Source organism: Magnolia sinica, chromosome 18, assembly GCF_029962835.1.
Source record: "Magnolia sinica isolate HGM2019 chromosome 18, MsV1, whole genome shotgun sequence".
In the NCBI taxonomy this organism is placed as follows: domain Eukaryota; kingdom Viridiplantae; phylum Streptophyta; class Magnoliopsida; order Magnoliales; family Magnoliaceae; genus Magnolia; species Magnolia sinica.
Window position 1 is genome coordinate 13,632,805 of NC_080590.1, and position 72,089 is coordinate 13,704,893.

At 38.8% G+C, this 72,089-nt stretch overlaps 1 protein-coding gene and 1 non-coding gene across 5 annotated transcripts; both read left to right on the top strand.

The window, feature by feature from the left end:
* Window positions 1-7,822: 7,822 nt before the first annotated feature.
* Window positions 7,823-56,898, top strand: LOC131233222 (non-specific lipid transfer protein GPI-anchored 9). Of its 4 annotated transcripts, none has more exons than XM_058229868.1 (3): window positions 7,823-8,175; window positions 8,752-8,781; window positions 56,786-56,898. In XM_058229868.1, the coding sequence occupies exons 1-3, from the start codon at window positions 7,863-7,865 to the stop codon at window positions 56,881-56,883; spliced, it is 441 nt and encodes a 146-aa protein (XP_058085851.1). In that variant the 5' UTR covers window positions 7,823-7,862; the 3' UTR covers window positions 56,884-56,898. The 4 variants fall into 4 exon arrangements, with proteins under 4 accessions (XP_058085851.1, XP_058085852.1, XP_058085849.1 ...); XM_058229869.1 differs by lacking the exon at window positions 56,786-56,898 and adding an exon at window positions 21,267-21,582; XM_058229866.1 differs by lacking the exon at window positions 56,786-56,898 and adding an exon at window positions 11,817-12,148 and having other exon boundaries at window positions 7,827-8,175.
* Window positions 56,899-58,971: 2,073 nt separating this feature from the next.
* Window positions 58,972-59,078, top strand: LOC131234153 (small nucleolar RNA R71). Its single transcript, XR_009165561.1, has one exon. It is a non-coding gene; the product is annotated as a small nucleolar RNA R71 (small nucleolar RNA).
* Window positions 59,079-72,089: the final 13,011 nt, after the last annotated feature.

Genomic DNA, 72,089 nt, shown 5'->3' on the forward strand with positions numbered 1-72,089 from the left:
CCCAACTCTACCAGCAGTGAGCTGACTCTACTCCCCTAGTGCTTGCTCCTCGATCCCGCACCCGGGGCGGTTGATTAGTTTCCTTAGAGAACTGAGTCGAAACCCTAAATAAAGACATGAATTGACTCATGCAACTCTTCTAGAGACAGAATCCACCCCTTGGTCGCGATGCAAAGAAGGGTGATACCACTGCCCCATCTCAAGCACCGGCCAACTCGCAGAAAAGAAGCAACCTCCTAAGTAGCCAGCCTATGCTTCTTCCCACACTTCGGGAGCAGCCATGCTTGTAGACTCCAACCTGTGCCCCGCGCCTAAGAGGAAGAGCTTTGAAAAAGCCCCTGAAGCAGTGGCCAAGAACGAGGACCCTTGGGAGGCAGAGCTTAGAAAAATTCGAGGGCAGATCAACGACATCAGACAAGCCTACCATGTTCGAATAATAACTTCAATAAATGCATGTTAGAAGAACTTAAACCACCATTCACTAACGACATTATGGCATCTCCGCTTTCGCTGAGGTTCCGAATGCCGCAGATGACCCCCTACTCTGGAACTGTTGATCCGGCCAAGCACCTCAAGTCCTTCAAAGCCTGGATGGAGCTTCATGGAGCCTTGGACCCCGTAATATGCCGAGCATTCTCCTTGACCTTATTAAGAGCTGCTTGGCAGTGGTTTAGGCAGTTGAAGTCGAGGTCCATCAGTTCCTTCTCACAGCTCAACAAAGCATTGCTTACACAATTCATTGGTGGGAGAGACAGAAGAAAGCCATCAGCTCATCTTCTCACGATCAAGCAGAGGGAGGACAAGTTGTTAAGAGACTCCCTCATCTGTTTCAACGCCGAAGTTGTCCAGGTCGACGATTATTCCGATCAGATAGTTCTGACTGCCATGGTAGCTGGATTTAAACGAGAAAAGTTCATCTTCTCTATTGGTAAGAACCCTACAACTACTGTTGCCAACTTACTTAACCAAACTAAAAAATATTCCATTGTCGAGGAGCTCTTTAGTTGACGAAGAACTGCTCGAAGAGAAAATAAATCGACTGAGGATAGGAAGCGAAAGGAAAAAGGAGGGCCCTCTACCGTTAATGCCAAAAGAAAGAAAGAGAAAGACCAAGACCGAGGCTAACGTACCTCGATATTAAATACTGAGGAGCGCATCGACTGACCAACCTACTTGACTAAGAGAGACCTCCTTTTTTTAAAAGGAAAAAAATGTGCTCGTTATTCTACTATTGTATTTTCTACTACTTTATAGGCTTCTACAATAAAAGAACTTCCTCATTTTTGGGAAAGAAAATTATTTTAAATGATTTCTCGACTATTTGAACTATACAGTCTATTAGGACTTCATTTAGTGTAAGGGAAAAATAGTCTTCAACCAGTCATCTGACCCATAGAGAAGAGGTCAGACCACTAATTAGTAGCACTACTTGGACTGTGTGATCTACAATAATGACTTTCCTTATTATAATGAAAAAAAAGTCTCTGTACTGAGTACTCAGCCTACTATTATGGGAACAACTGAGGACTTCTCTCAGTTGAAGGAAAGAAAAGTCTCTCCTATTAATTCTACCGTGCACGATCTACCACTCAACAATCGACTTATTGATCTTAGCCCTACTCCATCCGACCTCTCGACTTCTTTGGCGCAAGTTGTCACACAATGTCAGTCCACACTAACTTACTTCCCGAGCTTCTGAAGAATGCTCGGAAGTAGGGGGTTACTGTTATGGGTAAAAATGGATTGACTAGATGAATAGACTCAAAGACTATAAATTGCTTGATGGGCGAAAAATCACCCCGACTTCGGCCTTAGGTATCAACCTCGACCAAAGAATTTGACCTCGGTTACCAATTTTGGAGTTAGCCTCGGATATTGACTTCGACTTCGGGAACCAACTTTAGAGGTCAGCCTCGGATATTGACCACCACCTTGGAATCAAATACCCTTGCAGTATATTAAGGATCATCCTCCGAGATATTTACGAGGATCTCGAGAAATCAATTACGACACGTCCGGAAGAAGATATCTTCTTAAATACCTAATCACCATTTAAAAGTAATTGCCATATACGCTATCAACCTCAAAAAGCTATAAATAAGTACTTCACCTATAGTGAAAGGTATGCAAAATTTCTCACTAAAAACTCCTCAATACTACCAGACCCAGATTCCTAGCCTGACTTTGGCATCGGAGGGTCCCCTGCTCTAGCCAGGGTCTCCTTTGTCTTCTTCTTGTGCAGGTACTCAAAGGTCAGAAAAGAGTGAACTAGATTTTTGCATCAATAGTTATTACACTAAAAAAACCCATATGTTAATGTATTCCTCATCAATAACATTACACAATAATAGTCTAGTAAATACTTCGGCATTTAAAATAATACCACCCACTACATTTATATTTATAATAACTATACATGTTTCAACTATAGCATTGACTACACGATTTGTAGTTCCTCTTCCACATTGCCCTTTGGGCATAATTTTCCTATCCTTAATTTCCAAACCCTTTACCTCTCTGACTTTTACCACCTCAATCATGACATTTTCCCTCTCATTTTTGAAGCTTAGATTTTAAAAGTGCTTTTTAATATTCTTTCATATTTCTGATTGATTTATTGCTCGTGGACCTACAATGATCCTATTAATTCCTCAATAGTTTTTAATATGTATTCAAATTTTTTCATGACCTCATTATCTTTCATCTTTTCACCAGTTTCCTTCATACCATTCGTATGACTAATCTGCACGTGCAATAGTCAAAAGTACATTTTGATTTTTCCAGCTCCAAAATCTAAAAACATAGTAATAATGTTTGAAAGCTTACTCTTTTAACCTTTTCAACTTCTTTGTAGGAATTTAAAAAAATAACTTAAGCTTTTTTAGTTGTTCCCAGATTGGTACCTTTTAAAATATGGTCACATCCCCTGTTTGATGTGTAAAATAGAGAGCCTTTGAATCTTGCTCACAAATTTCCATCAATGCTTCATTGAGAGACTTGATATCCATTAGTTTTACAAATCCACAATTAATCGATGACATCCCAAATCTCCTCGTACCCAAACAAGACTTGCATCTAGATCCTCCAATGCTCGAAGCTCTTTCCACGAATTGAATAATTTTCCAACACCATCAATCAATAAGGGCGTGTTTGGACAGGCCCATCCCACGGGATTAGATTGTAATAGGGTGGATTGCATTCAATGATGGCTGTGTCAGTGGATTGCAGGCAATCCCATGGGATTGCTAAATCCAGGGAATCTACCACCAAGTATGTTTGGCCCGCCTGGTCAATCCCGGGATTACGCCCAGCCAATCCCTTCCAATTTGTTCATCCAAACATGTCCCATGCAAAAATCATGGGATTGGGTGGGATTAGGAAGGATTGGGTAGATTTCAAGGTAATGATGGTGATGTCAGTGGATTGCTGGCAATCCCATGGGATTGCTCCAATCCAGGCAAAATTTCATCGTGCTTGTTTGGCACGCCCGGCCAATCCCGGGATTACTCCTTCCAATCCCTTCTAATACAATCTAATCCAATCCAGCCTGCCCGGCCAAACAGGCCTAAAAGCTTGAACCAAGCTCAAACTTTAGTAACTAAAATCTCATAGCAACAAACACTAATAAAAAAATGGTCAAGCTAAAAAATAAACTTGCACTATTGCAACTCTATATTAAAACAACACATCCATGGATCCAAAATCCAAGCAATGATCAAACATATATACATGGTGGTCCAACCAATAACAATTAGCTGGTACATCCAAACATGACCTTAGGGCTTGGGTAGACCTTTCGAATGCAAGCAAAATTGTTTTTTGGACAGACGTTTGGCTCGTGCTGTCTTGGATAGGCTATCAATCATTATGGTAGATTGGACTAGCTATCATGTTTGAGACATGGTGTAAAAATAGAACGTGGTTATGTGGGGAGCTTAAAATAGATGCTCATATAATGACATTGACATATGGGCATGCAGACCACTTGAAGATTAGTAGCGTCTAAACATGACACTTGAAGGTTAATGACTATATTAGCCTGTATCGGCCCAAAACAGCCCTATAGAGGGGTGACGTGGGCTATACCGGTGGTGAACAATACCATACCGGCTGACTTAAAACCTTGGTGAAAGGAACCATGGACACCTTGGCTTCCCTCCGCAGGTATCCGAATGGCCAGCCATGAAGTTTGTGAGCATGGCCTCAAATTCAACAGGACTAATAATTTAATTCACATTGTTGGACCTTTCTCCGTCTATAGACCATCATAATAAAGCCGACAAAGCGACATTCCCGCCATCATGCGCGGCGCCGCGCGCACCCAACGTTTATAAAAGGGTAGTCAGGTAATTTCTGTCCAACGCGAAGTCTTTCAGTCCGAGGGATAATCCGATGGGATGGGGATTGGGCCTGCCCCTTCCAGGAAGGAGTGGGTACTGATTGGGAAAACGGATTGGGTAGTACCCCTGCCACCAGCCAATGGCTGATGGTCGGTGCTCTGTGGGTCCCACCATGATGTATGTGTTTCATCCATGCCGTCCATTTATTTTTCTAGATCATTTTATGGTAAGAGGCCAAAATGAGGTATATCCCTATCTCAAGTGGACCACATTACAGGAAATGATGTTGAATGAACGTTGATCATTAAAAACTTTTTGGTGGCCATAAAAGTTTTGGATCAAGTTGATCTTGTTTTTTCCCTTTATCTGGGTCTATATGACCTAATCAACATATTGGATGTCAAATAAACAATACAGAAGGCCTTAGGAGGGTTTTAATAGTGGATATCCGATCAATATTGTTTTCCGTGGTGTGGTCCACCTGAGATTTATATCCCTCTAATTTTTGGGGTAAAGCCCTAAAATTATTTGTAAATGGATGAACAGAGATGAAACACATACATCATGGTGGGGCCCATAGAGCACTGACCACCAGCCACCGCGGGGGAGTAGCCAATCCGTTTCCCCAGATTGGGGCTCCGTGGGGTTTATCATCTATGCTGGCCATTCATTTTCCAAGATTATTTTAGGGTATGAGCTCAAAAATGAGGCAGATCCAAGGCTCAAGTGGACCACACGGTGGGAATTGAACGCCCACCGTTAAAACCTTATTGGGAGCAGTAGAAGTTTTGACCAAGCTGATATATGTGTTTTCACTTCATCCAAGTCCATGTGACCTTCCATGTGATCTTATGAACAAGTTAGATGGTAAATCAACATCACAGTGGGCCCTAAGAAGTTTCAACAACGGGTGTCGTTATCACCAGAGGTGTACATGAACCGAGCTAGCTCGGTTAGCTCGCTCGTCTCGACTCAAAAAAGCTCAATTTGACGTAGTTCGAAGCTGAGTTCGAGCTGGCCTAGCTCGACTCGACTCGGATCGAACCCAGCTCGAATCGAACTCAGATCGAACCAGTTCGATGACGTAGTTACTTTGATATTGATGTTGCTCAACAAATGTTTGATGAAATGACTCAAAAAAGTGTGGCCGGTGGCAAGGAAGGTATGTATATGAAACTAATACTCTTTTTTTTTTTTTTTTTATGTTGCTTAGAAAGCGTTTGATAAAATACCTGTAAAACCATTATTGTTGTCTCAAATACAATGAGATTTTGAAGGTGCAATCCAGGTGTTTGTGATAATGCTGCAACGGCAAACTCGGTTCGATCTTGGCTCGAATTGGCCCAAGATGCTGACCGAACCGAGCTGAGCTGACCAATAAGGCTTGAGGACCGAGCCGAGCCGAGTTCGAGCAGAAGTCAGCTAGTGGCCAAGCCGAGTCAAGTTGAGGCTAGCTCAACGTGGTTCAACCGGATGTACGCCCCTAGTTATCATCACTCGTTCCTGTAGTATTTACTAGAGCTTTGAATACGCCTCAATTTTGGGCTTATACCTTAAATAGATGTGGAAAAATGAATGGACGGCGTGGATAAAACACATGCATCACGGCAGAGGCCATCCATCCTGGAAAGGGTAGGACCCAATCCACGTCCCATCCGATGCTGGCTTGCAGAGCCCAAAAGGTTGCACAGTATTTCTAGCCTTTGAGTTTATACGGGATCGGCCTTTCATGGTTCTGTGGTCCAAACCAAGCCCTGCTGCTATGGGTGGGCCACCCATGAAATATCTCTCACCTAAGAGGGAGGTTCAAGAACGAAATCATTTCAACGTTTCACGTTCACCGAACAAAAGTTCAAATCAGGCGCTTCAAATCCCAAGGATTCTTTCTTCACGGGTCATGATCCATGAGGTCGGTCACGTGAATATTTTGGATTGTTGAACCATGGCCCCACCTGTTCAAACCTAATACGTGAACGTACTTCACAAAAACGTGAGTCTTTACTCCTCACAGTATATATGGGGCACATGGTTTGGTATTCAGACCATTGGCCATTGATCCCTTCAGTGGTAAGACAATCTTGACCGTTCAGTTTGTGGAAGAAAGACAGCTAAAAGGTATGATTCAAGGATAATATTCAAGTCAATCAGGTCTTGTGATTGATTGTTTTAGATCTTCCCATCTAAACCGGGAATTCTTCATTCCCGGTGGGAATCAAAGAACAAATGGCTAATGCTAACCGAAACATAGGTCCGACTAGTCAGAATTGTCCGCATATCACACAATCTCTTGTATTCGGAAGCGGATTGGCTGATGTACCACACACCAGCTATATAGCTGTTGTATTGAAGTCAGCAACTGCTGTGGGTCCCATCATGAGGTATGTGTTATATCCAAACCGTCCATCCATTTGGCGAGATCGTCTTAATGCTTGAGCGGAAACATAAGACAGATCTAAAGATCAAGTTGACCACACTATAAAAAGCAGTGGGGGATTGAACATCTACCATTGAAACCCTTTTGGGGTTCACAGAAGTTTCGGATCAATATGAAATTTGTTTTTCGTCTTCATCCATGTATTTGTGACCTTATTAACAGATTGGATTGAAAATAAACGTTATGGTAGGCCCTACAAATTTTTCAACGGTCAAAATCATCATCCTCGCTGCTATTTTTGGTGTGGTCCATTTGAACTTTGGATATGATTTATTTTTTGTATAATGCTCTAAAATGATCTCTAAAAGTGGATGAACAGTATGGATATAATAAATACATCATTTTAGGCCCATGTAACTTTGATCTCCTTTGAACCGTTCGTACAACTCGGAGCGTCGGCGCTCGTCTTCGCACGACACGTACCTACACCAGCTATATAGCTGATGTGTGGTACACCAGCCAATCCGCTTCCTTCTACTTCTAGAATACCCTACATGCTATTCATCTGTAAGTAAGAAGTTATTAAACTACCAATTTACAATTGCTTGCGTGGGCCCACCATGTCATGTGTATGCAATCTAATTCACTCATTATATGAAATCCATTACCCCAAATATATGAAATCCATTACCCAAAATCAGGTTTATACGATCATTAGGTGGCCAACACCATAGAAAAAACGGACAACCACTCAACGACCTCAAAATTCATCTGCTGGCCCACATGATGGTTGGATAGATCTAACCTTTGGAACGTCCAAATTTCCTAGTAGGGCTACCCTGATGAACAGTCTGGATTCCTCCCACACTATGGTGGGCTCCGCGCGTAACACTTGTAGAATAAGCTGCGACTGTTCGTGGTCTTTTGCTGCCTCGGTGGTCAAAAGACAACATAAAAATGAAAAGCTACAAAAAAAATTGTCATCTTTAAATAAGAATAGCTAACTAAGAAAAATATTAATAAATTAATATTTGTTGGAAAAATCATCTCTAAAAAATCTATAAATCACCCTAGTGGGTTGGTGCTACAGAGAGAGAGAAAGACAGATAGATAGAGAGAGAGAGAGAGAGAGAGAGAGAGAGAGAGATATGGCATTTTCCAAGGGCAGTGGTTTTGTTTCGGTGTTGGTGTTGGCAGCGTTGGTTTCGGTGGGGGTTGTGACGGGTCAGAACGCGCCATCATGCGCGGCGAAGCTTGTACCATGCGCTCAGTACCTGAACTCGACCAAGCCCTCCGAAACGTGCTGCACCTCGATACGAGACGCCGTCCAAAACGACCTTGAGTGCCTCTGCAACCTCTTCAATAGCCCCGATGTCTTCAAATCCCTCAACATCAACATCACGCAAGCACTTGAACTCCCCAAGCACTGCGGCGTCACCACCGATGTCAACCTTTGCAAAGGTTTCTTTTATTTCTCCCGCGTCTCTTTGTTTTTTTATTGGATGATCCAGACCGTTCATCTTGATGGTCTAGCGTTGTAAGGGCTACATGGCGACGATCTCGCTCATCGTAGATCTTTCATCACAACCTTATGTACGGACGCAATTAATCTCTGGTCACTGAGATTTTTTGCATTTGGCGTATATGAGGTGGGAGCTTCTAGATGAACGGTTTAGATGATCGCGTGGTGAGACAGGGATGAGCGTCCTTACCGTTTCGGTTTGCCATTTTCCCTTTCTTAAATGGCAGGCGACGCATCATCCGTGCTCGTCGCTAAATATAAGTCGATCCAGGCAGTTCAATTTCGGGCCCTATTGTGGATGATGCATTGTCCGGAAATCTACTTATCTTGGTAGTCTGATATGGCCGTCGAATTCCTCTGCTGGCCACTTTATTCAACCATCGATGGCCATGTCTTCGACTATGCAGAAAGTGGGCCCACGATTTAGACGGTCTGGATTGACCTATGTCCTAATGTGCTAGGAGGCCTAAGCTAGAGAAAATTTTGTGCTGATTTTTTCTTTTTTTTTTGGACAGCCCCTGCTCCCACCGCCGGTGGACCTCCAGGTACGAATCTCCCTCCCTCACACACGAGAAATGCGAAGCGGCACGTGTGGACGAGGTCCGGTTAGTTCTTATAGTGGACAACGCCTGGCGAAAAATTAGGAAGGTCCGGTGATCAGGTGTGCTCCACAGACGAAAGATTGACGGCTGGAAATTGACCTAGGGCCACGAACATCTTGTACTTGTGGCGAAGCCTTTCACCGGACCATCCTGGTTTTGAGTCCGGATCCTCTGTTTGCCGACTTTCCTGCCTTTTCCTCGTTTGCTGAATAGTGATCGGTCAATCTCAATTATCGATGCAATTACATGATCATACGGTCCGATTAGATTGCAACAACCACAATTTTGCTGCTTGACGCAAACAGAGGATCCGTATTCCCTAGTTTTAGATCTACATCAATTACGAAGCGCGTCTCACTAGATGAACGGATCGGATTTCTCAGCCACTCCTTAATTGCTTGTGGAGGCGTACTCCCAAAATGGATACACTCGCAGCATGCCATGACACGACAGATCTTTCAAACACCATCCTAATAAGATGAAATTTGAGGCGATCCACCGCATGTAGCCATTCATCAAGTGACCGTACCTTGCAGATGACCTGGCCCAGAAATCAGAACGGTCCATATAATGATCTGCATTCGTATGGATTCGTGGCCAAGCTGATTAGTGGACTCGCTTAATTTTGGGTCAGGGATATTCGCCCATCTGGCATGTGTATGATGTTCCAGCAGATCATCAGGTCCCCTAGCCCAAAAATCAGGCTGGTCCACGTATCAAGGGGCACACATGTTCAATGTCTACGTCTGGCCCACCTGATGAGAATACCAGCCGAAGTTTTTTAATAGGCATCTTCGTGGTGGGACCCACTTAATAAATGGTCCTTGGTCCAAACCATTCATCTGGTGGGCTTCGGTCCAGAGTGGATAATTTCCCAGTTGGGGAAGAATTCCCCAATTCAGAATGATGGATCGTTCGATGGGGTTCCTGGAGAACGCCTCCATACGCAGTGGGTCCCGCCCTCTGAAGTCTGAACGGTCTGCATAAGGTGCCCCGTGTGAAGTGTCATGTTTGTGGAGCACACGGTTCACAATATGGAGAAAATGATGTGTACCCTCTTTCACCGTACACGTGGCAAGGGATCAAGACCGTCCACCCTCTGGCCTCTGTCCGCAATTGATAAAAGCCTCACAAATCTGGCAACGGTGAATTAAGCATTTTGATATGAAGGCCACCAATCAGATGGATGGGATCGTCCCGTTCCAGATGTCTAGCTACTGTGAGCTAACCAAAGAATGGTCCAGAAGGCGGAACGTCTAGTGATCTTGTGTCCGCTTTGCCCTGTGTGATGTGGTAGCGTCTCCATTTGGTACTATTTCTCTGAAATCCGTATGCTGACTTTGCTAGGCCCACCTGTGATGGGGTTTAAATCAGAGGCCGGGATTTACTGGCTCAATCCATGTTGTGACTCTTTGTCACAAGGGCCACCGTAAATGCAGATGAATTTAGAAAAGCGAAAAAAAATAAATTGAATGGTTCACAATCAACTTTAAAAATCAAAAGGTGAGGATCACCGTTGAAGTCACAACAATGGGATAATAAGTTATTTGCGATAGTAACAAAAATAGGGACGGTCAGGATCATGGGAGAATCCCTGAATGCGGGATCCATCCAGTTGGTGGCTATGGACGTGAATTACGTCCTACCCAGCGGCTCTAGCCACAAACGGGCAGCTCTGATTTATACCTGTTTATACATGCCGTCCATCCCTTGTCTCGTCTCATTCTAATGTATGTGCACAAAAAATGAAGCAAGATCTGCCGATAAAGTGGACCATACCAAATAATAAGCTTCAATTGCATTAAATGCAAGTCATTTTTGGTGGAGTCAACTTAAGCATTGGATCCACCTGATTTTTCTTTTATAAAAAACAAAATTCTCAACTTTTCTTATTAGGAGGTGTTTGTCTTAATGTTTTAAATATCGACAATATTGGCCGATATATCCCATGATATATCTTGTATTCTACATGTGTGATATGAAACACACTAGTCAGATATATCACACATGTTCGATCGGATATATTATGGATTGAGAACTTCAATTTTAAGATTTCGAGGAAAATGATTGAGTTGTAGAAAATTGAAAAAATAAATCAAAATAAAATATATATGTAATCTAATCTAGTGATTCTTCTTTTGCTTTTGAATGTATTGCTTGTGTTTTCATATATTTTCTTACATTTATAAATTATTTGAATAGACTTTGAATATACTTATATTAATTTAGTTAGACAACGCATAGATTATGACCCCATACAAAGAAAGCTTATCATGTGTACTTGTTTTTTGTAATGTTTTGATTTGTAAATGTGTATTGATATCTTTTTTAACAATTAATGAAACTTTATTGAAAAATTCGACCAATTTTTACTATTTCCTCATGTTTTCAACAATAGCGATACATTACGCGATATAACCAATATATCCCATGTGATAATCAATACGTATCCGTATTCCAAAGGTGCGATACATAACGTGATACCGATATTTCGAACATTGATTTGTCTACATTCTTTTTTTCAATTTTTATTAATTTCTTAGTACTCTTATTTTCCTAGTTTTTGCTTGGAATGATTTCCCCTACTAAAACCTATAGAAAATGTTTCTAGTAAAAGTTGGGAGAGTTTGATAAGTCAATGGCACACTAAGGGCTCATTTGGATACCACTAAATTAGTCTCTTTTTTTATTTTTTCTACTCGCAATGGTAAATGAGTAACTTATTTGAGATAAGTACCTTCGATTTATGATCAATTATAAATAAATTTTTTTTATTATTTAAAGTTATTTAATTACTTCATTTTAATAAGTAGAAATCAAGATAAGCTACTTAAGGTAGACATAACGTATCTTAAGTAACTTAAAATCCAAACGCTCCCAAAGTAACTTAGGATCCAAAGTCTCCCTGAGTGAGAACTAGACAATCTCAACATCTCCACCTATAATATCTAACCTGTCTCAAAAAACTTACGTTACAGGTACTCCAGGCAGCGACAATGGCGCTAATGGCATGGCATGGATTGGAATGTCCGGTTTGGCTGGTTTGCTTTTCCTTTGGACATCTATAATGATGTAGAAGGTGCTTGTTAGCTACGCTAGCCCTTGGCTATTCCCTCCTATTTTAGATGACGTTGAATTATCTTCACTCCGGGGATTTGATGGCCAAAATGTCAGATGTGAAGATTATGTTATGTTTGTGTTTTCTCTTTTTTTTTTTTTTTTTTTTTTTCAATTGAATTCATTTGGATAGTGATATAGGGATGATTTTGTTACTTTTGCTCTATTATTAAAATTTTAGCACCCTTATTTATTTCATGTATGACTGTGGAGATTTTAATTGGCATGGATTAGGAACGATCATGTGCATTAGATGTTTTTAAGGCAGGTGGTTTAATATACGGGCTACTGCTGTGAGTGCATAGCGAAAACAAATCAACATAAATATAAATAGAATTTGGAATCCCGTAATCAACAATGGATTTATGAGAACCCTGATCACTATTTATGTGGGATCCATTAGTAGCTCAATCGGATAAAGCAAACCTTCAGCAGATCGTGCACTCTTTCTAGAAATTTAGAGAGAGATCAAATTTTCTCTTACAAAATCAAAATCAACTTCATTAAATGCATTTACATAATTATATGTTATTTTAAAGCTAAGAAACCTTAATTTTATTAACCATCTATAATTTTCAATCTTAACCATCTATTTCAATCACATATATAAATCAATGACTAAAACACATTTAATGCATTTTCAACTTGCAGGCTTTCAGTAGACGTAGCTCGTTCAAACTGTACTAAAGCAAACTCCATAAGCTATTGGCCAATGATACAATTTTGTTTTCGGATTCTTTGATATCGGAAAAAGCGGCCACAAAAAAAGTTATAGAAATATTAAGAAAGAATTTTTAAGCAAATAAAAACCAGCACAAATTTTGTTTATGAAAGTTACACATGGTTGGAGCTCTGCTATGAGACTGACTCTTCACATGGGATGCACAATGGTGAATGAGTTCATAATCACAAGTCCTCTGGTGTGCTTGCTTGTTTGGAAGCTTGTAAATGGAGGTAATTGGGTAATGAAATTGGAGGTAAATGAATTGGGATTAAATGACTTGCTTAATTGTGTTTGGATATAGGTAAATGAAATACATTTAAAAATTAAATATTCTGTTTAGATAAAGTAAATGGGAGGAATTGGAATGTATTGAAAATTTTTAATATATTCATCAAAATATGTGATATCTCAAATCATCTTTAATATTTTAAATTACTGTATATATGTATAATAGATTAGTAGCCTAATGACACTTTTGTTATTAGTGCTACTCTCCTTCTATTAAAAAGTAGTCAAGAAAGGCATTTCATTTGGATTACATGAAATCCTAATATTTTGTTGAGATATCAAAACACACCAGTATATACACACCAATATATATATATATATATATATATATATATATATATATATATATATATAAAAATATAAAATTTAATTTATCTTAAATTTAGAAATGCTAAAGACAAAAAGTAGCTACTTAAATTTGAAATACCCTCATTTATCACCAAATCTAAGATGCCAAGCAACCCAACTGCTCACAACTATCATGGGCTCACTCATATGTTCAGTCCAAATAATTACACTGTCAAATCTAAACCATTGATCATGTAGGACCCACTTAATAAAAACTTATGCTGTTTACATTGTAGTTTGGACCATACACTTTCAAAGCATCTCCTTGTGGCTGAATGCTGCAGCTGAGCATTTGCTGATGCCATGGGCATACAAATGTGGCATGCATGTGTGATATCGAGGTCCAGTCCAAGTGGGCCCCACTATGAATGTGCACTATCTGGGCCACGTCCCATCGAAGAGGGGGTTCAATCATTGGCGAAAAGGACACCAACAAAATAAATGCGTTAGTCTTCACCACTCACAAGATGGGGTACATGGTCTGATATCCATGATAAGACAATCTTGACCGTTCAGTTTGTGGGAGACAGCCAGCCTGCTAAAAGGAAGGAAATCGAGGATAACATTCAACCCAATCAGTTCTTAACATTGATTGTTTCGGATCTTTCCATCTAAATGGGGAATTCTTCGTTCCCGGTGGGAATCAAAGTACAAATGGCTAATGCTGACTGAACCACAGGCCAGACTGGTCTGAATTGTCCGCATATCAGGTGATTTTTTTGTATTCAGATTCAGGTGCCAGTTCTTCGCTTGTACGTGTAGAATACTCTACATGCTATAAATCAGTAAAAAGCTATTCACCTTCATGTAAATGTTATTCACCTACTCATTGACAATTGCATGCATGGGCCCACCGATGTCATGTGTATGCCATCCAATCCATTCATTACATGAAACCCACCAAGATGACGGAAAGCCCCAAATTCAGGCTTATCCAATCAAAGTGACCACGACCCAAAAAATTGCAAATTCACCTGCTGGTCCACATGATTATTGGATTAGCCTAATCTTTGGAGCATCCAAATACGGCTACCCTGATGAACGATTTGGATTCCTCCCACACTATAGTAGGCTCCACGCGTAACACTTATGAAATAAGTTGCGACTCTTTAGGACGTTTGGCGTCTCTGCAAATAGGAGTATTTTGGCTTATTTCTAAAAAATTAAGCTTTTAGATTGTTTGGTAAAACTTTAATTAGGAGGCTTATTTATTTAGAAATTAGCAAATAAGCTTTAATTTTATAAGTTGCCAGTGAATTACTTTTTGAAAAATAGTTTATTTTAGCTTAAGTGGGTACAATTTTCAGCTAATTTTTAAAGTAGGCCCCCTAATTCTCTTTACAATCTCTTCAAAGTAGGCTCACATGATGAATGACTCATATTGAAGGTGGGCCCCACATTAATGGTCCACATCAAAGGTGGGCCCACATAATGCACGGTCACATCAAGGGTGAGCCCTGCATGCTGGATGGCCTGCATCAAAGTGTGGCCTCACATGATGGACGATCCACAACAAGCGGGCCCTACCTGATGGACAGCCACATCAAATGTGGGACCAACATGATGGATGATTGAAATTGAATGTGGGATCAAGTCGTGGAAGGTTGACATTAAAGGTTGGCCCACATGATGCATGACCCATATTGAAGGTTGGGCCCCACATGATGGGACAGTCCACAATAAAGGTGGGACCTACATGATGAATGGTGGACATCAAAGGCGGGCCCAAATGATAGATGGCTCGGATCAAAATGTGGCCCCACATGATGATGGACCGTCCACATCAAGTGAACCCCACATAATAGATGATCTCCAACAAGGTGGGACCCACATGATGATGGTGGACACCAAAGGTCGGCCCCTCGTGATGAATGACTCATATTGAACGTGAGCCTCACATGATGGATGGGCCACATCAAAGTGTGGCCCAACATAACAGAATATCCATATCAAGTGAGCCCCATTTGATGGGCGGTCCACATCAAAGGTGGGACCCACCTGATGGAAGATGGTCATTGGAGGTGGGCCTACATGATGGTTAGTTGACATCAAGGTGGGCCTACATAATAGACGAAGTGGGCTTCACATGATGGATGACCCACATCAAAGTGTGGCCCCTCGTAATGGATGGTCCACATCAAGTGGGCCCCACTTAATGGACGGTACACATCAAAGGTTTCGCATGATGGATGACGCATATCCATGATCCGCATAAATGGTGCACCCCACGTGATGAATGGTGGATATCAAAATTGGGCCCCACGTGATGGACAATCCACTTTGAAGGTAGGGCCCACAATAGGGACACATCAAATGTGGAACTCACGTGATGGGCGATGGGTATTGAACATTGAGGGGCCCCACATAAAGGATATTTAGCATTGATGGTGAGCCCACATGATGGATGGGTTACATCAAGGTGGGCCCCCAATGATGAAATGGTCCACATCCAAGACAGGCCTTGCATGATGGATGACCCACTTTACAGGTTTTGCTCAAACGTTGGATGGTCCATATCAAAGTTAAGCTCCATATGATGGACTATCCACATCCAATAATATCTGACATGATGGATGTCCAAATGTTTTAAAGCGTAGTCATTCAATCTTTTGCCATTTTGGGCACGGTCTATTTACGGTGAGATCCACCAAAACCACGATTTGAATTGCTCTTGTAACGAAGCTTTGGTGATTTTTAAAAATGATATCAACTACTCTTTTAAAAAAAAATAATTTATTTAAATGTTTTGTCAAATGTGTTTATTTTAAATAATAGCTTCTTTTTTCTTTTTTTTCTTTTTTGAAGAAGTAATTTTAAACAAGAGAGAGAATAAAAAGGGCTTCTTAGAGTAGTTTTTCTTTAACAAACTCTTATTGAATTAGAGCAGAGATGCCTAGCGACCACTCTCGTGTAGTTTTGCCTCGGTGCTAGCCAAAAGACATCATAGAAATGACCGACCAGGGAAAGCTACAAAAAAATGTTCTCTTTAAATAAGAGAAGCTAACAAAGAAAAATATTAATAAATTAATTTTTGTTGGGAAAATAATCTCTAATAAATCTATAAATCCCACCAGTGGACAGGTGCTACAGAGAGAGAGAGAGAGAGAGAGAGAGAGAGAGATATTTTGGCGTGTTTGGTGTTTGGGTGGAAGAGATGGGATTTTCCAAGGGCAGTGGTTTTGTTTCGGTGATGGTATTGGTAGCGTTGGTTTCGGTGGCGGTTGTGTCGGGTCAGGAACTGCCATCGTGCGCGGCGAAGCTTCTACCATGCGTTCAGTACCTGAACTCGACCACGCCCTCCGAAACATGCTGCTCCTCGATACGGGACGCCATCCAAAACGACCTTGAGTGCCTATGCAACCTCTTCAACAACCCCGATTTCTTCAAATCCCTCAACATCAACATCACGCAAGCCCTTCAACTCCCCCAGCACTGCGGCATCACCGCCGATGCCAAACTCTGCCAAGGTTTCTTTTATTTCTCCCCTGTTTCTTTGTTCTTTTTTTTTTTTTTTTGATGATCCAGACCGTTCATCTTCATGGTATAGCGTCGTAAGGGCCACGTGGCAACGATCTTGCTCATCGTAGATCTTTTCATCACAACCTTATGTAGGGACGTTATGAATCTCTGATCACTGAGATTTTTGCCATTTGGCCTATCCAAGGTGGGAGCTTCTAGATGAACGGTTTAGATGATCGCGTGGTGAGACAGGGATGAGCGTCCTTGCCGTTTCGGTTTGCCATTTTCTCCTTCCTTGAATGGTAGGCGACGCATCATTCCCGCTTGTTGCTAAATGTAAGTGGATCCAGGCCGTTCATTTTCGGGCCCTACTGTGGATGGTGCATAGTCCGGAAATCTACCGTTTTTAGCCGTCTGATATGGCCATCGAACTCGTCTGCTGGCTACTTTCTTCGATGGCTACGTCTTGGACTATGCAGAAAGTGGGCCCACGATTTAGACGGTCTGGATTGACCTGTGTTCTAATGTGCTACAAGGCCTAAGCTATAGAAGATTTTCTGCTGGTTTTTTTTCGAGGGAATGCTACGAGGGTAGTCATATGACTAGTTTTGAAAAAGATTCCGAGCCAAATTATCCTTGTACTTTTGTCGTTAGTTGCACGGTTTTGAGTGAAGAATAACCTACGTCTATTCGATTATGAAAAGGTAATGCGGACGGTTGTTACTGGGTTTATTGAATTTTAAATCTAATTCATGGTTTTTTTTTTTTTTTTTTTAAGTCTTTTATTTATATGGAAATATATTAAATTTTTAGTGACTTATCTCTTTGTGACCCACAAAATTTGATAACTTATAATGTTGTTCGTTCAATACGAATTACTTTCCTATGATATGGTCAATGTGGCTGGCGGATATTAATCATGCTTCCAACCATGGCCTTCCATTAAATTTCGACCTCCTTAGATAATGTATATTTAGTCCGTAGCTTTTGATCTATCTTTAATAGTAAAGTAAGTGAACATACAAAAACATCGATGCTTAACACATTACAACCTCGATCCTTAACATATCACAACCTTGAACCTTAACCTCGACCCTTAACACATGACAACCTTGACCTTGATAACATCAGACCCTTGTTTTTTTTTTTTTTTTTTGGGTTAGCTTGTTAGTACAACCCATGTCAGTACACACACTCTTTGTTAGCCACCCCTGCTCGGGAATCGATACCAAGACCTCAAGTGTTGAAACGAGGTATCTCCACTCAATCTACCAATTGAGCTATGGATCTGGGTGTGATAACATCGACCCTTAACACATAAAAACCTCAACCATTAACAACACATCATAATCTCGACTTTCAACTCATGGCAATTTCGACCCTTGATATATGACAACCTCGACTCTTAACCCTTAACACTATAAGGATACTGTTTATGAGGTCCACCATCGCATAATTGTGGAATCTACTACATCCATTAACTTTGGAATTTCATGGAAGACCATGATTAGAAGTATGATCAACATTCGTCAGCCACATTGACCACATCACAAGAAAATGATTCATATCGAACAAACATCATTATAAGTTATCAAATTTTGTGAGCCACAAAGAAATTATGATAGAAAGAAATTAACATAATTTCATATAAATAAAAAGATACAAATAAAATAAATGAATTACATATAAATTATGGAATCTCGATAAGAATTTCCATCCATGTCAGTTTTTTTTTATTGGATATGCCTTACCGTTTCATTCACTAAAAAAACCATACAACTACTTATCCTAGGATAATGGGAATTTGGTTTGAAAAAACTTTTTAAGACCCGTTGTATAAATACCTTTAGAGTATTTGGAACTTTATTTCTTTGTAAGGATTTTGAGAGTAACACAATGCTTACAGTGGACAATGCCCACCAAAAACTTAGGAAGGTTCAGTCATCATGTGTGCTCCACGGATGAAAAATTGACGACTTAAAATTGACCTAGGGCCCACGAACATATTGTACTTGTGGCGAAGCCATTTACCGGATCGACGAGCCTCGTTTTAGATCTGCATCAAGTATGAAGCGCTTCCCACTAGATGAGCGGATCGGATTTCTCAGCCACTTGCTAATTGCTTGTGGAGGCTTATGCCCAAAATGGATACACACGCAGCAAGCCATAACAATACAGATCTCTCAAACAGCAATCCTAATAAGATGAAATTTGAGGCGATCCACCGCATGTAGCCATTCATCAAGTGACAGTACCTTGCAGGTGCCCTGGGCCAAAAATCAAGATGGTCCATATTTTTTTTATTGTTTATTTTTTATTTTGATTTGTACTGACACGCACACACCCCACACACTCACGCTAGTGGAATTTCACCACATATGGGTACTTGAACCCTTGACCGGGAGTTGAAACTCCTGAGAGTCTACCACCCAAGCAACAGGAAGGACCATATCAATGGTCTGTATTCATATGGATGCATGGCCGACCTGACCAGTGGACCAGGCCTGATTTTTGGGCGAGGGATATTCGCCCACCTGGTATGTGCATAATGTTTCACCTATCAAGTGGGCACACGTTTTGAGAAAACATCAACAGTCCATATTCAATTTCCATGTGTGATCTTTGCATACAAATGCTAGGTTGGCATTTTCTGGCTAACGCAAGTCCTAACCATTCATCTGGAGAGCTGTGGGCCAGGGTGAAAATTTTCCCCGGAGTTGAAGAAATGCACAATTCAGATGGATGGTTCAATGGAGATTTTGGAGAACGCCTCCATACGCAACGGGTCCCGCCCTCTGAAGTCGGAACGGTCTGCATAACGTGCTAACGTGCCCCCGTGTGAAGTGTCATGTTCATGGAGCACACACGGTATAAAATCTGTCGAAAATGATGTAAGCCCTCTTTCACCGTACACGTGGCCTCTTCCGCAGTTGAAAATAGCCCCACAAATCTGTCAATGCTGACCATCAACCGTTTAAGCATTTTTATTTGAAGGCCACCATTCAGATGGATGGGATCGTCCCGTTCTAGATGTCTTGCTACTGTGAGCTAACCAAAGAATGGTCCAGACGGCGTACGTCTTGCTATCCTGCATCCGCTTTTTCCTGTGTGCTGTATGGTACCATTTTTCTGAAATCCGTTTGCTGACTTTGCTAGGCCCACCTGTGATGGGGGTGAAAATCAGAGGCCGTGATTTTCTGGCCCTGCCCATGTTGTGGACTCTATGTCACAAGGGCCAATGCAGATGAATTTAGAACAGGAAAAGAAAATTTTGAACGGTTCACAATCAACTTTAAAAATCAAAAGGAGAGAATCACCATTGAAGTCGCAACAATGGAATAATAAGTTATTTACGATAGTAAGAAAAATAGGGACGGTCAGGATCATGGGAGAATCCCTGAATGCGGGATCCAGTTGGTGGCGACACACAGGATCCTCAGTCGCGACGGAGGCAAGACGGCGTTAGGAGCTAAAAAGTAGGATTTAAGAACGTCCTTCTATAAGCATGGCGCACGCGTATGGCAATCCACACCACCCAAATTCTGTAAGATGGGTCGATATGACTAGATTGTAATTACCCAAATAGATGACAGTCATGAAATTTACCTCCAGTGGAAGTAGATCATTTTTATAGGTTGTGAAAACTTACTTCTATTGTTGTTATATCAACTTAAATTAATAGGCCATGTGTTTAGTTTTAAGAGAACTATCCTTCACATAACACGCACCAGATAGAAGAAAGAGTAAAACGAAAAACACTTTACTATTTTTCTCTCTCTCTTCTTGTGTATGATTTATGTGAGACCACACAAGTCATACATAAAAATAGAAAGCTACCTTGATTTAAACTTAGAATGTAAACTTACCCAAAAAAAAAGGTTAAAAATAATAATAATAATAATAATAAATTCTAATTCTAATTATAATAAAGCTTACATATCAACTGTACTTTTTAACAATTTTCGGCATATGCTACAAATCTTGTGACCAAGCTAAGGGTCTATTCAGTTGTCAATTTTTCATTTATAAAAAACAAAACTTCCAACTTCCGTTAATAGAATGTGTTTGCCTACATTCTTTTTTCCAATTTTTATAAATTCTTTGTACTTTTATTTTCCTACTTTTTCCTCATAATTATTTCCCCAACTAAACTATATAGAAAATGTTTCTAGTATAAGTTGGGAGAACTTAATAAGACAATGGCACATTAAGGGCCTGTTTGGATACCACCAAATAAGTTACTTTTTCCACATTCAACAGTAGATAAGTATCTTATTTGAGATAAGTAAGTTTGGTTTATGATCAATTATAAGTATATATGTTTTTAATTTATTTAATCACTTCAGTAATAAGTGAAAATCAAGATAATCTATTTAAGGCATACGTCACGTATTTAAGTAACTTACCATCCAAACGCTCCCTAAGAGGGAACCAAACGATCTCAACATCTCCACCCATAATATCTTACCAGTCTTAAAAACTTATGTTACAGGCACTCCAGGCAGCAACAATGGCGTTACAGGAATGGCATGGATTGGAATGTCCGGGTTGGCTGGTTTGCTGTTCTTATGGACATATATAATGATTTAGGAGGTGCATGTTAGCTGCGTTTGCCCTTGGCCACTCCCTCCTATTTTAGATGACGTTGTATTATCTTCACTTTGGGGATTTGATAGCCAAAAATCACATGCGAAGATTATGTTATGTTTGTGTTTTCTTTCTTTTTTCAATTGAGTTCATTTGGATAGTGATATATGGATGATTTTGTTACTTTTGTTCTATTATTAAAATTTTAGCACCTTCATGTATGATTGTGGAGATTTTAATTAGCATGGGTTAGAAATGATCATGTGCATTAGATGTTTTTTAGGTGGGTGGTTTGATATACGGGCTGCTATTGGGAGTGCATAATGAAAACAAATTAATATAAAGATAAATAGAAATTTGAATCCCGTAATCAACAATGGATTGATGAGAACCCTAGTCATTATTTATGTGAGATTCATGAGTAGCCCAATAGGATAAAGCAAACCTTTAGTAGATCACGCACACTCTTTCTAGAACTTCAGAAAGAGTTCAAATTTTCTCTTAGGAAATCAAAATCAACTTCAGTAAATGCGTTTACATAATTCTATGTTATTTTAAAGCTAAGAAACCTTAATTTTATTATCCATATATAATTTTCAATATTAACCATCTATTTTGATCACTTATATAAATCCATCTATTTCGATCACTTATATAAATCAATGACTAAAACATGTTTAATGCATTTCCACCTTGCAGGTTTTTTGTAGACTAGTCATAGCTCGCTCAACCGTATTAAAGCTAACTTGATAGGCTGTTAACCAGTACTACAATTTTGTTTCGGCATCATTTGATATCGGAAAAAGTGGCCACAAGAAAAGTAATATAAATATTAAGAAAGACTTTTTAAGTAAATACAAACCAGGACAAATTTTGTTTATAAACGCTACACATAGTTGGCGCTTAGCCATGGGACTAACTCTTCACATGGGATGCACAATGGTGGATGAGTTTACAATCACAAGTCCTCTGATGTGCCCGCCGCTTGAAAGCTTGTAAATGGAGGTAATTGGGTAATGGAATTGGAGGTAAATGATTTGGGAGTAAATGACTTGCTCGGTTGTGTTTCGATTGGAGTAAATGAAATGCAATGGAAGACATTGGAATGCATTGAAAATTTTCAATATATTCACCAAAACATGTGTTATCTCAATTCGGCTTTAATATTTCAAGTTAGTGTATATATGTGATATTTAATAGAATGATTGTAATAAGCCCATTGAAATATATACTTTAACCAAAAATAAGAAAATTTTGAGCCTTGGGTGGGCTACAAATTAATGCCATCACAAATAAGCACCTTGCCAATATTTTTTAGCCATTCATTTAGATGACCAATCTTTAAACGGTTCAGATCATTCTATAGGTGTGATTTTAGTGATGTTAGCCGGTAATTGAATTGTTTTAGAGTATCATTAGCATGTCATGTGTATGACGGATATGTGTGTAGCACCACCTTTGTTTACTTGTGCGACTCTCCAATGGAGCTCAATAAGGCATTTCATCCCATTTACTTTTAAATCTTTTCTGGTCAGGATGATTTCATTTACATGCTCATTTAATACCATTTCTTTTCATTTATATGAATTTATTTTCATCCAAACACAACTCAAATACCATTTACCTCCATTTAAAAAATGATGATCTGTGGCATAATAAACTGATAATTTAAGCATCCGATGGTTGTAATCACAGGTACCTTGACAATCAACATGGAGAAGATTTTAACCCTACTGCATATTGCATCACAGTCCAATGGAGGAATGTTTTCCTTCGATCATCAAATAGTTCTAAACCGCTTGGAAGTTGGCCGCACAAACACAAGTTACATGACCTCGAATCCTTGATGGCTTTAATATTGTGGGTCTCTTTTCATTAGGAATAATCCAAAATATATACTACCATAATGAATCTTGGGAGAGAATTCCTGGTGTTGTACATGCATATCTATCCTCTAATAAATCTAACATTGTATTGTTGATGACCCTATTCCAATTGTTCTTAGGCCAGAGGCACACCCTAGTAATCCTAACTTATAGTATTTAGGGCCTGCAGAATTGCAAGCTCCAGACCAGTTAAAAGAAGAGATCACTGTTGAACTACCCGAGATTCAGGGTGTGCTGATCTTGAATGGCCTCTGAAGAATTGCCATTAACCATCCTAGTTATAGCCTGCTTAAGAAATGCTTATAACAAGAAAGCTAACATTTGGATGGCTAAGATTGTCCGTGCAAGCTATAGGAGGATGAATTATTTGTTAACATTTGGACGAATGAAGATGAAATTTTTTTTTTTTTTTTTTATTACACCTAAAAATTCAAGCTGAGAGGAGATTTTTTGTCTATAAATAGGTGAGAGAACTAAGACTTTATTTATAGATTTGGAATGTATTGGAATCCAAATCCTAAGTACATTAGAATCGAGGTGATTTTGAATCTTTTATTATATTTGGTTGAAATGTGGTGGAATCCAAATCTTCTATTTTAAGAGCTTGTATTTGGTATGCATTGGAATTCTTTAATATATTCACGGGACTTGGATTCAATTAATTAAATAAGCTTTTATATCTCAAATTTGTGTGTGTATGTATGATATTTGATAGAAGGGTTGTAATAAGCCCATTGAAATATGTACTTTTGCCAAAAATGAGGAAATTTCGAGTCTTGGGTGGGCAATAAAAGCATGGATCACCAACAAGCAACTCATCAGCGTTTTTTAAATATCCGTTTAGATGTCCAATGTTTGCATGGATTAGATAATTCTCTTAATGTGATTTCAGTTTTGCAATCGATAATTAAATTGTTTTGGGGCATCATCAACGTACATGTATAATGGATTGGTATCCCATTGACACATTTGTTAAATGTGCGACTCTACTCTTAAAAAAAGCCAAAAAGGCATTTCATTTGGATTACATTGAATCATAACATTTTGTTGAAATTTCAAAACATACCAAAAAAATATATTTAAAATAAAATACCTCCCAATTCAATTTATCATCAATTTAAAGATGCCAAATACAAAAAGTACTTAAATATGAAATACCTCCATTTAACTCTAAATCTAAGATGCCAAGCAACCCATTCGCTCACAACTATCTTAGGCCCACTCATATGTTCAGTCCAAATAATTCAATTGTCAAATCTAAACCATTGATAATGTAAGACCCACTTATATTTCAGGAGAAATGATACATGTGTTAGTCTTCACTCCTCACAAGATGGGGCACATGGTTTGGTATTCAAACCATTGGTCATTATCCCTTGGGTGGATGGAAATTCCCAGAACATATACACTCCAAGGAAATCCTTGATAAGAGAATCTTGACCATTTAGTTTGTTGGAGACAACCAGATGAATAAAAGGAAAGAAATCAAGGATAACATTCAACTCAATCAGGTATTAACATTGATTGTTTCATATCTTTCCATCTAAATAGGGAAATTCCTGGTTGGAATCAAAGTATGTCAAAGAGAAAGCCGGTGATTGCTCGTCACCTCCAATAGATCCCATCAATTGCTCACCAACCAACAGATTCCAATCAAGGATGATTCCTTAACATCTTAGGATTACTCCAGCACACTATACTTTATCCTTTTGTAATCAATCAAATCCTACAAAGTAGGAAACTCTACAACAGACATGTAAGGTGCATAGCTGTAGCATAGCTGTAAACTGATACTCATTTCTTTATAAACAGAACATCCTCCTCCTTGACAATTATCAAGGTTGAGAGAATTCAAACATCTTCTACATTCATATGGTATCAGAGCAAACATCCTGAACCTGTTCTCTCCTGCAATTTTTTTTTTCCCTTCCTCTATTTTCTTATCAAAATAAGTGACTCCTCAGTTAACACAGTGTAAACCTCTTCTCCTGCCAAGCCTTCTTTCCTCCCTTCTTCATCAACTTCTGCCATCCTCACTATAAAGCTCATTGGTGAGAACTATCCCGTATGGGTCTCTCAGATCCTTCTCCACCTTCATGGCCATGATGTGCTCGGGTTCGTTGATGGCTCCATCAAGTACCCTGCTAAGCTCATCACTACCGGATCAACCTTGACGACGAATCTAGCATTCATCTCTTGGCAGCGACAAGATCAACTTCTCTTGGGTTGGTTGATCTCTTCTCTCTCGGAAGACGTTCAAACACAACTTATTGGACTTCCTACGTCCTTTGCTCTGTGGACTATGCTTGAAGCCACATACGTTGCTCACTCTCGAGCACGCATCTTACAACTTCGCATAGAATTGCAATCCCTCAAGAAGGGTCCTGATTCAATCCAGAAGTACTTTCAGGCCAGTCGATGACGACGACCTAATCCTTTACATCCTCGCTGGTCTACCATCCGAATATGGTCCCTTTCGGACAACTATCACCACTCGGCCTACTCCCATCACAACTGCTAATCTCCTTGGGTTCCTTCTCACCGAAGAGATACGCATTGGCCAAGATGTTGTTGCATCGGATGCCTACCCATCCGCCAATTTTTCTCATGACACCTCTCCTGCGCTCTCCAGCAGCAAGGGATAGCAGCAGTCCTAGGGTCATGGTTACCGCAATCATGGTTGAGGACATGGTTGCAACAACTTTTATGGACTATCTATGCCTTCATCATCCAATCCGCGCCCAGTCTGTCAGGTGTGCAACTGCATAGGTCATGTGGCTCTCCAATGCCACAATCGATTCAATGAATCATTTCAGTATGTTCCTCCACATTCCGCAGCACAAGCATATCATGCTGCTATCACTCAACCAAACATTGAGAATTGGTATCCACACCATATCACCTCTGATCTAGCAAACCTCAATTTCTCCACTGAATACAATGGCAGCGACACAGTGAAGATCGGTAACGGGATAGGTTTGCAAATCAAACATGTTGGATCTTCTTCATTTAACACTGATGGTTCTTCATTTGCCATGAATGATATATTGCATGTTCCAAGTGTTCAATGCAACCTTGTTTATGTTCATAAGTTCACAAAAGATAACAATTGCTGGTTTGAATTTCATCCTTCACATTTTTGTGTAAAGGACATCCACACCGGGAAAGTTCTACTAGACGGGAAGAGCGTTAATGGTCTATACGAGCTTCGCTTCAATAAAGCGGTCAATAAAACAACATTCCTTCATGATGCAGCAGAACGGTGGCACCAAAGGCTAGGACACCCTGCCTTTCGAGTGGTTCATGCTATTCTGAAACAGATCGGCGCACAATTTGGATCCAATCAACCACTTGCTGTCTGTGACACATGCCGGAAAGGAAAAAACCATGCGCTTCCATTTCCTAACCCATTAACTCCAATCACAAAACCTTTGGAAATTATTTATTCAGATGTTTGGGGCCCGGCTCCCATTGAGTCCTTCAATGGTAATCGTTATTATGTTCATTTTATGGATTCTTTCAGCAAATACACTTGGATTTTTCTAATATCCAAGAAAAATGATGTGTTATCATGCTTCATTAAGTTCCGTTCTTTGGTTGAAAATTTATTCTCTGCAAGGATAAAATACCTTCATAGTGATTGGGGTGGCGAATATCGCAGCGTTTCTTCTTATCTTGCCCAATGTGGAATTGGTCGCCGTGTTTCTTGTCCTCATACCCACCAACAAAATGGTACAGCAGAACGAAAACACAGACACATAGTAGAAACTAGCTTAGCTCTCTTGGCCCATGCCTCGGTTCCGTTTCAATTTTGGGACTTTGCATTTGAAACAACAACATATTTAATTAATCGGCTTCCCTCCCCGGTGATTCATAACCTGACACCACTGGAAAAGTTGTTCAAAAAATCACCAAATTATGATTTCCTCAAAGTTTTCGGGTGTGCATGTTATCCTTGTCTACGACCATATCAGCATCACAAGTTTGAGTTTCGCTCAACTCGCTGCCTATTCCTTGGATATAGCACCTAACATCATGGTTATCGTTGCTTCGATCCTCACCATCGGAAGATTTATATCTCACAAAATATGGTGTTTGATGAGTCCTCATTCTCTCTTGTAGGAACACAATCAAATAGTTCAGTCATGTTGTCCAGCTCCTTGCAGTCTTTTCAGCAAACACTTGATGAGCATCGACTTCCATCAGCTGCTCTGCTGCCTCCGTCGCTATCACTTCCACTACCTGTGGCATGCCATCATGTCACTCCATCCACCTGTGGACCCCTAGGCTCTCATATTTCTTCATCAGCAGAAGTACCCCAACTTCTCATAATGAAGCACCAGAAAGGTTGCCTTGTAACCAACAGTAACCCATTGATCCAGAAATCAGTCCCATAGCAAGAAGGAATCGACTACAATGAAACCTTTAGTCTCGTAGTTAAGCCTGTCACTATTCGTACAGTTCTTTGTCTTGCAATGAGTCAAGGATGGCCAATTCGTCAACTCGACATCAACAATGCCTTCATGGAACCTTAACTGAAGAAGTCTACATGCAGCAACCGGCTGGGTTCATTGATCCTCGATTTCCAAACCACATATGCCGTCTTCGGAAATCATTGTATGACCTCAAGCAAGCGCCTCATGTGTTGTTTGCACAGCTCAGCAACTTCCTATTATCTCAAGGTTTTATGGCATCTCAAACCGACACCTCCTTATTTATTCGGTCTGATTCTTCGTCAATTCTCTATATCTTGGTTTATGTGGATGATCTAATCATTACTGGCAGCTCCACATTGGCAATCCAATCGCTCATCGAACTACTTAGTGTTGAATTCTCAACTAAGGATCTCGGATCCTTAAATTACTTTCTGGGCATTTAAGTTCTCCATACGTCCAATGGATTGCCACTCAGTCAACGACAATATATTGTGAATCTTTTACAAAAGTCAGCCATGGATGGTGCAAAGCCTACATCTAATCCCTTCTCTCCCAACACCAAGATTCATAACAATGACGGTGAACCATTTGATGATGCAACCTTATATAGAAGCGTTGTTGGTGCATTACAATACGCTACTATTACTCGGCCAGACTTGTCGTTTTCTGTTAATAAAGTCTGCTAATATATGCAACAACCGACACTTGCTCATTGGATGACCGTCAAACGTATCCTTCACTATCTTAATGACACACTTGATCTGTGCCTACCAATTGCTCGATCCAAGTCCTTTCACATTTTGGCCTTCTCAGATGCAAATTGGACGGGCTGCATAGATGATCGCAAGTCAAAGAGAGGGTATGCCATCTTTCTTGGCCCAAACATTGTCTCTTAGTCCTCTAAGAAGCAACGTGTCGTCACTTATTCAAGTATAGAAGCTGAATATAGGGCGCTCACGAATCCCACAGCCGAAATAACTTGGCTTCAATCCCTTCTTCATGAACTTCATGTTCCACAACCCAAGAGTCCTATTCATTTGTGTGACAACATTGGCGCTACCTATCTAACAGCCAATCCGATATTTCATCATCGCATGAAACATATCGAGATTGCCTTTCACTTCATTCATCACAAGGTTGCCAACAAATCTCTGGAAGTCCACTATATCTCCACCAAAGACCAAATTGCTGATATATTCACAAAGCCTCTGTCCACAGCAAGATTTCATCTTCTTCGGCACAAGCTCAGTTTCCTTCTTGGGACACTTCACTTGTGGGGGCATGTCAAAGAGAAAGCCGGTGATTGCTCGCCACCTCCAATAGATCCCGTTAATTGCTCACCAGCCAACAGAATGCCAACTCATTCCAATCAAGGATGATTCCTTAACATCTTAGGATTACTCCAACACACTATACTCTATCCTTTTGTAATCAATCAAATCCTACAAAGTACGAAACTCTAGAACATACATGTAACGTGCAGCTGTGGTATAGCTGTAAACTGATACTCATTTCTTTATAAACAAAACATCCTCCTCCTTGACAATTATCACGGTAAAGAGAATTCAAACATCTTCTACATTCATAAAGTACAAATGGCTAATGTTGACCGAACCACGGGCCAGACTAGTCAGAATTCTCCGCATATCACGTGATCTTTTGTATTCAGCTTCAGGTGCTAATTCTTCTGCGAACGCTTGTATTTGTAGAATACTCTACATGCTATCCATCTGCCAGTAAAAAGCTATTCACCTTCGTGTAAATATTGTCATTCACCTGCTCATTGACAATTGCATGCATGGGCCCGCCAAGCTCATGTGTATGCCATTCAATCCATTCATTACATGAAACCCACCAAGACGATAAAAAGCCCCAAAATCAGGCTTATCCAATCAAAGTGACCATGACCCCAAAACTTGTGAATTCACCTGCTGGCCCACATGATGATTGGATTAACCTGATCTTTGGAGCATCCAAATAGAGCTGCACTAATGAACGGTTTGGATTCCTCCCACACTATAGTACACTATATTAGGCCCCACACGTAACGGTCAATGGAATAAGTTGCCAACTCTTTGGGGGTGTTTGGCATCCATGCAGGTAAGAGTTTATTGGCTTATTTAAAAAATAATAATAATAAGTTTTTAGATTGTTTAGTAAGAGTGGAGGTTTATTTGTCTAGAAATTAGCAAATAAGCTTCCATTTTATAAGTTGGGAAGGAATTATTTTTTGAAAAGCCTATTTAGCTTAAGCCGGTGCACATTTTCGACTAATTTTTGGACAAGTTTGTCACAAAACTTTTCAAATAATTCACATCTTATCCCCTTCTCTTCTCTTTACAATCTCTTCAAAGTAGGCCTACATGATGAATGACCCGTATTGAAGATGGGGCCCCACATGATGAACTGTCCACATTAAAGTTGGGCCCACATAATGCACAACCACATCAAAGGTGAGCCATGCATGCTAGATGACCCTCTTCAAAGTGTGGCCTCACATGATGGACGGTCCACAACAAGCGGGCCCTACCTGATGGACGGTTCACATCAAATGTGGGACCCACATGATGGATGTTGTACATTGAATGTGGGATCACATGATGGAAGGTTGACTTTAAAGGATGGCCCACATGATGAATGACCCATATTGAAGGTTGGGCCCCACATGATGGACGGTCCACGACAAGCGGGCCCTACCTGATGGACGGTCCACATCAAACATGGGACCCACATGATGGATGATGTACATTAAATGTGGCATCACGTGATGGAAGGTTGACAATATTAAAGGTTGGCCCACATGATGAATGACCCATATCGAAAGTTGGGCCCCACATGATGGGACAGTCCATAGGAAAGGTGGGACCTACATGATGGAGGTGGACATCAAATGTGGCCCAACATGATAGATGGCTCATATCAAAATGTGGCCCAACATGCTGAAAAATCCACGTCAAGTGGGCCCCATTCGATAGGCAGTCTACATCAAAGGTGGGACCCAGTTGATGGATGATGGTCATTGAAGGTGGGTCCACATGATGGTTGGATGACATCAAAGGTGGGCCCACATGATGAACGACCCATATTGAAGGTGAGGCCCCACACAATGAATGGTCCACATCAATGCCCACATAATGAACGAAGTGGGCTTCATATGATGGATGACACACATCAAATTGTGGCCCCTCATAATGGACTGCCCACATCAAGTGGGCCCTACCTAATGGAATATCTACATCTATGGTCTCGCATGATGGATGACCCATATCCATGATCCGCAAATGGAATGCTCCACATGATGAATGGTGGATATCAAATGTGGGCCCCACGTGATGGATAATCCACTTTGAAGGTAGGACCCACAATATTGACACATCAAATGTGGAACCCACGTGATGGGTGATGGGTAGTGAACATTGAGGGGGCCCACATAGAGGACATTTAGTGGGCCCCACATTATGGATGACTTACATCAAGGTGGGCCCCCAATGATGAAATAGTCCACATCCAAGACGGGCCTTGGATAATGGACGACCTACTTTTAAGGTTTGGCACAAAGAATGGATGGTACACATCAAAGGTAGGCTTCATTTGATGGAGGAAGAGGTTGGCATCAAGCCGAGTCCAGTCGAGGTGAGCTAGGCTCGGCTTGGCTTGTCCATGGTGTACTCGAGTTCAAGCTCAAGCTCAATTTTGGCCTCAAGCTCAACATTGAAGCTTGGCTTGTTTGCCAAAGCTATCGAGTTGAGTTCGAGTCGAGCTAGTGGTTCGAGTCGAGTTCGACTCGAGTCGGGTTTACCTCGAGTCTAGCTCGAGCTTTTGACGTTAAGTCACTTGCTGAAAATTTGCTAAGGTAACTTTCTGGCAATGAGGCCATTGTGGTAAATGTATATGGTGTCACCCTCCAATAAATATCCACCGATCTGACAATTAAAGTAATCAAATTAGTATAAGTTTTAGACTTTTAGTTTATCATCCATCCGCAGAGGGCCACACCATTTGTATGGCTCAATTTGAGTTACTCACATGCCACAAGTATAATATCTCATTGCCTGCACTGCTGCACATCAACCATCACACTCCACCAGAGTATCAAAATCTTTCTTCATTCCCAAAATACAAAAATCATCTCACTCAAATCAGTCCTAAATGCTGAATTCCGATAAAATCAAACATACCAAAACATCAAATCCAATACCAACCTCCACCCAAACTACATCTCAAAATTATAATTTCTTTTTAAGAATGACAACGACTGTATGAGGATCTGGATGGCTGAGAATTGGGTATACATCACGGATACAACGAATACATCGGGTGGGCCCATTGTCCAAACAGATGGACAATGTGGATATAACCTGGGCCCACTATCCAAATAGATGGACAGTATGGATACAACGCATACATCAGGTGGGTCCATTGTCCAAACAGATGGACGACGTGCATTAGGCAGGCCATCATGAAACCCGATTCGAGATCCAAGCCACTCATCAGGTGGACCCCATTCTCTAGCACCTGGCCCAACACATCAGGCCATCACAAAAACCGATCCTCCTACCTGATGTATGCGTTGTATCCACCCACATAAAAAGGGTAAATGATCACAGCCGTCCATTCAAATCTTCATCTAGATGACTGGATCTCCAACGGAATCAAGAAAGAGGAAAAGAAGAAGAAACAGATGCACTTACCTTGTCAAGATTGGGCGAGAACGGGTGGATGTTCAGGCAGCGTTCAGGCAGTCGTAGGCCGTAGGTGGTGGTGGCCCACCTCTAATTGATGTTGCTCGTAGGGCGGGAGGGCGACAGCTGGCGGGCTGGGCAGGGTATATACAGAGAAGAAAGAGAAAGGTGCGGCCGTGCGGGTGGGGTTGGGTTTGTGGTTTTAGAATCATATATATATATATATATATATATATATATATATATATAAAACCCTATTTTCGAATGAGCCGAGTCGAGCTCGAGTTCAAGTTTCGAGTCGAGTCGAGTTAAAATGGCCCCTAGTCGAACTCGGCTCAAACTCAACTCGAGCTACAAGATTTAAGCTTAACTCGGCCCGACTTAGCCATTCAAGCCGAGTCAATTCGAGCTTACTCGAGCCGAGTCCAGTGAGTTATTCGAGCTAGCTCGACTCGCTGAACAGCCCTAGACGGAGGATCCACATCTAATATCCGACATAATAGATGCCCAAATGTCTTAAAACATGAAGTTTGTATATAATCATTAAGTCCTTTGGCATTTTGGGCAAGGTCTAATTATAATAAGATCCACCAAAATAACCATATGAATTGCTCTTATGACATAGCTTGGTAATCATTAAAAATGATATCAACTAATCCTAGAAATTTTAAAAAAAAAAAAAAAAAAAAACTTTTATTTAAATATTTTGTGAAGTATATTTATTTTAAATAATAGCTTTTTCGATTTTAAAAATTAATTTTCCTAAACAATCTTATTTAAAATAAGAGGTAGAATAAAAAGAGCTTTAATGTAGTTTTTATTTTACAAGCTCTTAATGTTGTTGAATTAGAGTAGAGATGCCTTACAAGCCCTTTTGAATTGTTTTGCCGGGCGGCTAGCCAAAAGGCATCATAGGAATGACCGACCGGAGAAAGCTACCAAAAAAATGTCCTCTTTAAATAAGAAAGGCTTACTAAGAAAAATATTAATAAATTAATTTTTGTTAGAAAAATCATCTCTAATAAATCTATAAATCCCACCAGTGGGCAGGTGTTACAGAGAGAGAGAGAGAGAGAGAGAGAGAGAGATTTTGACGTGTTTGGTGTTTGGGTGGAAGAGATGGGATTTTCCAAGGGCAGTGGTTCTGTTTCGGTGTTGGTATTGGTATTGGTAGCGTTGATTTCGGTGGCGGTTGTGTCGGGTCAGAACTTGCCATCTTGCGCGTTGAAGCTTCTACCATGCGTTCCGTACCTGAACTTGACCACGCCATCCGAAACGTGTTGCTCCTCGATACGGGACGCCATCCAAAACGACCTTCAGTGCCTCTGCAACCTCTTCCACGACCCCGATTTCTTCAAAACTTACAATATCAACATGACGCAAGCCCTTGAACTCCCCAAGCACTGCGGCATCAACGCCGATGACAGTCTCTGCCAAGGTTTCTTTTATTTATCCCCTGTTTCTTTGTTTTTTTATATATATTATTATTTGATGATGCTGACCGTTCATCTTCATGGTCTAGCGTTGTAAGGGCCACACGTCAACGATCTCGCTTATCGTAGATCTTTTCATCACAACCTTATGTAGGGACGTTATGAATCTCTGATCACTGAGATATTTGCCATTTGGCCTATCTAAGGTGGGAACTTCTAGATGAACGGTTTAGATGATCGCGTGGTGAGACAGGGATGAGCGTCCTTGCCGTTTCGGTTTGCCATTTTCTCGTTCCTTGAATGGTAGGCGACGCATCAACCCTGCTTGTTGCTAAATGTAAGTCGATCCATGCCGTTCAATTTCGTGCCCTACTGTGGATGGTGCATAGTCCTGGAATCTACCGATTTTAGCCGTCTGATATGGCTATCGATTTCGTCTGCTGGCCACTTTCTTCGATGGCCACGGCTTCGACTATGCAGAAAGTGGGCCCACGATCTAGACGGTCTGGATTGACCTATGTTCTAATGCGCTACAAGGCCTGAGCTAGAGAAAATTTTCTGCTGTTTTTTTTTTTTTTTTTTCGAACAGCCCCTGCTCCTGCTCCTATTCCCGATGCTCCTGATGTACCCGCAGGTACGACCCCTCCCTCACACAAGAGAAATGCGAAGCGACATGTGTGACAGAAAGGTCCCGTTCGTTCTTATAGTTGAGAACGCCTGCCAAAAAATCAGAAAGGTCCGGTCATCAGGTGTGCTCCACGGACGAAAGATTGAAGATTGGAAATTGAATCATGGCCACGAACATCCTATACCTGTGGCGAAGCCATTGACCGGATCGGATTTCTCAGAAAGTGGGCCCACGATTTAGACGGTCTGGATTGAAGTACATGCACTTCTTAAGCATGAATTTCCCATCATTCCTTATAAAGATGGGTCCATATGACTAGATTGCAATTACCCAATTAAATGACAGCCATGAAATTTACCTGCAGTAGAAGTAGATCATTTTTATAAGTTGTGAAAACATGACTTCTATTGTTGTTATATCAACTTAAATTAATATGCCATGTGTTTAGTTTTAAGAGAACTAGCCTTCACATAAAACAACGCACCAGTAAAAAGAAAGAGTAAAACAAAAAATACTTCATTAATTTATCTATCTCTTCTTGTGTATGATTTATGTGAGACTGCATGGGTCATACTTAAAAATAGAAAGCTAGCTTGGATTTAAACTTAAAATGTAAGCTTACCCACCCCCCCCCAAAAAAAAAAAAAAAAAAAAAAAAAAAGGTTATTCTAACTCTAATTGTAATAAAGCTTACATATTAACTGTACTTTTAAATATTTTCAGCATATAATGCAAACATTGTGGCCAAGCTAAGGGGTCTATTTAGTTCTCATTTTTTTCTATTATAAAAAACAAATTTACCAACTTTTCCTAATAGAATGTGTTTGTCTACATTCTTTTTTCCAATTTTTATTAATTTCTTGATGCTCTTTTTTTCCTACTTTTTCCTTGGAATTATTTCCTCAACTAAACAATATAGAAAATGTTTTTAGTATAAGTTGGGAGAACTTAATATGACAACGGCACATTAAGGGCCAGTTTGGATTCCACCGTATAAATTACTTTTTCTACTTACAATAGTAGATGAGTTAACTTATTTGAGATAAGTAAGTTTGGCTTATGATCAATTATAAATAATTTTTTTATTTAAATTTATCTAATCACTTTATTTTAATAATTGGTCGAAGTCAAGATAAGCTACTTAAGGCATACGGTAACGTATCTTAAGTAACTTACAATCCAAACACCCCTAAGTAACTTAGGATTCAAACGCTACCTTTTGAGAGAACCAGATGATCTCAACATCTCCGCCCATAATATCTTACGTGTCTCAAAAACTTATGTTACAGGCACTCCTGGCAGTGACAATGCCGCTAGTGGCTCGGCATGGATTGGAATGTCTGGTTTGGCTGGTTTGGTTTTCTTATGGACATCTATAATGATGTAGGAAGTGCATGTTAGCTACGCTTGGCTACTCCCTTCTATTTTAGACGATGATGGATCATCTTCACTCTAGGAGTTTGATGGCCAAAATATCACATGTGAAGATTATGTTATGTTTGTATTTTCTTTCTTTTTTCAATTAAATATATTTGAATAGTGATATACAGATGATTTTGTTACTTTCGTTAAAATTTTAGCACCTTTATTTATTTCATATATTATTGTGGAGATTTTAATTGGTATGGATTAAAAATGATCAAGTGCACTAGATGTTTTTTAGGTGGGTGGTTTCATATACGAGCTCCTATTGCGAGTGCATAGTGAAAACAAATCAACCTAAAGATAAATAGAATTTGGAATCCCATGGTCAACAATGGATTGATGAGAACCCCGATCATTATTTATGTGAGATTCATGAGTAGCTCAGTAGGATAAAGCAAACCTTCAGCAGATCGTGCACACTCTTTTTGGAAATTCAGAGAGAGTTCAAATTTTCTCTTACGAAATCAAAATCAACTTCATTAAATATGTTATTTTAAAGCTAAGAAACCTTAATTTTACTAACCATTTATAATTTTCAATCTTAACCATCTATTTCGATCACACATATAAATCAATGACCAAAACACATTTAATGCATATCCACCTTGTAGCCTTTAGATAGACTAGTCGTAGCTCACTCAAACCATATTAAAGCTAATTGAATAGGCTGTTGACCAGTACCACAATTTTATTTTGGCATCATTTGATATCAGAAAAACTGGCCAAATTAATAGAAATATTAAGAAAGACTTTCTAAGTAAATAAAAAACAGGACAATTTGTTTACGAAAGCTACACATAGTTGGAGCTCAGCTATGGGACTAACTCTTCACATGGGATGCACAATGGTGGATGGATTCATAATCACAAGTTCTCTATGTGCTCGCTCATTTGGGAGCTTGTAAATGGAGGTAATTTGGTAATAGAATTGAAGGTAAATGAATTGGGAGTAAAAGACTTGCTCTGTTGTGTTTGGATAGAAGTAAATAAAATGTATTTAAAATTTAAATATTCTATTTAGATTAAATGAAATGGGAGGAATTGGAATGCATTTAAAATTTAAATATTCTATTAAGATTAAATGAAATGGGAGGAATTGGAATGGATTGAAAATTTTCAATATATTCACCAAAACATGTCAAATCAGCTTTAATATTTTAAAGTAGTGTATATATGTGATATTTGATTGAAAGATTGTAATAAGCCAATTGAAATATATATTTTAGCAAAAAATGAGAAAATTTTGAGCGCCGAGTGGTATGCAAATGTGATCACACATAAGCAACTTGCCAATGTTTTTTAGCCGTCTGTTTGGATAGCCAATCGTTGGACGGTTTAGATCATTCTATAGGTATAATTTTACTGATATTAGCCGATAATTAAATTGTTTTGGATTATCATTAGCATATCATGTATATGAGAGAACATGTGTAGCACCACTTTTGTTTACTCGTGTGACTATCCAAAGTAGCTGAATAAGGCATTTCATCCCATTTACTTCTAAATCTTTTCTCGTAGGGATGATTTCATTTACATGCCCATTTAATGGCATTTCATTTCATGTACATGCATTTACTTTCATTCAAACATACCTCAAATACTGTTTACCTCTGTTTTAAAAAAATGATGATCCGTGGCATAATGGGCCGAGAATTTAAGCATATGATGGTTATAATCACAAGCGGCCTGACAATCAAGATGGAGATGATTTTAACCCTACTGCATATTGCATCACGGTCTAATGGAGGAATGTTTTCCTTGGATCATCAAATTGTTCTAAGCCACTTGGAAGCTGGCCACACAAACAAAAGTTACATGATCTTGATGGCTTTAATATTGTGGGTCTCTTTTCATTAGCAATAATCCAAAATATAAACTACCATAATGAATCTTCGGAGAGAATTCCAGCTGCTGTACATGCATATCTATCCTTTAATGCATCTCACATTGTGTTGATGATGACCCTATACTAATTGTTCTTGGGCCAGAGGCACACCCTAGTAATCCTAACTATGGTATTTAGGGCCTGCATAATTGCAAACTCATAAAAGAAGAGGTCTGACTGTTGAACTGACCGAGAATCAGGGTGGGCTGATCTTGAACGGCCTCTGAAGAATCACACTGTCAGGATGCTCTTAGCCATTAACCATCCTAGTGATAGCCTGCTTAAGAAATGCTTATAACAAGCAAGCTAACATTTGGATGGCTAAGAACGTCCTTGCATGCTAGGGAGGATGAATTATTTGTTTGGTTTTTGATAGATGAAGATGAAATTTGAATTTTTATAAGTTACACCTAAAAATTTAAGCTGAAAAGAGATTTTTTTTGTATATACATAGGTGAGGGAGCTAAAACTTTATTTATAAAAATGAGGACAACCGTTCATATATAGTACAACATAATGGCCTGTTTGAGAGCTTGGATTTGGAATGTATTTGCATCCAAATCCCAAGTACATTGGAATCATGGTGATTCTGAATCCTCTGTTATGTTTGGTTGAAATGTACAGGAATGCAATTCTTTCATTTTGAGAGCTTGTATTTGAAATGTATTGGAATTCTTTAATACATTCACCAGACTTGGATTTGAATAATTAAATAGGCTTTAATATTTCAAATTAGTGTGTGTGTGTGCGCGCGTGTGTGTGTGTATGATATTTGATTGAATGATTGTAATAAACCCATTGAAATATGTACTTTTGTCAAAAATGAGAAATTTTTGAACCATGGGTGGGCGATAAATGTAAGGATCACAAACAAGCGACTCACCGACGTTTTTTCATTATCCATTTAGATGTCTAATGTTTGCATGGTTTGGATCATTTTATTAATGTGATTTTAGTTATCCAGTTGGTAATTAAATTGTTTGGGGTATGATCGACGTGCCACATATGCAGTGAATTGGTAGCTTAATGATACCTTTGTTATATATGCAACTCTCCTTCTCTAAAAAGACAAAGCAAAAAAAGACATTTTTATTTGGATTACATAAAATCCTAATATTTTGGAGAGATTTTAAAACACACCAAAAAGTTATATTTAAAATAAAATACTTCCAATTCTATTTACATCAAATATAGAGATGCCAAATACACAAGCTACTTAAATTTAAAATACCCCCATTTACCTCCAAATATAAGATGTCAAGTAACCCAACTTGTCACGCCCCAAACTCGGAAACCAGGCTCACAAAATTTTCGATCGCCGAATCCGGCGCCAACAGCCTCCGTAGAACCTCATTCTTGGCTCCCAGCGCCCATTCGCCAGGTTCCGATCCTGGGATGCTACGAGGAAGATTTTCAACATTGGTTTGGTTCGTAATAAGCATAACCAAAAGCACAACCCACAAACAATAACCAAAAACTCCATCACATTTCCACTATGATCAAAAACTTTACAAGTACAATGAGCATAAAGGGAAATACAATGATGATGAACAAAACTCCAAAATAATCTGCCACGCTCAAGCCTCAACGCTGCTGCGATCCAACGTCACCTGCACGCAACGGTCGTGCATAAGCTTATAGAAAGCTTAGAGGGTGGTGAAAGTATGTGCTCAAGATGGTAATGCAGAAATGCAGTATCAGAGTAATGCGAAACATGCTGATGAAAGCCAAGAATACCATTAGTCGTACCAAGGCCATGCGGTGTAAATCATGAATGATGTCGGCCATAACAAGGCCATGCAATGTGAAATGCAACTCAAGCATACAAATCCTCATCTAAGTCCACATATCAATACAGTTCAAAATTTAGAATATCATCGGGGTCCAGTACACTCCAAGCCAGATTGTCGCCCCATTGCGCGCAATAAAGTGAGTGGAAAAGACCTCACTATCCGCCTACCAATATCGGGCTCGGCTCGTCAATAGCGGACCCATTCCTCGAGCTGGTCAGACTTAGCCTAGCATTGCTCCCTACTCTCGGGCGGGTAAGGTCGTACCCCCTTCCAACCGACCACGACACAGTGGAAAGTGCAACCGTCTGGTAATCGACACTCGGCACTCATGCACGCATTCGGTCTAGACGTTGGAGCAACCTCTTGGTACCATAAGGGTTTAGGGACTTTCACCTAGGGATATCTATAGCACCCCATGTACAACAAGATTTCTGATATCCAATCCTGCCAACCACGATACGCCTGTGGAGGCTACGGCCCTGATGTCGCTAGGGCGTATAGTACCATATCACACAATGTGAATGCATGAATCACACTATCCAGTCATGCACCAGTCCTGCGTGTATCGTGCGCTCATGTAAGGCAACACCCCCTATCCGGGAGCTCCTAAACAATCTGCCCGAAGGCATATGCGATGATCAGTCATTTCTCATATCAAGCATACGTATGATGCATATGATCATGAATCATGGAACTAAACATGTTATATGGGATGGATGATGTTCATAACGAAGATGGGCCTAGACGACCTACACATAACACGTACGAGCCTAACAATGGGCCCTAGGGAAAGTCATAATGCGGACATTTAACCAACACTATACTTGCAATGTGGACGTCAAACCACCATTGCTCCCAAGGCATAGCCCGACGTAAACATCATAACATAAACCATGTTGGGATCGTACACTGCAATGGACCTTAGGTACATCCCATTGGGCCTTAAATACATCAAATGGGCCATATCATATGAGCCTTATATTCATCAAGTGGGCCACATCATTGGGTCGCACCAATGGGCCTTATGTGCATTGCAATGGGCCATAACCCGTGGGCCTTAGAATGCGTCAAATGAGCCTAATCTCATGGGCCTTATGTGTATCAAATGGGCCACACCATATGGGGCCCCAAATGTACATCAAATGGGCCTCAACCCATAGGCCCCAATACATCTTTATGGGCCTTAAACCATGGGCCAATAATACATCAAATGGGCCTCGACTCATGGGCCACAAGTAAACTGAGATGGGCCTCCCACCACCAGTAAATTATATATAATATAATATAATATATATATATATAATACATACAATATTATATATAATATAATATTTTATATATATATATACACACACGTACACACCCACACACACATGCACACGAACGCACCCACCGTCCCCTAGACGGTGTGGATAAAAACACAAACATCACAGTGGGCTCCACCGTCCGCCTAGACGGTGGCAGCAAAACACATGCCATTGTGGGCTCCATGTGGGGCCCACCTTAATGTTGATAAGCCATCCAACCCGTTGATAAGGTCACGTAGACCTAGATGAAGGGTAAAAACAAATTTCACCCTGATCCAAAACTTTTGTGGACCCAAAAAGGGTTTTAAGGGTAGAGTTCAATTCACACTGTTTCCTATGATGTGGGCCATCTGAGTCTTTGATGGACCTGAAATTTGGAGGGTGGTCCACTGCCCTTAGGGCCCACCATATGAATGGATTGGATGACAAATAAACATCAAGGTGGGGCCCACGGCAACAACCGTGGGTGCTGTCCGCCGGCCCGTCCGCCCGGGCGCTGGTGCGCCGGTAGCGCCTGCTGTCTTCCTGACATAGCAATAGTAGCGTTGCTGCTGATGTTATTATTATTATTTTTTTTGTTTTCCTGTGGTTTTTCACAAGTGGGGCCCACGTCTGAGAATTCACTCCGTCCAATGGCCCTCCATAGCTCAAGTCAAGCAAAATAAGCCCAATATTGGGCCTATTTCGGTGTATAGAAACAACAGGGGATAATTCAATGGTAAACCCGTTGTTTGTTATGCCATGGCCTGCCCGAAAGTCTGATTGATCCCATCTTTCGGCTCAACGCCTAAAATGAGCTTGGAAAAGGAATGGACGATGTAGATTGATTACATACATCAAGGTGGGGCCTATAAGAGTGGGCCACCCCAAATGCTTGTTAACAAGCTAATATTTTTGGTTTCCCTTTTTGTCTAGCATCCAGGGACGCGGACGGTTTTGCAGTCCACATGCGTTGGGGTGAGCCCTGCTTAGGTGGGCCACCAAATGATGGATGGTGTGGGTACTACACATATAACGTGGGCCCCACTTATAAATGGTTTGGATAAAATACCTACCTCATGGTGGGGTCCAACCTAATGGGCCACATGACCATATTAACATAAGAAGAGAAAAAAAGAAAAAGAAAGGGAAAGAGAGAGATAGAGAGTGAGACCCGTGTGATGGAGGGACCCCGGCACTATGGGCCCTCCCTTGCACTAAATCATATATCAAGTGGGTCCTATTATACATGGGCCCATTAAATCAAAATCCAACGGTGGAGATCCCTTCTCCACTAAAATAGACGGTCTAGATGACCCTAGGTATGCAAGGAAAATAAACATCATGATGGGGTCCATGGAGAATGGCCCCATCATGGAATGATCATGATGATCCAAGTGGGCCATCGGCCACATCTTAGGGTCCAAAGTGAGATCCAAACCATTGATCGGTTGGCCTCACTTGGCCCATCTAAAAAAAAGATTAAAACTACCCTATCAAAGCACACACCGCTTGATCTTCTTGCTCCCTTGGCTTCCTTAGCTCATTGTGCTTCTCTTTGATGGAGGAAGATGAGAAATGGATGGCTAAGATGGGAGATCTAGGGATGAAAAGGTGGGCCTCACATATGCATTTCTCTCTCCATGGAAGGGCTTAGACGTTAGGAGTTCTTGGGTTGCTTGGATTGTAATTTGAAAATGAAGGAGAGAGAGAGAGAGTTGTAAAGAGAGATGGGTGATGTGTGATGAAGTGATGGATGGGAGAGAGAGGGATGGGTGTGTAAGAGACTTATTGACTTTAGGGGTTTTTGGTGTAAGAAAGGTATAGGCTTGTAAGATCTTTTTGACTTTTGTGGCTTGCTTGAGAAATGGTGAAAGGTGATGTATACTTGACATGATGGGATTAATGCGATTGATTGATGTGACAAGTCGTAGAGATTCTCTCGAAATTCGCAGACGCGGCGTTTTCCTCACACCGAACGCTGGCCCACATCTCCCAACCAGGGTATCGCCTCGGCACACGAGTCGTGGCATTGGAACCGCGACGACGACGCGGTCGCTAAGTTACAAGTCCTGGGTTGAGTTGACTCGGGTTGACGGCATGAGAATCAGAGTCGCGCGTAAATACCGGTTAAGGGTCGAAGGTTGCTGAAATTCGACTGGAAAAACCGCGGAAGTTTATGGAACGGTAAAGTCTAGGATACGGGGCCTACACAACTGCTCACAACTATCATAGGCTCAATGTGTTTACAGTCCAAATAACTCAACTGCCAAATCTAAACCATTAATCATGTAAGACGTACGTAATAAAAGCTTACACTGTTCACAATATTACAGTTTGGGCTATACACTTTCAAAACATCTTCCTCTGGCTGAATGCTAGCTGCAGCTGAGCATTTGTTGATGCCATGGGCGATTGCTTCATGCATACAAATGTGTCATGCATGTGTGATATCGAGGTCACGGTTCAGGTGGATCACGCTATGAATGTGCCCTAGCAACAAAATCCACCCAATCTGCAAGTGTTCTGCAAAAATCGCTCATCAACTGGTTGCAAAGTTCCAATCAGTGCACCATCTGGGCCCTATCCCATCGAAGAGGGGGTTCGATCACTGGAGAAAAGGACACCAACAAAATAAATGCGTTAATCTTCACTCCTCACAAGGGGCACGTGGTTTGGCATCCAGACCATTGGTCATCGATCCCTTCGGTGAATGGAAATTCCCTGAACATACGCTCTCCAGCGATATCCTTGATACGACAATCTTGACCGTTCAGTTTGTGGGAGACAACCAGACGGCTAAAAGGAAACAAATCAAGGTTAACATTCAACTCAATCAGGTCATTACATAGATTGTTTCAGATCTTTCCATCTAAATGGGTTAAAGTACAAATGGCTAATGTTGACCGAACCACAGGCCTGACTGGTCAGAATTGTCCACATATCACGTGATCTTTTATATTCGGCTTCAGGCGCCGGTTCTTCTGGAAGCGCTTGTACTTGTGGAATACTCTACACCTTATCCAATCCATCTGCGAGTAAAAAGCTATTCACCTTCATGTAAATGTTATTCACCCACTCATTGACAATTGCATGCATGGGCCCACCGATGTCGTGTGTATGCCATTCAATCCATTCATTACATGAAACCCACCAAGACGATGGAAAGCCCCAAAATCAGTCTTTTCCAATCAAAGTGGCCACAACCCAAAATTTTTTAAATTCACGTGATGATTGGATTAGCCTGATCTTTGGAGCATCCAAACAGTACTACCTTGATGAATGGTTTGGATTCCTCCCAAACTATAATATGCTCTACACATAACACTTATGGAATAAGTTGCGACTCTTGGGGACATTTGGCATGTTTGCAAATAAGAATTTATTAGCTTATTTCTTAAAAATTTAAGCTTTTGGAATATTTAGTAAAAGACTAATTAAGAGGCTTATTTGTGTAGAAATTAGTAAATAAGCTTTGATTTTATAAGTTGAGGATGAGTTATTTTTCGGAAAAGAGTTATTTGACTTAAGCAGGTACACATTTTTTGTTGATTTTTGGATAAGTTTGTTAAGAAACTTTTCAAGTAATTTCTATCTTACTACCTTCTTTTTTCTTTGCCATCTCTTCAAAGCAGGCCCACATGATGAATGACCCATATTGAAGGTAGGGCCCCACATGATGAATGGTCCACATCAAAGGTGGGCCCACATAATGCACAATCACATCAAAGGTGATCCTTGCATGCTAGATGGCCCACATCAAAGTATGGCCTCACATGATGGACGATCCACAACAAGCGGGCCCAACCTGACAGATGGTCCACATCAAACGTGGGACCCACATGATGGATAATGGACATTGAATGTGGGATCATGTGATGGAAGGTTGACATTAAAGGTTGGCCCACATGATGAATGACCCATATTGAAGGTTGGGCCCCACATGATGGGAAGATCCACAACAAAGGTGGGACCTATATGATGGATGGTGGACATCAAAGGTGGGCCCCACATTATACATGGCTCAGATCAAAATGTGGGCCCACATGATGATGGACTATCCACATTGAGTGGGCTTCACACGATGGATGAACCACATCAAAGTGTGGCCCCTCGTAATGGATGATCCACATCAAGTGGGCCCCACCTAATGGTGGTCCATATCCAATGTCTCACATGATGGATGACCCATATCCATGATCCACATAAATGGTACACCCCACACGATAAATGGTAGGTATCAAAAGTGGGCCCCACACGATGGACAATCCATTTTGAAGGTAGGGCCCACAATATGTATACAACAAATGTGGAACCCGTGTAATGGGCGATGGGTAGTAAACATTGAGGGGGCCCAAATAAAGGACATTTAACATGGATGGTAGGCCCCACATGATGCATGGCTTACATCAAAGTGGACCCTCAATGATGAAATGGTCCATATCCAAGACAGGCCTTGCATGATGGACGACCTACTTGAAGGTTTGGCTCACACGATGGATGGTACACATTAAAGGTAGGCTCCATATGATAGGCGATCCACATCTAAATATCCAACATAGTGGATGCCCTAATGTCTTAAAACATAAAGATTGTATATAATCATGGAGTATTTTGCCATTTGTGGTAAGGTCTATTTATGGTAAGATCCACCAAAACAACCATTTACATTACTCTTATAAAAGAGCTTTGATAATCTTTAAAAATGATATCAGCTACTTCTTAAGAAAAAAAAAAAAAACTCTCAATTAATTTTTTTGTCAAATTAGTAATTTTAAATAAATATTTTTTTAATTTTAAAAAACAAATTTTACCACGCAAGCTTACTTAAAACTAGAGGTAGAATAAACAAGGCTCGTTAGGGTAGTTTTTATTTAACAAGCTCGTGTTGAATTAGAGCATAGATGCTAACGAGCACTTTCGTATTGTTTTGATGCGCTGCTAGCCAAAAGACATCAAAGAAATGACAGACCAGGGAAAGCTATAAAAAAAAATGTCTTCTTTAAAAAAGAAAAGCTGACTAAGAAAAATATTAATAAATTAATTTTTGGTAGAAAAATCATCTCTAATAAATCTATAAATCCCACCGGTGGACAGGTGCTATGCTACAGAGAGAGAGAGAGAGAGAGAGAGAGAGAGATTTTGGCGTGTTTGGTGTTTGGGTGGAAGAGATGGGATTTTCCAAGGGCAGTGGTTTTGTTTCGGTGATGGTATTGGTAGCGTTGGTTTCGGTGGCGGTTGTGTCGGGTCAGGACCTGCCAACGTGCGTGGCGAAGCTTGTACCATGCGCTCAGTACCTGAACTCGACCACGCCCTCCGAAACGTGCTGCTCCTCGATACGGGATGCCATCCAAAACGACTTTGAGTGCCTCTGCAACCTCTTCAACAACCCCGATTTATTCAAATCCCTCAACATCAATATCACGCAAGTCCTTCAAATCCCCAAGCACTGCGGCATCATCACCGATATCAGCCTTTGCGATGGTTTCTTTTATTTCTCACCCATTTCTTTTTCTTTTAAAAAAAAATAAAAAAAATTGATGATCCAGACCGTTCATCTTCATGGTCTAGCGTCGTAAGGGTCACATGGCAACGATCTCGCTCATCGTTGATCTTTTCAACACAACCTTCTGTAGGGACGTTATGAATCTCTGATCACTGAGATTTTTGCCGTTTGGCCTATCTAAGATGGGAGCTTCTAGATGAACGGTTTAGATGATCGCGTGATGAGACAGGGATGACCATCCTTTCCGTTTCGGTTTGCCATTTTCTCGTTCCTTAAATGGCAGGCGACGCATCATCCCTGCTCGTCGCTAAATGCAAGTCGATCCAGGCTGTTCAATTTTGGGCCCTATTATTGATGGTGCATGGTCCGGAAATTTACTGATCTCAGCCGTCTGATATGGTTATAGAATTCGTTTGCTGGCCACTTTCTTCGATGGCCACGTCTTGGACTATGAAGAAAGTGGGCCCACGATTTAGACGGTCTGGATTGACCTATGTTCCAATGTGCTACAAGGCCTAAGCTAGAGAAAATTTTCTGCTGATTCTTTTTTCTTTTTTTTTTTTGAACAGCCCCTGCTCCCGCTCCCGCTCCCGCACCAAATGCTCCCGATGGACCTGCAGGTACGATCCTTCCCTCACACACGAGAAATGCTAAGCGACACGTGTGGACGAAGTCCCGTTCGTTCTTATAGTTGACAACGCCTGCCAAAAAATCAGGAAGGTCCGGTCATCAGTTGTGCTCCACGGACGAAAGATTGAAGACTGGAAATTGACCTAGGGCCCACAAAAATCTTATACTTGTGGCGAAGTCATTGACTGGACCAACCTGGTTTTACATCTACACCAAGTACGAAGTGCGTCCCACTAGATAAACGGATCGGATTTCTCAGCCACTCACTAATTGTTTGCGAAGGCGTACGTCCAAAACGAATACACGCGCAGCAAGCCATGCACTACATATCTTTCAAACAGCAACTTTAATAATATGAAATTTTAGGCGATCCATCGCATGTAGCCATTCGTCAAGTGACCAAGGGTCAGCCGTCTGCATTCATATGAATGCGTGGCCGACCTGACTAGTGGACCAGGCCTGATTTTTGGGCGAGTTGGCCAGACCCAGGTCCGAATCGTAGGTCATGATTCAATTTTAAACATTCACAACCACACTTAATTAAAACTCATTACAATAAACAATATTCATCAAATACAATCTTTAACTATTACAGCCTAAACTCACTTCTAAGTTCTTATTATACATTTTTTTTCCATCGGTACAAATAAAAGATAAGTAAATTGATGATTGGATCTTCACTTCACTTTGCCTTTGACTAAACTCTGATGCCCTGAAACACTGTTATTTTGGGTATGAGCACAACCGCTCGTGGGATCTTATCCAACCAAATATGAAATTTCTAGATTTATATCAAACGAATAAATAATAAAAGTACTTTCTGAAATTCCAAAACATGAATCAAAATATTAAATATTTCATATGACATGAATGCGATGCTAGAATCATAAAGACGTACTGAATGCCACACTATCATGAATTCAAGAATAAAATTAAATAATCATCACATCTTACAACACCGTACCTAGGTGTATGACCACGTTGCATTAACGCCCATACACCAGTACCTCATGGTGAGGGACTCATTTATACGTTAGCTAGTCAGACTACTGCTCCAGTTGTACCTCTGACGTATGTCCGCGCACACAATTGTACTCATACGCCGTACACAAAGGAGACTCAGTTGTACCTTTGACGTATGTTCGCGCATACAATTGTACTCATACGCCATATACAAAGGAGACTTCGAAGGATCTAACGGGTTCTAAGGTCTTTCACCCAAGGGACACGATTGCCCTACTTTCTAGCTTTAGGATCTCTCACCCAAGGGACACGATTGCCCTACTTACTGGCTTTAGGGTCTTTCACTCAAGGGATACGATTGCTCTACTTGTTAATACCACAATCATTTTCTCATTTTTCTTTCTTTTTCCATAATTCCGTAATAAGTAGAGATGAATGCATGTCACGAATTATTCCAAAATCAGTAACGAAATAATTTAATTATTTAAATCCTGATACAACAATACAAGTTCTATACAAATGTGCAGAAATTCGATGCCGTAAAAATTCAATTCCTGAAATTTACTGAAACATCAAGTTATTTTCTTTGCCCCTTTTTTTTAAAAAAAAAAAAGAAAATCAAAATTTAGAATCAAATTATTAATATTATTTTAAACCAATCAATATAAATCAATTACTTTAATACAGATTTAAGGTCTAAATCCTAACACCAAATTTCATAAATAAAAGTTAGATTAAAATCTAACTCTACAAATTAATCAGATTCAATACATGCTAAAATTTAGAAAAGTAGATATTAGGTATAAAGGAATTTGACAATATTAATTTAAAGTCATTATGTCAAATAAATAAATATTCTAAAATACATAAAATCAGAAAGTTCATAAATGGAGGAGAATCACCCACCTGATATTTGGACCGTCGATTTCTGGACTAAACCATACGCCCACGACTTACTTAGCGTCGCATGCTAGACCTGACCCACGCTTACGCTCTCAACGAGTTTCTCCCACTGACGCAACACATAGCATTAAGTTGCTGTCTACACTCGCTGGATGCGTGAGAAGTTGAGTTTCAGGACACCATCTACCAAAAGAAAATAACACCTAAGTGGTCTATTTAATGAATGGTTTGGATTTCAGGTTAGTCTATTTAACCATAGCTGTTTCCAATCAAGGTTTTCTACTGTTTGTGTTGTTGGGCTGATATGGTATGTAAGATAAATTACTGTTTTACCATCTAAAATATCAACAATATAAATTTTTATTTCTAATTAATAATTTTAGATATCATTTTATTAAAACTTTAATAATTTAAATACTTAAATAAAATATTATTTTTACTATTATTTAATTTAGGAATTACACTGAAATAATGTACAAGAAATTTTATTTAAATTCTAACTTTAATTAAATTATTTTTTTTTTACTTAAATAATGTTAAATATTAGCATCAAAATATTTATTATTTTTATTCACTAAATTATAAAATTAAAATTTTTATTTTATTTATCACATAAACTTGACAAATACACACACACACACACATATTGAAATAACTTGATTATTTTATAACAAATTTTAATTTCTCTTTGATAATTCATTGTGAATGTATATTTAGGTTTAATCGATAAATTATTTAAATTTTAATTTAAATAAAAATTTTGAATTACAAGGAAAAGATTTTTTTTTTTTAAAGTTAAAAATCTAATATTATACTTTATTAAAATTTTAATTTAATAAAGTTTTAAATATACATTAATCACTAAAATTCCAAAATATAGAAATCTAATCAATTTAGTTTCAATTCCAAAATTTTAAAAATTTTCTTAAACTTAAGTTCATTTAAATTTAATTTAATTAACTCTTCAAATTTTAGAATTAAAATTTGAATTTTAATTTTTACAGAACAAAAATTATCACACTGATTTATATAATATAACATTAATAATGTAATTAAATTATTATTTAATAATTTAAAATTTATTATTATTATTATTTTTATCTAACTATTTAAATCTAAATTCAGAATTTTATTATTATTTATTTTTAAATCTAAATTGAATAAGGTTAAAGAAAATATTAATTTAGACTTTAGATACTATTATTATTATATAAATTATTTGTTACAATATTATTTCAGTATAATTAATCTTGTTTTATAATTGACTATCTAAATTAATAAATTTACTTTTGTTTGATACATTTAATATAATTATTATATTACTTTTATGTTAAATTGTTAATATCATCATTTACATAAATTTTTTTTTTTTTAAATAATAATAATAAATTATATTTATTACAACATTTATATATTATCAAATAAAACTTTTCTATTTTGTTACTTATAACATAATCTTATAAATAATATTAAATACTTATGTATTAATTATATAATATAATGTTATCTTACACATATTTACTTTAATTATGTTATATATTTTGTCATTATTTTTTTTTTTTTGTAACCTACAATTATATTGTATTACTACTATATTATTATGAAACATAATATTTATATTTTACTATACCTTAATAATCTTATAAACCTTTTTATTTTATTTTATTTTATTTTATTATATATCTTATTATATGTCATATTAATACTGATTACATATTACAATTATACAATTTATAATTTGTTATTATTATTATTATATATTTTTATTTTTATTTTCATAATCATATTTGCTTATATATACTTATCAATCTTACATCACTTATATTCACAATTCTGCATAATGAATCATCAATACTTTAAATAATTAATTATATATTCTGTTCGTACTGTAAAATATTGTATGATATTATAATTTTTTTGAAATTTAATTTATAATTTTTATTTTTTTTCTTAACAAAACATTTAAGAATTAATAAATTAATCTTAAATAAACTATTTATTTTATTCTATAAATTTATTTTATTTTATTTTATTTATGTATAAATTATTTCAGTATTAAATATTTAAAATAGAATAAAATAGAAATTCCTAAATGCGTAGATTCCTTACATAAAAAAAATAAAATTAAATTAACTAACAATAATATTTCTACGAAAATTTGGATTAAATAGATATAATAAAATTGAAAATGGTAAATTTCAGGTTAAGATCACCTACCTTAAAGTCTGACGATCCGGCCTCGCTTTAATCTCTCTCTCTTGATTTACAGCGCTCTCTCTCTCCCACTCTAATTTTTTTTATTTGATTGATTCTTTCAATTCTTTCTCTCTCTCTTTTTTTTATAAAAGGATGCGTAATGGAATAGAGGAGTGAGAATCATGGAACGGTTTCATTTAGTGGGAGGTTCGGCGGCCATTACCGTACAAAACGGAAGGAAAGTGGAGAAGGTGGTTTAGTCGTGCGGAAGATGTAACTTTCATTTTTTATTTTATTTTTATTTTTTAAGATATAGTGGGTCCCACTAACAATAATTTAAATCTACTCCGTCCATCATCTCGGCCTGGCCAAGAGAAGATATAAGGCAAAAAATGAGGCTGATCTGAAACTCAGGTGAGCCACACACAAGCGGACGGTGGGGTTGGTTCCCATAAAAAAATGGGTTGTTCTCAATTTTTATTTTATTTTTTAACAACAATCTAGTAGTTAAGATCAGATTAATCTCAGTGCACAATCAATAGTTGATGTTGGCTAGATTTGGATTAATTAATAATTAAACACGTGGTCTTAAGTATATGAGTTGAGAGACTGCATTATAAATAAACTTATATATATTCTACCAAAATCATGTAATAATTAATGACATTAATTAATAGTTCGCACTAAGCAAAACGATCACATATATCAACGGTCACAATTTACATAAGCCGATAGATGCATATGTGCATGGGTGCGTGGATGTATGCATGGGTCTAAGTGTGTATACTCTAATGAAGGTAATTGTACATACATGTATGTGTACGCACGTGTATCAAAATCCTAGATCATTACAGGGCTCATGTCCAAAATTTTGGGCGACGGATATTCGGCCACCTGGCATGTGCATGATGTTCCAGCAGTTCATCATGTAGGTCTTACCCATAACATAACATGCCCTTGCCCGAAAATCAGGTTGGTGCAACTATCAAGTGGGCACACTTGTTTTGAGAAAACACCGACAGTCCATATCCAATGTCCAGGTGTGGCTCACCTGTTGAGAAGGCCAGCCGAAGTTTTTTGGTAGGGATTTTCACGGTGCGATCCACTTGATTAATGGCTCAGATCTTTGCATACAAATGCCAGGTTGGCTTGTCAGGCCAGCGCAGAACCATTCATCTGGTGAGCTGTGGGCCAGGGTGGAAAATTTCCCTGGAAGGGAAGAAATGCACTATTCAGATTGATGGATCGCTCAAGGGAGCTTCTGAAGAACGCCTCCATACGCATTGGGTCCCACCCTTGACCGGTCTGCATGACTTGCCCCGTGTGAAGTGTCGTGTTTCTGAAGTGCACAGGGTATACACCATAGCTCAAGTGGCAGGCTGAGTGAAAGACACCTCGTTTCAACACTTACGTCTTGGTATCGATCCTAGTGGGGGTGGCTAACCTTGAAGTACAGGAGAATTTGAAACCTTATTAGATGATTTGGATTAGGGATGCGGATTAGCTACTGACAGGTTGTCTTTGAGGGTCCACTGTGATGTTTTAATTTTATCCAAATCGTTCATCCATTTTTCCATATCATTTTAGAATATTAGATAAAAAAATAAGACAGATGTAAAGCTCTATTGGACCACACCACAGGAAGAAACCTTCTTAGGGTCAACCGTGTTTTTATTTGCCATCCAACCTGTTGACATGGTCATATGCACCTGGATGAAGTTAAATAAAACAAATATCATCTTGATCCAAAACTTCGTGGTCCCCAAGAATTTTTAAACGGTAAGAATTAATCCCCAATTTGTGATCTATTTAAGCCTTTGATCTTCTCCATTTTTGTTTTAATAGTGTAAAATGATATGGGAAAATGGATGGACAGTTTGGATAAAATTAAAACATCATGGTGTACCATCAGTAGCCCTTGAGCCTCCGCCTGTTCCCGGTCTCCTACCGGGAAGTACCAAATCAGCGCCCGATCATTTCAGGGTATGAACCAAAGAATGATGCAGTTCTAGATCCCACCACAGAAAACAGTGAGAGAGTGACGCCCACCGTTAAAACCTTTCAAAAGTTTACCATGACGTTTTTTTGAGATCCAACCTTTTCATGTGTTAACGCATATATGAAATAAGAGAAAACACATATATCACTGATTGGAAACTTTGGTGGCCCCAATAACTTTTTAATGGTGGATGCCATTCTCCCACTGTTTTCGTGGTGAGCTTCACTCGAGATTTTAATCGATTAATTCTTTCCAACATATCCTAATAAGATCTCTCCAAATGGGTGAACGGTGTGGATACAAAATATATATCATGGTTGGGCCCACATAACACCAGCTCACTTCAATAGCAAGTCTCGCTACTCAACATAGCTAATCTCTTTACTCAACCTCTCTTCCGCGGATTAGCTACTCCCAGGTTGAGGAAGGAGGCTTACTACGGAAGTGACATCACCAAGTTACGTAAGTCCCACCATAATATATGTGTTGTATTCATGCCATCCATCCACTTATTATCGGGCATGATCCAAAGAATTAAATAGATCCAAATTTATAGTGGACCCCACCACAGAAAACAGTGGAAAGAGTAACACCCACCTTTGAAACCTTCCTAAGATCGGCTCTGATGTTTATTTGAGATCCAATTAATAAATTAACATAGACATTAAAGAAAGAAAACACAAATATCACTGATCTAAAACGTTTGTGGCCCTTAGAAGTTTTTAATGGTAAGTGTCACGCCCCAAACTCGTTTTATGGTGTGGTCCACCCAAACTTTGGATCTAACTCATTCTTTAGATCATACCTTAAATTGGTCTCTCCAAATGGATGAACAATGTGTATACAAAACATACATTATGATAGGGCCCACAGAGCTTAGTGACGTCACTTCAGCAGCGAGTCTCGCTGATCACGCTGCAAGTGGCTAATCCGCGCCCCAACGTGTCACTTCAGCAGCAGGTCCGCGGATCAGGTACTACCCAGTCGGAGCTGGGGATAGACGGAGGGTCGGAGGGCCACTGTGATATAAGAATTTTATCCAAACCGTCCATCCATTTTTAAATATCATTTAAAAGTACTAGATCAAAAATAAGGTAGATCCAAGGCTAAAGTGGACCACACCACAGGAAGCAGGGGTAGTAAGTACGCCCATCATTGTAACCTTCTTAGGGTCTACCGTGTTTTTTTATTTACCATCCAACATGTTCAAATGTTCATATATAGTTGAGTGAATTGAAAAAACAAATATCATCTTGATCTAAAACGTCTGTGGTCCCCAATAAAATTTCAATCGTAGAAATTTAATCCCCACTGTGTGGTCGATTTTAGCTTGGATATATATTCTCCAATTTTGGTTTCCTAACTTAAAATTATATGTAAAAAAAAAAAAGAAAGAAAGATGGACGGTGTGGATAAATTTAAACATCACGGTGGCCCCTCAGTGGCTCTCGAAGCCTCCCCCTCTCCCGACCTCAGAACCGGCTGCCTAATCCGTGTCCACACCGTCCACCCTGCGGCTTCTGCCGTGGATGGCTCACGATTAAAAACAGTCTCACATAGTACACATTGGCCCCTGTGACACAAAGCACACAACATGGACAAGGCCAAAAAAAAAAACCCGTCTATTTTTCACCCCATCACACAAGGGTTTAGCAAAGCCAGCAAACGGATTTCAAGAAAATGACACGTACGTAGACGCTCCCATAGTACACAGGGCAAAGCTGACACAGGATTACGACCGTCCGCTTTCTGGACATGCCCTGATTTTTCGCTTTCCACCATTTGAAGGCCGCCAATCTGATGGATAGGATCGTTCCATTCCTGATGTTTTGCTACCGTGAGCTAACCAGGGCATGGTCTAGAAGGCGGACCGTTCGTAATCCTGTGTCCGCTTTGCCCTGTGTACTATGGGAGCGTCTCCGTAGGCATAGTTTCCTTGAAATCCATTTGCCGACTTTGCTAGACCCTTGTGTGATGTGGTGAAAAACAGAGGACTGGATTTTTTTGGCCTTGTCCATGTTGTGTGCTCTAAGTCACCGGGCCAATGTAAATATAGGATGAGTATAGAACGATGAAACGAAAGTGTAGCTTATGTGTATGGGAATCCAACTTACTAAATAAGCACTTAGATGGTAGTACTAAGTTGAGAGAGCCGGAATTTGAAATACTCAAATACTGATATCGTGTTACATATCACACCCTTGCAATATGAATACATATCATTTATCGCATAGGATACATCGATTGTATTGGTATCGTTGTTGTTGGAAACATGAAATTTGTTAGAATTTTCAATAAAACTTCAAAGATTGTTAAAAAGATATTAATACACATTTATAAATTAAAACATTACAAAAACCAAGTGCATGTAATAGTTTTTTTAATAAGGTCCTAATCTATGTATTGTCTAATTAAATTGATGCAAGTATATTCACATAATTTATAAATGTAAGAAGATGTGTAGAAACACAAACAGTATATTCAAAAGCAAAAGAAGAATCATTAGATCAGGTTGCATATATGTTTGATTTTATGTTTCGAGACAAATATTGCAATCTATTTGTAAGAAATAAAAATAATAATTTTTTATTTATTTTTTGCAACTCCTTCAAATCTTGAAATCAAAGCTCATAAACATGAAAACTAATAAATTTGTAACAATTTAAAATTGATTTAATATGATTTGTAAAAAAAAAGAAGGATCAAAAATAAGAAATGCTCATCAGATCGAACATGTGGAATATTTCCCATACTTGTGTATTTCGTATCGTAAAAGTGAGATACAAGATATATCAGCCAATATCATTGATACCTAAAAGATTGGTGATAGCTTTACTTTCCTGACTACCCTAAACTTTTATGCATGTTTGGCTCAAATGTTGGTGTTGCCACAGATGTTATGCTCCATCCATGAGGGGATGCATAAATTGGGCAATTTGGATTGAAGCAAATGCATGTCATGTACATGGATTCCCATCATAGGTTATAAAAGACCAGTCAATTAAATGATAACAATGAAACTTACCTCTAATACAACTCATTAATTGAAGTAGATCATTTTTATAGGTTATAAAAACATGTTTATATTGCTATTACAACAACCTGGATCGATGAGCCATGCGTCTAATTTTAAGAAAATTGGCCTTTAAATAACACATACAAAAGATAAAGAAAAGAATAAAACAAGAAATACTTTGTTGTTTCCTCAATTCTCTCCTTATTTACAATTTATTTGAGACAATACAACTCATGTGTAAAAATAGAAAGCTAACTGGGACTCAAACTTAAAACTTAAAACTTAAAACTTGTCCAATAAGGTAAAATAACAACTAATTAAGGCTTAGATATCAACTTCTAACAATTTTTAGTATACAATACATATTTTATGGCCAAGTTGAAGGTCTATTTAGTTGTCATTTTTTCTTTTATAAAAACAAACTTCTCAACTTTTATTAATAGAGTGTGTTTGCCTACATTCTTTTTCTAATTTTTATTTATTTCTTAGTACTCTTATTTTTCTAGTTTTTTCTTAGAATTATTTCCCCAACTAAACATTATAGAAAATGTTTCTAATAAAACTTATGAAAAGTTAATAAGACAATAACACATTAAGAGAGAACCATACAATCTCAACATTGCTGCCCATGATATCTGATGTCTCAAAAACTTATGCTACAGGCACTCCAGGCGGCACTCCAAGCGGCGCTCCAGGTGGCACTGAAGGTGGCACTCTAGACGGTGCTCCAGGAGGCGCTCCAAGCGGCACTGCACACAGCACTCCAGGCAACGACAATGGCATTAGTGGCTTGACATGGATTGGCATGTCTGGTTTTATTGGTTTTCTTTTCTTATGGGCATCTATAATAATGTAGGATGTACATGTTAGATGCACTTACCCTTGGCCATTCCCTCGTTTTTTAGATGATGATTTGTCGACATTGAATTATCTTCACTTTGGGAATTTAATGGCCAAAATGTCACATAGGAGGATTTTGTTATATTTGTATTTTCCTTCTTTTTTTCAATTGAAGTTACTTGGGTAGTGATATACGGATAATTTTGTTACTTTTGCTCTATTATTGAAAATTTAGCACCTTTATTTATTTCATGTATGACTATGGAGTTTCTAATTGGTATGGATTATGAATGATCAGGTACGTTATGTTGTCTGAATGTCTTCAATCTGTACTAAAACAGGAGAGCTCGATAGATCGAATAGCTTGGTCGATTGATCGAGTGAGCCCCAAATTATACAGATAGGTATCAGAATGGTTTTGGACAGGTTCGATCGATCGACCTGAGAGGTTTGAGCGATCAACTATTTTTCAAAAAACACTTGTAACCTCTTTAGACACTTTTGAAGTTGTTCAAGCTATTGAACCTATGGTTGTTGATCGATCGAGGGTTGCTTAATCGACGTTGATCGATCAATACTTAGATCAATGGTGCACACAGTTTTATGTAATTGCATGAGTTGTTTCCTATTCCGATTGTTATACCATAAATATAGGTGTAATGCGGGATTTTGATATGATTAAGGGAGCTTAAACATTTCTAAGAGGGTTTCCAATGGAGGCTAGGGCTTTTTGAAGGGTTTCGCATTAGTAAGTGATTCTATCTCTTATAATTCGTTATTCATATTGGATTTTCTTGTTGCTTTGTGCTGTGGTTTTTTCTTACATGGATTTTAATGTAAAAATCATGTGTTCATGTGCATGCTTTATTGTGTTTATCTTTCACTCGTTTGACTCTAATTCAGGGCTTTCTTCTGTTGTCCCCCAACTGGAGCTAGACTCTGAGCTAAAACAAATCAATCTTGGCGTGGCTCAGCTTGACTTGACCATCATACTACCTAAGCTCGAGTTTGGGTTGGCTCGACCATCATAATACCTGAGCTCGAGTTCGCCTCAGCTTGGTCTCCAAGCCATGCAGGCCAGCTCAACTTGGTTTAGGAACAAATCTAGTAAGCTTAAGCCTAGTTCGAGCTCGAGCTATAGAGAGAGGGAGAGAGAGAGAGAGAGAGAGAGAGAGAGAGAGAGAGAGAGAGAGTTGAGATTCGAGAGTAAAGGGCCAAAGGAGATAGGCAAGGCGAACACTCAAGTAGGGGGCTAGAGGCGGATGAGAGAGAGAGAGAGAGAGAGCAGAGGGTCGAAGGCGAGGCGGATGGGCAAGATGACTCATCTAGTCGAGAGGGACTGGTTGTTAAGACTCGAAGAGCATGAATAGGGGGGGAATTTCAAAAATTAGACGTGGCGAAATTTTAAGTTTAGGTTGAATGAAAATCGGTGCACATTTAAGGCCTTTATATATTTTTATTTATATATATAATTGAAGTTTGGATTAGTTCGACTCGGTTTGAGCTTGAATCGGCTCGGTTTGTTTCTAATTAATAATATTATATGTAATATTAGAGTCGATTCAAGCTCAAACCAATCTGAACTTTGAATCGAGCCAATGCTGGCTCGAGCTCGGCTCGAAAATCTTTTGAACTTAAAATAATGGCTCAACTTGGTTTGAACCCAACGTTCAATATGAGTTGAGTTGAGCTAGTTCGAGCCGAGTCGAGTGAGCCAAGCAAGCTAGCTTAACTCATGTTCAGCTCGAACCCCAACACATTAAATCTTGTGTTGGTGGTTAATTAGTTTGATAAATGAGCAGTGATAGCAAGTGCATAGTAAAAACAAAATTTCTTTATGAGATTAGCCACTTTAGAATTGAAATCATCATCCTCTTTTAGAAAGTATACTCCGTCCATTTCTTTTGATTGAGTAGGCCTAGAAGTGGTATTTAATTTTGGGTATGTGTCCCATACTTGTGTGTTTTCAGCAAGTCTATCCAAGTAATCCCACACATCATCGACATTTTTATTCATAAATTCTCCATTGCACATTGTCTCGACCAATTGACGCGTGGAAGATGTCAGTCCATTATAGAAAAAGTGTGTAATGTGCCACGTTTCAAATCCGTGTTGTGGGCATGAGTTGACAAGGTCCTTGAACCGCTCCCAATATTGGAAGAATGTTTCATCCTCCTGTTGGGCGAAGTTCATAATTGACTTTCTAAGGGTGTTCGTTTTGTGATATGAAAAAAATTTCTTTATGAACTCCCTTGTCATGTCATTCCATGTGCCAATAGATCGGGGACGTAGTAAATGTAACCACATCTTAGCTTTCTCTTTCAAAGAAAATGGAAAGAGTTTCAGCCTGATCGTGTTCTCAGATATGTTAGAAAAGTATAAAGTGGTTATGATTTCATCAAACTCTTTCAAGTGTAGATACAAATTTTCATATTCAAGCCCATGAAACTTTGGAAGGAGTTGGATCACCCCTGCCTTGATATTCATGTGTCCAGTATTTTCTGAAAAAACCATGCATGAGGACATACTCACCCCCGCCTATTGTAAATAATCTTATAAAGTACGAGGCGGGGGTGCTTGATGCACCTCATTCTCATCCTGGATGTCCTCCACCCTAGGTTGGGGTAGAAGAGGTTGATTTGAGGCCATAACCTCAGTTAACTTTGAGGATCTCAAGTGGTGTCTAATCCTGCGATGGATAGATCACCCCTCAACCAATCCTCCTTGAAACGTAAAGTGTTGTCACGAACCCACTTGGGCGTGAAACACTCGCAGCCCTCAATTCAAATTCTAAACCTAAACCTAAGAGAAAGGAAGAAATACAAATCTAGAAAACAAGAGAAAAGAGTTGGAAGGAAGTTACCAAAATAGAAGTCCTAAATTAAGAACCTGCAAAACAAAACAAACCAAGTTAGTTTCTATAGAAAGAAAGTCTAGAAATAATAGGAGATCCTAAAATAAAAAGTAAACTAGTTTGCAAAAAGAAAAAATTTCTAAAAAGGAAAATAGAAAGTTTCTAAAAACAAATTAAGAAAATTCTAAACCTAAAATAGAAAGAAAGTTAGTTTCTAAATTAGAAGAAATCCTAGAATTAGAAAGTTTTTAAAGATAAAACCTAATCTAAAATAGAAAACAGAAAGACTAGAAAATTATAAAGAGATGACCAAATTAGAAGCTTATGTCATGATCCTACAAAATAAGAAAAATAGGTTAGTTTCTAGAAATTAAATAGAAAAAAATCATAACCTAAAATTAGTAAAAATCATAATCTTAAACTAACTCTAAAACCAATTAATTTCAAAAAACATAGCCGTCAATCCCCGGCAACGGCGCCAAAAACTTGTTCATACCGCAAGTATAGGGTTGTGATGTAGTAATAAACTCGGTAAGACTGAGGTCGAATCCACAGGGACTGAAACCTGTACGTAATCTGAAAATAACCAGAACTAGAACTAGAATAAGATGAAATCTAAATCGGGGGTAAAATAGGAGAATGATGATGAATAATCAACTAAAAACTTGTAGAAATCAAAGGTAGGAAACTAGGGTGCCAAGGATCCACTCATAGAGATCAGGGAGATCTACGCTTGATTCATGAACTAAACTGAACTTCGAGTCCCATCTTCATCCAGTTGGAAGATATATCACTAAAGCTCGATCTAAACTTCCTTCGATCTAGTTTTCAAGAGATGAGAAGGGTGTGAACTCCGCTTAATTCTATCACAAAACCATGCCCATGAGACAAAGCAAACAACAGAAGTTAACTAATCCACAATCCATCCAAGGGAATTTATGAACATTAGAAAGGGTTCCGTCATCCAACCATGCCCAGGAGACGATGGTGAACAACGAGGATTCCTAAATTCATAATCCCTATAATGCATGTAAAAAACCCAGAAGATACTGCAGATCCATTGTAATTTGAGTCACAACAAACTATTAAAAACTAAAGGCATTCCATATGATCAAATTCTTGAAAGAAAAGAAGAAAAAAAAAACTAGAAAAAAAAAAAAAAAAACTCTAATCTCCCTCTCCTGTGCTTCACGTCCCAAAACTTGGATGATCCGTCTCTCTCTCTCTTGTGCGTCCTCGTCCTCCTTTATAGGAAACTCCAGTCGGTGGCTGGATAGGTGGAGTCGGTGCAGACGTACGTAGCAAGCAAGTCGGTTTACACAACCGACTCTAGTTCGCAGCCAGCGAAAAACGCAAAAGAAACCTTGCATTTGATCCCTTTTTGGGCCGGAGGAACGGCTGCTTTCGGAATCTGAGCCGTTCAGACTCCTTGGTGACGGACGGCCGGCCCCTGGGAAGCTTTTGGACGGTCCAGATGGACGGTCCGATCACCGCCATGATCGTGCAACGGATGGAAGTCCGGTCTTCTCAGGACACGTGTATTCTTAACGCAGAGAAATGCGCTGATGCTCGATGGGGCCCACTTCAGTTAACGTTTGAGAAATCCACGCCATCCACCAGATTCCTCTCGAGAAACCAATCAGGTATAGTCTGTTTTGGCTCGGATTCGGTGTGGCCCACGGGACTTGTGCTTCTACCGTTTGTCTTGCGTTTAGACAGTTAAAAACCGATATCTGCTGTCATTTGAAATACCACCACCTAGGAAATGGTAATATGGGCCATGATGGTCTAATGGACGGTCCGGATTGGACCCTAGAATCGTTATGGTTGCCCACAACAGAGGACCGCAAGTCCCTATTTCAAAATTCGCTGGCCATAGTGAAAAAGGAAACTCCTTCGGTCAAAGACGGTTTGACCGTCTTTGATTATTGCGATACACAGCGGATGCACATGCACTATGTGCGCACCTAACTCCAGGTGAGGTCCATCGCGATGCTCATAAGAAATCTGATCCATCCATCCTTTTTCTCATATCATTTAAAATGTCGAGACAAATTTTAAGGCATATCCAGATAGCACGTGGGCCCAAAATCAATGGTTTATGGGCTGATCTGCCCGTTGGACTACTTCCATAGGGATCCAATGGCTGAAATTCAACATGTACGGTTCATTTATGATCCTCAGGTCACATATAAAGTTTCAAACCGAACAGATGGTGGAAACCCTGCGATCTTGCATTCTAGACGATTTTCGGGCTCGTTTAACGTGAGTGGCCTGATTTTCTCGAATATCTGGCATATAATTTCTTTAATCTCGGTCCCCTGAGGTATAGCAAGTGCATAGTAAAAACAAAATCAACATAAAGATAAACATGATTTGGAGTGCTGCAATAAATAATGGATTGATAAGAACCTCGATCATGATTGTTATGATATCATGATTTATCCTTGAGTTGCTCAGTTGATTAAAAAAACCTTCAGCATATCGTATGCACCCTTTCTAAAAATTCATAAAAAGCTCAAACTTTCTTTTTAAAATCAAATCAATTAACTTCGTTAAAATGTGTTTACATAATTATATATTATTTTAAAGTAAAGAAATCCTAATTCTATCCTGACCATCTATCTCTATAACATATATAAATCAATGACTATAACACATTTAATGCATGGAAGTTTCCACCTTACAGGCTCTCAATAGACTTGTTATAGCTGCCTCAAATCATATTAAAATTGCACTATGTTAGGCTAACTTGAAAGCTAACTTAATAGACTTTTGACATCATTTAATATCCGAAAAGTGGCCACAAGATATGTAACCTAGTTATTTTTTTTAAAAAAAAAATCTTTCTAATAAATAAAAAGCAGGACAATTTATTTATGAAAGCTATACTTGGTTGGAGGTCAGCTAATCACAGGTGACTTGAGGATCAATGATGGGGAAAATTTTAACTCTATTGCATATTACATCACAGCCCAATGTAGGAATGTTTTCCTTAGATCATCAAATTGTTGTAGGTCACTCAAAAGCGGGCCACATAAACACAAGTTACATGATCTTGATAATTCCATTAAGAATAGGCCAAAATATATACAACCATAATAAATCTTGGGAGAGAATTCCTGGTGTTGTACATGCATATCTATCCTCTAATAGATCTAATATTGTATTGATTACAACCTATTCCAATTGTTCTTGGGCCAGTGGTGCACCTTAGTAATCCTAATTTTGGTATTTAGGGCTCGTAGAATTGCAAGTTCCAGGCCAATTGTAACGCCCATATTTTTTTAAAAAAATAAAAATTTTGATTTTAAATTTTAAGTTTTAAAGTTTAAGTGAGAAAGAGATCCACCGATCTCGTCACCCTTCCTCTTATCTCTCATTATACAAAATTCCTCGTATCTCATAGTTCTCTAACCAACCTTCATTCTTTAAAAAAAAAAAAAGTAAGAGAGCAAGAGTTTTATTAAAACTGAAAGAAGTAATAAATAACTCGTAGAAAAAGAATACGAAAGGAAAAGTGGGAAGAAAGAATTTCTTTGGAATTCACTTATTGAGGTAAGTAATTTTATATTATTTTTCTTATTTTATTTATATAATATGTAATTTGGTATGATATACACATTAGATGGATTGGATCAATCAAACATTCATTGTGTAGGTTTAATTAATTCATGTAAAAGGGTATGCGCATGACTTACCAAAGTATAGAACATGAGATTTTAAGGTATGTGCAGGACTTTAAGGGTAATATGTAGAATGTGATATTTATTTATTTTTATGATGGACAAAAATCAGTATGATCCGTATTGTTTATGGGTGTTATAACAATTAATTATATAATATTTTTTTAAGAATTGGATCGATTCGACACCTTAATGAGCCGTACTGGTCATATATCTATTAATCTTCTTTCTTAACTTAATGAAAAAAAAAATGGAATAATAATTCTCTGCGCAAGATACAATTTGGCACAGAGAATTATATGACATAATTTGAAATGTGTGATTAAATCATCACTATTTATTAGTTCCTTGAGATTAAAATAAATTAAAATTTTAAATTCTAGACAGATCAGACCATTGAATGGGCAATATTGATCTGAATAAATAATAAATCATACGTTTTATTCATTATGTGTAATCATAAAATTTAAAGAAAATTTTTATTTATGTGATTTTAGGAAATCCTAATTCAATTTAAATTGTTGGTGCCCGTAATCATCTCCACCACATCAAGGTAAGTGATCCCGATGTGTTTCCCATCCATCAAGTTAAAATAAATGGATTGTTTAATGTGTTATATTATTATACTGATTTAATTTACATGATTTAATTGTCATGTACTCTTTGTTAATTTAAAGGACTATTATAATTTCTGTATTAATAATGATATGATTTGATTAATATGTTAAACTATGTTGATTCAAATGTGATAATCGAAATAACCTATACAATACATGATTCATGATTACATGGTGTATCTATCAATTGCATACACAACACGTGCTGGATTTTTGGGGTACCTCCCTAGATGGTATATCCTAGTAGAATCGTTACCAGAATCCCACTATACTAGTGGAAGCCTACTCAAGGAGTAGATGCGGGCATCGCCTATGCCTACCGAATGGTAGAAGCCTGTCAAGGGGTGGATGCGGGTTGACGGGTTTTCAACTCAAGCAAGTGGACGGATTCTCACTTGATGCATTAATGCATTGTATTTACATTTTTTAAAATTTATATTGTGTATGATTATTGGCATTCTATTATAATTTGATTTTAAAAACCATGTCGGGAATTCTCACCAGGCCTAACCAACTTATCCTTTTTATTGATGGAAAAACTGTACAGATGTGAATGAGGGTGAGCTGGTGGCTCAATAACATAAATACGTGACCGAGCCAGAGGAGGATTTAAGGGACACGTAGCCCTACTTGACAGAGGAATAAGTTACTGCCTCAGAGTAGTCATGATTTTTTTTTTACTTTAATTATATTTGATTTTCTTAAATTGTTAATTAATTATTTCAAATTGTTGGACATGTTTAATTCATTTCACAAGGCCTTGAATGGGAGGGTCCCTAACTATGTTTATGATTGGTTATTTGAAATAAATGATTATTTCTTGTTTATGAGATGCTTCTTAGTATGAATGAAATGTATATCTACGGTAGAGCTAATAGGTATATGAAATTTTTTGGTAAGCAATTTAACAGTTTAAGTGCACTTAGTGTATAAGTCATCCTAGTAATCCTAACTATGGTATTTAGGGCCTGCATAATTGCAAACTCATAAAAGAAGAGGTCTGACTGTTGAACTGACCGAGAATCAGGGTGGGCTGATCTTGAACGGCCTCTGAAGAATCACACTGTCAGGATGCTCTTAGCCATTAACCATCCTAGTGATAGCCTGCTTAAGAAATGCTTATAACAAGCAAGCTAACATTTGGATGGCTAAGAACGTCCTTGCATGCTAGGGAGGATGAATTATTTGTTTGGTTTTTGATAGATGAAGATGAAATTTGAATTTTTATAAGTTACACCTAAAAATTTAAGCTGAAAAGAGATTTTTTTTGTATATACATAGGTGAGGGAGCTAAAACTTTATTTATAAAAATGAGGACAACCGTTCATATATAGTACAACATAATGGCCTGTTTGAGAGCTTGGATTTGGAATGTATTTGCATCCAAATCCCAAGTACATTGGAATCATGGTGATTCTGAATCCTCTGTTATGTTTGGTTGAAATGTACAGGAATGCAATTCTTTCATTTTGAGAGCTTGTATTTGAAATGTATTGGAATTCTTTAATACATTCACCAGACTTGGATTTGAATAATTAAATAGGCTTTAATATTTCAAATTAGTGTGTGTGTGTGCGCGCGTGTGTGTGTGTATGATATTTGATTGAATGATTGTAATAAACCCATTGAAAGTCGCGCGTAAATACCGGTTAAGGGTCGAAGGTTGCTGAAATTCGACTGGAAAAACCGCGGAAGTTTATGGAACGGTAAAGTCTAGGATACGGGGCCTACACAACTGCTCACAACTATCATAGGCTCAATGTGTTTACAGTCCAAATAACTCAACTGCCAAATCTAAACCATTAATCATGTAAGACGTACGTAATAAAAGCTTACACTGTTCACAATATTACAGTTTGGGCTATACACTTTCAAAACATCTTCCTCTGGCTGAATGCTAGCTGCAGCTGAGCATTTGTTGATGCCATGGGCGATTGCTTCATGCATACAAATGTGTCATGCATGTGTGATATCGAGGTCACGGTTCAGGTGGATCACGCTATGAATGTGCCCTAGCAACAAAATCCACCCAATCTGCAAGTGTTCTGCAAAAATCGCTGATCAACTGGTTGCAAAGTTCCAATCAGTGCACCATCTGGGCCCTATCCCATCGAAGAGGGGGTTCGATCACTGGAGAAAAGGACACCAACAAAATAAATGCGTTAATCTTCACTCCTCACAAGGGGCACGTGATATGTAATTTGTCATGATCTACACATTGGATGAATTGGATCAATCAAACATCCATTGTGTAGTTTTAATTAATTCATTTAAAAGGTATGCGCATGACTTACTAAAGTATAGAACATAAGATTTTAAGGTATGCGCATGGCTTTAAGGCTAATGTATAGAATGTGATATATATATATTCATGATGGACAGCGATCAGTATGATCCGTACCGAAGAAATTTGTGGTTGCAAGAAACTGAACAGTGCTGTTCGGGCTTCATACACGTGATGTCCACTTCTTCACTCATCCAAACCGTCAATATTTCTGGGCCCTTTGGTTTATGATCGAGCCATCAGAAGTCTCGCATGTGGAATTGTCTAAACCGCTCAATAGATGCCCAGAAGTCTTGCATGAGGATTTTTGGTGCATGAGCCATCTATGGCAAGTCCAATCACATCAACGCTCTGGATCACTGAACCCGTGCCCTCTTGTACAAAATGAAGCTGGATGTACCGTACAATCTCTCAGCCTGGTCACTGTACAGAAGAACTGATTAGTTGATCATATTTAAAGTAGGAAAAAGAGGATGCAACTTGGGCTAACTCGGCCGGAAACGGATTGGCTACTCCCCCTGCCACCAGCCCGTGACTGGTGGTCAGTGCTCTCATGAAAACATTTTTATGATGTATGTGTTTCATCCATTTTTATAGATTATTTTAAAATTTTATACAAAAAATTAAGGGGATATAAATCTCAAGTGGATCACACCACAGGAAAACAATGGTGATTGGATATCCACCATTAAAATCCTCATAAGGTCCACTGTACTGTTTATTTGACATCCAATATTTTGATTAGGTCATAAAAGACCAGATGAAGGGAAAAACCAAAGATCAGCTTGATCCAAAACTTTTATGGCCTCAAAAGGTTTTTAATGGTCCACGCTTATTCAACACGGTTTCCTGTAATGTGGTCCAGTAGAGATCGTTATATATCTCATTTTTGGTTTTATACCATAAAATTATCTGGAAAAATAGATGGGCGGCATGGATGAAACATGTACATCATGGTGGCGCCCACAGAGCACCGACCACCAGCCATTGGCAAGTGGCACCGTGGCAGGGGGAGTAGCCAATCCGTTTCCAACTCGACCAGAACCCCATTGAGCTAACTTGAATTTTAGGCCAAGTTAGGTAAAAGCTGGGTCGTACTTGGGCTAAAAATCGTTGGCCTGATTGTTAGTTAAGCTCAGTTTAGGTTAAAGCCTCATATAATCTAATTCAAAACTAATATTTCTTTGTATTAGATACACATGAGTTATGACTAACATACCTAATATAAATATAAAATAATAACTTGTGTGAAAAACAAGGTTTATGATGGAACTATCCATGCTATATACTCTATAACATATGAGTTTGCAATAGAAATTGTTCATACATAGAAACTAAGATTTGTGATTGAAATTAATGATTGGAATGATATTCGTTGTATGGACTTTGGTTCTTTAGTTTAATTTATGAGCAGGCAGAGTCTAATTCACCCGTCATTTGCCATGCTTTAATGCAAAGATCTTTATTTTATATATTAATTTACTAGTTGCAGGTATCTCAACTTTAATTTAATTTAATGAGATACAACTTGAATAGGGGGTTTCATGGGCAATACCTTGGGTTGAGTTTAGGATTGGCTTGAGCTGTGAGCCAATCCCTCTTGAGGTGGGATGGACTTGGGTTGACCCTTTGTCTAAGTTGCACTCATAATGAAAAATGTTCATGCATGGTATTATATGCACCCACGTACCACTTCTACATAACATCATAGCCATTTAAAAGGTAGGCAAATCATAAAGAGACCATGGGACGGAAACTAGCAGGTTTTCTGATCCATCTTGGCCATGAAACTGTCTGCGACCCGCTCTATATCAGGGTGCGTTGAACTTAATGAGTGGAGTGTTCCCATTTTCATTCCAAGTGATATGCCGCAATGTGGGTGCCGTTGAATTTGATGAGTGAAGTGTTCCCATTTTCATTGCAAGTGATCTTTCATGGCTGAATGTTCCACTTGAGTGATCCATAAGTTGAAATAACAGTCTTGTACAGCGAGGAAATTGCTTATGTGCCTCGCATAGGTACCTTCTCGGGTCACTCTTTCTAACAGGAGAGAATCAGTTAATGTGCATGAAATTCACCATGTCCATCGATACGCTACACCTTGTTTGGCATTGATCCCAAAAGTCAGGCTGTTTCAATACTCATGTTATTAGCACATGTCACAGCTCAGCAATAACTTAGCATCTAGGAAAAGATTGTGATAAGGTTGGAGATACGGCCTCAATCAATGAAGGTGATAAGGTTGGAGATATGGCAGCAAATGTTATGGAGATTTGTAAGCCTCAATCAGTGGAGAGACGTTAAAGGACATCGGCAACAACAGATTTTATGGAGATTTGTATTCAGTAGCAGATTTTATGGAGATTTGTATTCATGTTTAAATTCCTTGTCTCTGTAAACGCCTAAAGTAGAGTGTTCACGTTGCAATCAATTGAAATAAAATTTTAAAAAAAAATGTATTTTTTCTTTATGGTATCAGAGCCATTGTGAACACTTGGCATCGTTACTACATTAAAGCTTCTTTCTCTTATCCTCCGCTCTCTTCTTCCGCCATGGCTACTCTATCTCTCAACGTTGGCAACTTCATTACACTCAGACTGATCACCTCAAATAATTATCCCTTATGGCGTGAACAAGCCTTGGCCCTTGCAAAGAGTTAAGAATTGGTCGGTCATCTCACAAATGAAGATCCTGATCCCATTAAATACACCACACCAAATTCAAATAGTTTCACAAATGCAGAAAATTTAATTCCACAGTTAACAAATGTTTTCATAGCCTGGCGAAAGTCTGATCGTCTCCTTCGTGGGTGGATCATCGAAACACTCTCAGAGAAAACTCTCGGACTCGCCGTTGACCTCAACACAACCCATGCTGTATGGGAAGCACTCAAGAATGCATATGCCTAAAACTCGCAAGAACACGAATTTACACTACGACAGCAGGTAACTTATCTTCGAAAAGAATATGACAAAACCATTACAGACCACATTTGTACCTTCAAAGGCATACGTGACAATCTAGCAGCTATTGGAAAACCTGTTCCAGACCAAGAAAAAGTCTTCTATCTTCTCACCAGTCTTAGTCCTCAATATGAAACTTTCACAACAACCATGTTGAAGCCCCCATGACCATCATACTCTGAGTTGGTTTCTCAACTCCAAAATTTTGATCAAAGGCGCAATTGGTTTTCTAGTCACATACAAATGTACCAGCCTCATCTCTCACTCATCAAATGACATTCTATGATCAGCAGTAGCAACAATCTTAGAAAACTTCCTCAAGCTATTGTGGAACCCTACAAAAGTTCACATCTAGTGGGCATGGATTCTAGGCACAACAACAACAACATAAGGACTCCAATTGGAGCTACACAAACAGCCCTCCTTTTGCCAATTCACAGCGTCGTCCTCCATCACTAGGTGAGCATCGCATGACTCCTGCAGAGAGGGACAAATACCGTGACCAACAATGTCAATACTGTGGGATAATGGGTTATGTTGCAAAGATCTACTGGTGGGTACCCAAAAAATCTACTCATCATGATGAAATCCCACAAGCACTTGCAGCACTTACCTTGGACAACACCATCGCAAATGCAGAATGGACAACAGACACTGGAGCTTCCAATCATATGACAGGTAAGCCAGGTATGTTAACCAATTTTCATAAATATTCTGGTACTGACATAGTTTTAATTGGCGATGGATCTTCCTTGCCAATTCTTGCAATTGGTGACTTATGTATAAAACCAAACAAAAAAAAAAATCTGCTTTACCTCTACATGATGTGTTGCTAGTTCCAAATTTAAAAAACAATTTACTCTCTGTAAGCCAGTTAACTAATCAATTTCCTGTCAATTGTGAATTTCCTAACGGTGATTTTTATGTTAAAGAACGGAAAACAGGACAGCCGGTGATAATAAGGAGACGCAGGGGTGATCTTTATGTTCTACCCTCTTTGCCAGAACTATATTTTTCTCATCGCTTCAATTCCGGCACTGCAGAAGTTTGGCACCAATGCTTAGGCTATCCTCAGTCTTCGGTTTTATAGTTATTAAAAAATAAGGGGCTAATTGATCTCTTAGGGGCAACAAAATCTCAACATCTTTGTGATAGTTGTCAATTAGGGAAGCTTAGTCGTTTACCTTTCTCTTGTTCTGAACATTCAAGTTCTAGTATTTTTGAAAAAAAATTCAATTTCATCCCATTTACTTCTAAATCTTTTCTCGTAGGGATGATTTCATTTACATGCCCATTTAATGGCATTTCATTTCATGTACATGCATTTACTTTCATTCAAACATACCTCAAATACTGTTTACCTCTGTTTTAAAAAAATGATGATCCGTGGCATAATGGGCCGAGAATTTAAGCATATGATGGTTATAATCACAAGCGGCCTGACAATCAAGATGGAGATGATTTTAACCCTACTGCATATTGCATCACGGTCTAATGGAGGAATGTTTTCCTTGGATCATCAAATTGTTCTAAGCCACTTGGAAGCTGGCCACACAAACAAAAGTTACATGATCTTGATGGCTTTAATATTGTGGGTCTCTTTTCATTAGCAATAATCCAAAATATAAACTACCATAATGAATCTTCGGAGAGAATTCCAGCTGCTGTACATGCATATCTATCCTTTAATGCATCTCACATTGTGTTGATGATGACCCTATACTAATTGTTCTTGGGCCAGAGGCACACCCTAGTAATCCTAACTATGGTATTTAGGGCCTGCATAATTGCAAACTCATAAAAGAAGAGGTCTGACTGTTGAACTGACCGAGAATCAGGGTGGGCTGATCTTGAACGGCCTCTGAAGAATCACACTGTCAGGATGCTCTTAGCCATTAACCATCCTAGTGATAGCCTGCTTAAGAAATGCTTATAACAAGCAAGCTAACATTTGGATGGCTAAGAACGTCCTTGCATGCTAGGGAGGATGAATTATTTGTTTGGTTTTTGATAGATGAAGATGAAATTTGAATTTTTATAAGTTACACCTAAAAATTTAAGCTGAAAAGAGATTTTTTTTGTATATACATAGGTGAGGGAGCTAAAACTTTATTTATAAAAATGAGGACAACCGTTCATATATAGTACAACATAATGGCCTGTTTGAGAGCTTGGATTTGGAATGTATTTGCATCCAAATCCCAAGTACATTGGAATCATGGTGATTCTGAATCCTCTGTTATGTTTGGTTGAAATGTACAGGAATGCAATTCTTTCATTTTGAGAGCTTGTATTTGAAATGTATTGGAATTCTTTAATACATTCACCAGACTTGGATTTGAATAATTAAATAGGCTTTAATATTTCAAATTAGTGTGTGTGTGTGCGCGCGTGTGTGTGTGTATGATATTTGATTGAATGATTGTAATAAACCCATTGAAATATGTACTTTTGTCAAAAATGAGAAATTTTTGAACCATGGGTGGGCGATAAATGTAAGGATCACAAACAAGCGACTCACCGACGTTTTTTCATTATCCATTTAGATGTCTAATGTTTGCATGGTTTGGATCATTTTATTAATGTGATTTTAGTTATCCAGTTGGTAATTAAATTGTTTGGGGTATGATCGACGTGCCACATATGCAGTGAATTGGTAGCTTAATGATACCTTTGTTATATATGCAACTCTCCTTCTCTAAAAAGACAAAGCAAAAAAAGACATTTTTATTTGGATTACATAAAATCCTAATATTTTGGAGAGATTTTAAAACACACCAAAAAGTTATATTTAAAATAAAATACTTCCAATTCTATT

Bases quoted from the DNA above. Each gene is read 5' to 3' on its own strand.
- LOC131233222 (XM_058229868.1), top strand. From the start codon at position 7,863: ATGGCATTTTCCAAGGGCAGTGGTTTTGTTTCGGTGTTGGTGTTGGCA. The intron at 8,176-8,751 runs GTTTCTTTTATT...TTTTTTGGACAG, and splicing joins CGATGTCAACCTTTGCAAAG to CCCCTGCTCCCACCGCCGGT. The intron at 8,782-56,785 runs GTACGAATCTCC...GCACTGCACACA, and splicing joins CACCGCCGGTGGACCTCCAG to GCACTCCAGGCAACGACAAT.